Here is a 71,492-nt window from a genome sequence, read left to right on the forward strand (position 1 = left end):
CGAATAGCTGCTCTGCTTATAGGACCGGTAGAAGTCGAGTGATTTCCTGTCACTCGCGCGATATAGGAATTGTGATGTTTACATTCCTGTTATCATTATAAGGATGACGGACGGGAGTTTCATGAGGTATCATGGTCAAGATGATACCCCGTCTGTTTTGAATAATTTGATAAGGTCGCAGTGTGTGGTAGCGGTGGTTAAGTGTTTGAAAGTACTAGCCACATGCCGTGAAATATGGTAAGCGGTAAGCCTAGTAACCGATCGGCCCGAGGAGTGGACATACCCCCCACCACTCGTATTTTGGTTTTTCCTGTTACTCGATTCGACGTGTAGGCATACGTGTTGCTGGGCAACCAGGAGTACGGGGATTGTAGTCGCGCTACAGACGTACGTCCTGCACGTTTGATGTGCGTATGACCTGCAGTCGCTTGTGGTGGATCTGATCCACGAGTCGGAATGAAAGGCAAACGGTTGCTTCGGAATTACCCTGTGGTGTTCCAAGCGTGTGTGTTAGGTTTACCTTGCAAGGTTGAATCTCGATTCAGGAATCGTCCGCCTCTCACGATGTATGAGACTGCTTTATCCCTTTACCACATAGAGTAACAAGAGCAATTATGTGACTATCAAAGATGATGTTTGAATAAAGATTCTACCATGTCTGAATAGTTATAGGTGCTTACCTAGAATGGTTAATCCACTAGAATCTGAAAGCTAAAAGTTGAAATTAAGGATCTACTCTTTGTTGCTTTTCAGCTGAAAACCCTAACCAAAGCTAAAAGCCATCATGAGTCTAGTTATGGGCTAAGGTATACCCAATTCCGGGTAAGTCTTGCTGAGTATTAGTATACTCAGCCTTGCTGTTGTTAATTTTACTTCAGGTAATCCTTCTGATGAGCCAGCGTTCATTACACCGTGGCCCTATCCCTTGCCTGATGGTTGGTCCGTGGAATGGGATCCGTCCCCGGCCAACGCAGATTCCGCCGAGTGATATTATGCCAGGGCTAGCATAATATCTATGATGACGACGTGTATTATGACTACGCTGTTTAAACTCCGCTGCTTTGTCTAAAAACTTAAACTTGTCTTGTAATAATCTCTCCTCCGTGGGAGCTAATGATGCTTTGTACATTTTTGTAATATATCTGCCGGTGGTGTAAATTATTTTGGCACTATATCTCTGGACTCACCTTCGTGTGAGGTACCTTGTTGGATCCTGCGTACGGTGGTTTCATCGGGACGTTACCCGACAGGCCAAGGGATTATACCGTTTGAAGTACGTCGGAGCCCTCTGGAATGGACTCGCGCACTTGAGCCGGTATAATTCAGGTTGGTTCTGCCACAGCTGGTATCAGAGCTAACAAGTGTACCCTGGAGATATAATTAGCCCTAAAAAGTAATTTTTAGTGTAAAAATCGATTAATCAAGTATTTGCAAAACAACGATGGTTCGTTAAGGATTATGTATAGTACGTAAGCCCTAGGGTAATGCTAATATGGGAATTAGAGGTGGCTGTAATATATATATATATGACTAACTCCCAGCATTACTTTTCAGTTAAAACTTAATTTCATGCACAATTCAACTTTACTTTCTGTATCAACATCTTCGATCGTGAGGTAAGAAGGTAAGGATCCTCAGCCAACTGAGGGAGCTTGGCCTTCCTGTCGGTGATGCGAACCGAACGCTGTTTCTCAAGCAGTGGCCTACTTGAGATGCTGCCAATGTATCAATTTCGATTGATTACATTGGGAGTATATGGTTCGGCGCAGGGTATGGCGATCGCTGTTCATACCCCCGCATTTTGCGGTACCCCCGTGAATACGTTATTCAATAACGTATGCTAACGTTGTCTGTACGGCGGTAATTGTACAGATGCTGTTTCTATAGTGAACAGTAATGAATAGGGACGCTTTCATGACATGCTGGCATGAAAGGTTCATTGGATATATATATGCATTGTGGTTTCTGCAGGTACACTAACCACGATTCCGAAACTAGGACGGATAGGGTTTATCGACTAGTTAATAGTGAGAGACGTATTTATGTTATGCCACCGTAACTAACCACGTAAGACCAAGATTACTTGGCAGTTATTTTCAGTGGTGAGATCGCTTAGTACGTGCATGCATAAATCCTTTAATCAACTAAATTGAATGATTAAATTAATGCTTCTTAAGAAATAAGCAACATATTGGTATTTTATAGTTTGGATAAATAGGAATCTTTAGCTAAGTTTCTTAGATATCCATTTGATTTCCAGCCTTTGCGGTTATCAGAATCAGCTATTTTAATCCGTTTTACCTTATCAATTCTCAACAAGGTAAAATATCTTACCATTTGCAATGTTGTCGCAGATGGCTGCTCCTTCCACTACCTTTTGGGATCAGGAAGGGCACTTTCACACCAATGGTTTACATTGGGAAGGGTTTCCTCGTCTTTTGTGGGAATCCTTGAGTATGTTTCATTATACAGAGCCTCCTCTGTATGATGGGGTAGAGTATCTTGAAGAAGGAATTTCTCGCTGCAGGGTTAAGATGATAATTCCTCAACACCCTTTCCGCTCCTTATGGCCTCCCATAGAAGTGGAAGTGGTTGGATATCGTCTGTGGATACTCTTGAAACTGCTGCTCTAGAAGCTATCAAACTTTTCTGCAAGCAACATCCAATTGAAGTTGCCGCATATCCTATTGGGTTATTTCCTACCATAGACCCGGGTAATTCGGATTGGGATTTTCGGACAGACCATCATGGTCATTTGCTAGGAGATCTGGCTGAAGAAACCGTCCGTATCGTTACCAGGTTTATGGATGTGCAATATCATTACCAGATGCTACTGCGTCATGGTGTGAGTCAGATAACCGGTGTGGCTCAAAGCCACTATCGGAATGCTGATCATCAGGTAACCCAAATAGAAGAATTACAAGCCTTGGTGACTCAAAAAGATGAAATCATCGCCACAAGGGATGAGACAATCCTTCATCGAGAAGATCAGATCAATGAGAGTGATCATATTATCACTCAGCGTGACACTGTTATAGAATTCCTACAGACACAAATTCATGATCTGATACTTGCAGCTGATGATGCTCAGGCTCACATTGAGGAATTGCAGCAGCAACCGATACTTCACGCTATACCCATAGTACCTGAAGAAGAAGAAGAGGAAGACCCAGAAGAAATTGAGGGTGTTTCTGAGCTTGACTCTGAGCACGGGATCCTGTTCTTAGTCCCCATCACTCTCTTTCTGGCAGTCAGTCTTCTGTAGGAAATTTCGACGATTTTTAGTAAATCGTCGACTTTCGAAATGTAATTTAAGGAAATGTAATAGTTAGTAGGCGAACCTCTTGCCATTTGTTGTAACATTCATGGCCGCGTAGAGGTCTTTCGGATGGATGATGTGAAGAACAATCGGGACCCGTATTGTAATATAAGTTTCCTGTTTTATCATCCTGTTCATTATCTTTATGATTCTGAAATGAGATGATTGAATGGAGTATGTGCTTTGTTACGTCTTCTGAAATTGGGAGTAAGGATATATGGTTAATAATGGACATCTCCTTTATTTCAGATGGTTGGAGCTACAAGAGGAACCCCGGAGGGTTTCAGGGCTGATCACGCCAGTGGTTCTCAGCAACCACCACCACCTCCTCCCAACCTTGCCGAAGTCATGGCTCGGCAAACGGAATTACTTAATATGTTGGTTCAAGCCCAACTGAATCAGCAGCAACAATTCCGAGGAGGCCGGGATGATCGTAATCCTCCTGTGGCTAGCTACCAAGATTCCTCAGTACTCAGCCGCCTTTCTTTAGTAAGGCCGAGGACCATTGGATGCCGATGCCTGGCTCCACATCATTGAATCAAAGTCACTCTCCTGACCATACCTTGTGCGGATTCTAGCAAGGCTTCTTTTGCTGCTCAACAACTCGTGGTGCTGCTAGAATCTGGTGGGACAATTTCTATGCCATGCAACCTGCAGGCATGTCATCACATGGGATGAATTCCGGGTCGCCTTTCGAGCGCATTATATTCCCGCAGGACTGTTGGAACGAAAACTTAATGAGTTCCTGGCTCTTACTCAAGGTGCCAATACAGTTCTGCAGTACGCACAGAATTTCAATCATTTGTGCCAGTATGTAGGGTATCATGCAGATAATGATACCAAGAAACAAGACCGCTTCCGTCGGGGCCTGAACACCAAGCTCAAGGAACGCCTGAACCTTGTTAAGGCAAATACTTTCAGTGAGTTGGTTAACATGGCCTTAACTCAAGAAGACTGCATTGTGGCGCATTCTGCGGAGAAGAAGCGGAAGAACTCTGGTGGATCCTCGAGTACTCAACCACCGAGGTATCGGGTTGTTTCCAATACGCCGCCCAGGGCACCACAGCGCAATGCTCCAACGGGAAGATTGGTTTTTAGGCCGCCTCAGCAGCAAGGAAGGTTCAGACCTCCTGTGCCCCCGCAACAAGCACAACAATCTGGCCCACGGCCAAATGTTCAACAAGTGCCACCGAGAGGCAGTAATTATCGCTGCTTTAATTGCGGAAGTGCGGATCATTTCATCCGAGATTGTCCGCGGCCCAAGAAACCTAATCCCGGACAAAGCTCTACTCAGAGTAACCAGAACAAGGGTAAAAAGCCGGTGATGCAAGTTCGACAAGGGCGAATTAACTTCACCACTCTGGCAGAACTTCCAGATGGAGCTCCCGTCATGTCGGGTACATTTTCTATTTACCATCAACCAGTTGTTACATTATTTGATTCTGGAGCAACACATAGTTTCATTAGTAACAACTGTGGTACCCGACTAGGACTTGAATCTTGTCCTATCCAGGGGTCATATATGATCTCTACCCCTGGAGGGAAAATCACTTCCAACCAAATGGTTAAAAGTATACCAATTCAGTTAGGAAGCATAGAAATCAAAACTGATTTGGTTTTACTAAGTTTAGAGGGTATCGATATTATACTTGGGACAGACTGGATGACTAAACATCAAGTCCGGTTAGATATCTGTTCCCGAGTGGTTGAAATCAATTCACCATACTATGGGATTACCACTCTTTATCTGCCCCAGCCAGAATATCTGCACCCCTGCACATATGTTATCACAGATATTAAAGTCAAGGATATTCCGATAGTATGTGAATTTCCCGATGTCTTTCCCGACGATCTGCCTGGAATGCCACCAGATCGAGACATTGAGTTCATCATTGAACTTCAACCTGGCACTGCTCCAATTTCAAAAAGGCCGTATCGCATGCCTCCTAATGAGTTGGCAGAATTGAAAATCCAGCTCCAAGATCTTCTTGATAAGGGTTATATACGCCCCAGTGCTTCACCTTGGGGTTGTTCTGCTCTTTTTGTTAAGAAGAAAGACGGTAGCCTGAGACTATGTGTCGACTACCGTCCACTCAATGCGGTTACTATTAAAAATAAGTATCCTCTTCCCCGCATTGATATCTTGTTCGATCAACTAGCTGGAGCAAGGGTCTTTTCTAAGATTGATTTACGCTCTGGTTATCATCAGATTAAAATCAGGCCTAGTGACATTCCAAAAACGGCCTTCTCAACCAGATATGGACTTTATGAATATCTGGTTATGTCATTTGGACTTACAAATGCACCGGCATATTTCATGTATCTCATGAATTCCGTATTTATGCCGGAACTCGATAAATTCGTCGTGGTCTTCATCGACGATATTCTGATATACTCCAGAACCAAAGAAGACCATGCTAATCATTTACGTGTCGTTCTTCAACGACTACGTGATCATCGCCTTTATGCCAAATTTTCAAAATGTGAATTCTGGCTGGATAGTGTGAAATTTTTGGGACATACTATTTCCAGTCAAGGCATATCGGTTGATCCAACCAAAGTTCAAGAAGTTATGGACTGGAACCCTCCCACTTCAGTCCATCAAATACGAAGTTTCCTTGGATTGGCCGGATATTATCGCCGATTCATTCCAGACTTCTCCAAGATAGCTAAACCTATGACTGAGCTACTCAAGAAAGAAGTTAAGTTCCGTTGGGATGATAAGTGTGAAGAAGCATTTCATGCCTTGAGAAAACTTCTGACGACTGCTCCAGTACTAGCTCAGCCGGATAGTACTCAGCCTTTTGATGTCTATTGCGACGCTTCCGGAATTGGCCTTGGTTGTGTTCTTATGCAAAACAACCGGGTTATTGCTTATGCATCCCGAGCACTCCGGACTCATGAACAAAATTATCCAACACATGATCTTGAATTGGCAGCGGTTATTCATGCTCTCAAGATCTGGAGATATCATCTTATGGGTGCTAAGTGTAACATTTACACTGACCATAAGAGCCTCAAATATATTTTCACTCAAGCTGATCTAAATATGAGGCAAAGGCGTTGGTTAGAGTTGATCAAAGATTATGACCTTGAGGTACACTATCATCCAGGCAAAGCTAATGTGGTTGCGGATGCACTTAGCCGCAAGTCACATTGTCACTGTTTAACCATATCCACTTTTAATGACACTCTTTGCCATCAAATGCGGAGCCTCAATCTTGAGATTATTCCCCAAGGTAGTTTAAACTTGATCTCCGTTGAGTCTACTTTGCGGGACGAAATCGTCATGTCGCAGCTACATGATGAGGGTGTCAAGATCATTAAATCCAAGCTATCCCAGGGAGAAATTAAGTATCGGTGTTTTCACACTGATCGTCAAGGAGTTCTATGGTTCAACAATCGACTTGTTGTGCCTAAGGATCATCAACTTCGTAAACGAATCCTCGACGAAGCACATTTGTCCAAATTCTCTATTCATCCTGGTAGCACCAAAATGTATCACGATCTTCGGCAACATCTTTGGTGGACCAGAATGAAAAGAGAAATTGCCAAATATGTATCCGAGTGTGATACGTGTCAGAGAGTCAAAGCTAGTCATCTCAAGGCTTCTGGTACACTTCAGCCCTTGCCCGTACCGTCATGGAAATGGGAAGACATTAGCATGGATTTCATTGTTGGTCTTCCCAATACGTCTCAAAAACATGACTCCATATGGGTAATCATCGATAGACTCACAAAAACAACTCATTTTCTTCCGGTGCATACCACTTACTCTGCTAAGAAGTATGCCGAAGTCTATCTGGAACAAATCGTTCGATTACATGGGGTTCCGAAAACTATCATATCTGATCGTGGGCCCCAATTTATCGCACGGTTCTGGGAGCAGTTACAATCAGCTCTAGGGACCAAATTGATGAGAAGCTCTGCATATCACCCACAGACTGATGGGCAGACTGAGCGAGTTAACCAAATACTTGAAGACATGCTCCGAGCCTGTATTATTCAATATGGTACAAGTTGGGACAAATGCCTTGCTCTAGCTGAATTCTCCTACAACAACAGTTATCAAGCTAGTCTTCAAATGGCTCCTTTCGAAGCGTTATATGGTCGCAGATGTCGAACTCCTTTGAGTTGGTCAGAGACTGGTGAACGCAAAATCTTCGGACCAGACCTAGTCATTGAAGCCGAAGATAAGGTTAAGGTTATTCAGTCTAATCTTAAAACCGCTCAGTCCAGACAGAAGAGTTATGCAGATAAGAGGAGGAAACCTCTGCAATTCCAGATAGGAGATTTTGTCTATCTCCGAGTATCTCCTACCAAAGGCGTCCAACGCTTTGGCATGAGAGGGAAATTAGCACCTCGATATGTCGGACCCTTTGAAGTTCTCAGTGATTGTGGCCCAGTGGCTTACAAACTTCGTCTTCCGTCTCAATTGGCTGCTATTCACAATGTCTTCCATGTTTCTCAACTCAAGAAGTGTGTCAAAATACCTACGGAAATCGTTGAGACATGTGCCATTGAGATTGAACCCGACTTATCGTACATCGAACAACCTCTTCGAATCCTGGATACTAAGGAGAGATTCACCAGAAGAAGGGCAGTTAAGATGTACAAGATCTTATGGGATCATCACACCGAAGAAGAAGCGACTTGGGAAACTGAGTCTTATCTTCAACGGAATTACCCAGACTTCCTTCAAGCCAATCCCCAAATCTAATCATCCGTTCTGTTCAACTTCGGAATCTCGGGACGAGATTCTTTTTAAGGGGGGGAGGCTGTAACATTCATGTAATTAGAAATCTAGACACTAGTTTTTAGTGAGTTGTATGAGTTGTATAAAGCACTAGGGGTATATTTGTAAATTTTGAATTTATAAGTTCCTGTGTGCAACTGTGTGAAAAATACTTGTAAATGTCAAATTAAATTGACTATAGCAAAACAAAGTGCAAATATGAAGTTAAAAATCTAAGAGAAATAGACTTGGTATAAAACTAAGGACCTATGTATAATTAACACAAATACAAGGGATTTACATGTGAAATGGTGAAAAGATAAAAGTAAAACCCAAATTTACTTAAGGGCTAAAATGTAAAAAGAGTAGTAATGATTACTGCAGGAAATTTTGCAAAAAGACCCTAAACATTAAGGCATTTTGTTTGAATTACAGAACAAAGTTTATAATTTGAGTTGTGCCCTAAAGTTTAAAATAAAACTGTATCCTTTGAGATTTTGAACTCGAACCCTAAAGCATTCTTGTAGGATTTAAAATTCTCTACAACTTTGCTTTGGACATTTTTCTCATTAGGATTTTGTATCAGTGAGAAATTTGAGTTTACAGAGGGGTCCCTGGACTTTTTGGGAATTGCAAACGAGTCCTTCTGACTCCTGTGTGCCTTCTCCTTCCTCTGGCACGCCGCCTGCCTCTCTGCTTCGCCTCTGCTCCGGCCGCTCACCGCCGGCGCAGTGCCCACCTCCAGCTGCTACCCGAGCCACGCGTTGCCTGAGGGTTCTCCACCGCTTTACCTCCTCCCCGTTGTTTCCTTTCTCGCGCGCCACCTCGCCTTCTTCTTGCCGCGGGCTGCCAGCACCACTGGCCACGGCGACCTTCTGCTCCTCCACCGCCGGGCCTAAGTAGCTGCCCCCAACCGCAATGTGGCCTCCCTTCTCACTCTTGCACTTCCTGGTAATCTGTCCAAAGCAGCTCGGCTTGCTCCTGTGCGTGGATCAACAGCCGCCGCCCCACCTCCATTGCCGCCGCCTCTGCTCCACGCCGAGCTCCCCCTTCCGGCCTTCCTCTCCTCAAGTGGAGTTGCGGAATCGGATTCCCTCCTCGCCCTAGAGCCTCTAGACCACGCGCCCTTCCCATTCCCCAACCGAGATCGCCGGAATTTGAGCCGCCGCTCGCCGGAGTTACTGCCCTCGTGGGCAGCTCGCCACCGGCCCTCTCCGTTCTCTCCAAGACCCTCTACAGGTAGCCCTTGCCTCACTGGTGCTTCCTCTCCCCTTACCCCTCGCCGCCGACCCCGGGGATCGCCGGATTTTGGGCCGGACAGAGCTTCCCCCGCCGGCCATGGCAGCAGGGACCTGATTGCAAGCCTTCAAATTCTTCTAGGGTCCCTATTGCAAAGTTCAGTCCCTTTCTCTATTTCAAACCAGTGAAGTTCTAAAATGTGTAAGAATTCGTAGAAAAATCAGAAAAATACCAAACTTGTTGGGTTAGAATCCTTGTGATAAACTCTACAACTTTTATTTCATAACCATGCTGTGAAAGTGCTTAGTTTGTTCTGTATTCTAAATACAAGTAAAAGGATGTTTTAATCAAATCTTATGATTCATAGCTGTACTGCTGTTACTTTTTGGAGCATATATTGTACCTAAATTGAGAAGGCTTGTATAAATTTTTGAAGTCTAGATCAACCCTCTAGCTAGAGTATTTGGTTACTTTTGTTATAAGTTAACAAAAGCTTGGCAATTTAATTTCAGAAGTATCTATGCATATTTAGGGATGAAATTTTTACTATAGTTTAGTCTTTATGAATGTGATATAGGATAAAAATTTGAGAAACAGAAACCTAACATAACTTGAGTTGTAAATTTCAAACTAGGATTTCAAGATAAGTCATAAACAATAATTTGAATGCATGAAAGTTTATGAAACTTTTCTGGAATGTTAGGCTTGAGTAGTTTACGATGATATAAGTTTTAAACCCTCATTATAGTATGAAACTCTAGTTATAATTACACCTTGAAATTTCAAATCTTGATCATGTTTAAAATTAAGTAAATTGTTATTTATTGTATAAAATATCTAGAGTAATGTTATTAAACCACTTAGGGTAAATTTCATAAGTATTAATTTAATTTTTACTAAATTATAATTTGCCTAAAATTAATTCAAGTTTAACCATAATTAAGTAATAACCTAAAGTTAAATACAATGTTTAACTAATAAATAAGAATTGCTAAGTGTGTGTAGTGTTACTTATAGTAATTAGATACCCTACCTCTTGTAGTTAATTGAATGATTAGGGTAACCCACCCCCTGTCGCCTAACGAGACTAGTTAGTTTAATTAGTACTCGATAAATGACTGCCCAGTACAGGGTAATTAAGTTATTTATCGAGATATAATGTCCTTTGAATTGGATTGCAACTATATCGCGAAATGAAATATAAATGTATGCATCCGTTAAACTTCATCTTGCATATCATGTAGACTCGGCCACACTCGCAGACGGGGATTATCAGCTGATTCCGGAACAAGGAGAAGGTTATTCTGAAGACCCCGGAAATATTGTAGCGGATTTCTCTGAAGCCCCGAACCAAAGTTCGGGAGATATTAACTTAACTGACCCCAGCCCCACCAGCGAAGGCAAGCCCCGGACATAACCCCTACTTTATTACACTGCAACCTATACTATTTATGTATATCTTTATGCATTAAGTTCTTAGGAGTTGTTTGTAAACCTTAGTTGCATAATTCCAAGGACCTATGTATTGAACACTAGAACTTGAGTCCGAATAGCTGCTCTGCTTATAGGACCGGTAGAAGTCGAGTGATTTCCTGTCACTCGCGCGATATAGGAATTGTGATGTTTACATTCCTGTTATCATTATAAGGATGACGGACGGGAGTTTCATGAGGTATCATGGTCAAGATGATACCCCGTCTGTTTTGAATAATTTGATAAGGTCGCAGTGTGTGGTAGCGGTGGTTAAGTGTTTGAAAGTACTAGCCACATGCCGTGAAATATGGTAAGCGGTAAGCCTAGTAACCGATCGGCCCGAGGAGTGGACATACCCCCCACCACTCGTATTTTGGTTTTTCCTGTTACTCGATTCGACGTGTAGGCATACGTGTTGCTGGGCAACCAGGAGTACGGGGATTGTAGTCGCGCTACAGACGTACGTCCTGCACGTTTGATGTGCGTATGACCTGCAGTCGCTTGTGGTGGATCTGATCCACGAGTCGGAATGAAAGGCAAACGGTTGCTTCGGAATTACCCTGTGGTGTTCCAAGCGTGTGTGTTAGGTTTACCTTGCAAGGTTGAATCTCGATTCAGGAATCGTCCGCCTCTCACGATGTATGAGACTGCTTTATCCCTTTACCACATAGAGTAACAAGAGCAATTATGTGACTATCAAAGATGATGTTTGAATAAAGATTCTACCATGTCTGAATAGTTATAGGTGCTTACCTAGAATGGTTAATCCACTAGAATCTGAAAGCTAAAAGTTGAAATTAAGGATCTACTCTTTGTTGCTTTTCAGCTGAAAACCCTAACCAAAGCTAAAAGCCATCATGAGTCTAGTTATGGGCTAAGGTATACCCAATTCCGGGTAAGTCTTGCTGAGTATTAGTATACTCAGCCTTGCTGTTGTTAATTTTACTTCAGGTAATCCTTCTGATGAGCCAGCGTTCATTACACCGTGGCCCTATCCCTTGCCTGATGGTTGGTCCGTGGAATGGGATCCGTCCCCGGCCAACGCAGATTCCGCCGAGTGATATTATGCCAGGGCTAGCATAATATCTATGATGACGACGTGTATTATGACTACGCTGTTTAAACTCCGCTGCTTTGTCTAAAAACTTAAACTTGTCTTGTAATAATCTCTCCTCCGTGGGAGCTAATGATGCTTTGTACATTTTTGTAATATATCTGCCGGTGGTGTAAATTATTTTGGCACTATATCTCTGGACTCACCTTCGTGTGAGGTACCTTGTTGGATCCTGCGTACGGTGGTTTCATCGGGACGTTACCCGACAGGCCAAGGGATTATACCGTTTGAAGTACGTCGGAGCCCTCTGGAATGGACTCGCGCACTTGAGCCGGTATAATTCAGGTTGGTTCTGCCACAGCTGGAGCCTCCGGGACTTGGTCCCCTCTGCTTGGCTGCTCCGTGCGGGGGCCGCCCCCTAGGCCCCGTCGTCCCTCTGGGTCGGGGCGGCACCCGCATTGTCCTTGTGACGGTGCTCCGGCACCGGCACCTTGTCCTTTCCCTTCCCGGCGGGGGCCGGACCTCCGGGACTTGGCCCCCCGGGACCTTGGCTGGCGCGCTGCTGGCGGTCGGGAGCAGCACCGGGGATGTGGATCCCCCGATTGGGATCGCCTCTCAGCTGCCGGACCACCAGGCCACCCTCGTCGTGGGTCGGCATTGATGCCAGGACAGTCGACCGCAACACCTGGTCCTCGCACAGGGCTTTGATCCCACTCAGGAGGACCAGGGACTCCATGCTGAACGCCTCGCCGGTCATCGCCCGGAACGCCCCCTCCAGCTCTGCCCTGGAGAAATCGGAGCCGGGCCCCCGCGCGATCCTGCAGCAGTCATTCAGCCCCGTGTACATGCAGGCCATCCTGGTCCACTGCTGCAGGGTAGCGATCCGCCGCTTCAAGAAATCACCCAGCACCATTAGGGACGTCAGGCCGCTCCTTGAGAGATTCTTGACCCGATCAAGGACCGGGCCGAGCTCCTTCGGCAGCGACGGCTTGGCCTTCCAGGTGCTCCGGTCGCTCTGGGGCCTCTATGTTGGCAGCTCCAGGCGGTCGTTGGAGTCGGCCTCGGCGATGACCCAGCCTTCACGCCAATCCTCCCACTTGGAGCTGGAGAAGGCACTGATGTAGGAGTTCGTCATCCCATGCCGAAGCTGGAAGTAGTAGGCGCCGACCTCGCGCTTGCTCCTCCCTGTCCTGACCAAGGCATAAAAATGCCTGAAGATGGCGGTGCAAGGACGGACCCCCACAAACATCTCCATAAAGTGGGCGAAGACCGCCACGAGGAGGATGGAGTGGGGGGTGAGGTGTTGAAGCTGGTGGCCGAACTCCTCCAGGACCAGGAGGAAGAAGGAGGAGATCGGAGGCACCAACCCGCACATGGCGTACGAGTTGAAGAGGATGAACTCCCCCGCGGCAAGGTCGCGAAGGGGGATTTTACCAGCCCTTATCTTCCCGGCGTGCTCCGGCATGGTCCATCCCAGAAGGTGGCGCACCAAGTCCAGCTGGGTCTGGCTCTGGAAGCGGCGCAAAAAAGGGAGTGAAGACATGGTGATGGGCGCTGCGATTGCGGGGGATGGATCGCAAGGGAGCAGGAAGGAGAAGGAATACCGAGCGCAAGGAAGCTGATTGCAAGGTGTGTGCGAAGACGAAGGGGCGCTGTAGCGTCTGTTGATGGCAAGAGCGAAAAGGTAGCCATTTCCTTCGGTGCCTACCTTTTATGTAAAAGCTGTTCGCCCTCTCGAGCTCCGCGGCGACCGAGGAGAAGCCAAAGGGTCCCCTGCACCAGGCCCCCTCCTCTCACACCCAATGACTGGTGGGCCTGGGCCCGCCAGTCAAAGGCGTGGCCGCTGGAGGCGGGGGGGGGGGGGCAAGGCGGAATCCGAACCGCTTGAGCCGCAGGACGGGCTCGAATAAGACAAGAATCTGAACCGCCTGACGCGCACGGCGCGGGCGGAGGACGGGCCCCTCGGGGATCCCGCTAAAGGGGAAATAGACATCCATGCCCTTTCCTGGTGGGAACAAGCTGTCCACCCGGCGCAACGCTGGGATATGGCCCCACCTGCGGGTTCGTTCCTTACCCTAGGTGGGCCCGGGGGCCTCTGTCGGTACATACGGACAGGGGTACTTCCTGCTAGGGTGTCCAGACCCTTAGCGTCTTGCTATCCGTAGCCTCCTCCTCGTCCTCTGGGTGACGTGGCATACGGCCCGGGCCTGACAGCTGGGATCATGGTCTCCGGACCGCCCCCGTGCTCTTATAGGTCCGGTGCCTCCACGTGCCCATGAGGGCAGGGGTGCTCTCGGGTGACCCCCACGGACCCGGACTCCCCAGGGAGGTCCGAGGCCGCCACGTGTGGGAGCCAGACCTCCACGGGCCTGACCGCTCTGACCGGCCTCGGGGGCCCGGACCCCCCTCCCCCTGGGAAGGGTTCCGGTGCTGCCATGTGCCGCCTCTGTGGTAGGAGCGGGGCTGGCCCTGCCACGTGCCCATGGCAGAAGGCCCTTCGTGGAGCTCCAGCCCAACTACCGCATTAAATGCGGGTAGGTGGGCGGGGTGCGCCCAAGTTAAAAGTATGGCCTGCCACTGACACGCAGGGCAGGTAGGCTGACACCACGGTAAGCCCGCCTGATCTGAAGGCGGCGTGTCACTGTGCTCCACGCGCAGGCAGGCGGCGTGTGGTCCCGTCACGACGCCGCGCACGTGGGTGATGATGGCCTGCAACAGGCAAGCCGAGGCGTGCACTGCAACAGTGCGCGCGGAGGCAACGGCGCCGCGGGTCAGCGCTGCTTCTTCGCCTGACAGAAGGTTCTGACTCAACAATGACAGCACGGTTTCACTGTTGGGTAACACTGACAGCAGTCACTGTGCAGACAAGGCGGCACACGGCCATATCTTGGCTGTAGATACGCACATCAACTTCCCAATCGAGAGGACTACAGAGAGGAGCTGGAGATGAAGATCTCCATATCACTCATAGAATAGGCTCCTGTTGGCCAGGCCCACCTGTCGGGGTCCCGCACTGTGTAAGCACCTCTCTTGGACTATAAAAGAGAGAGTGCACTCGTTAGAAGGCAAGCTTACAAGGTCCAACCTTACATCTCAAGCTCAGATTTCATCCAGACTTCTACAATCAATACAACACCCAAGTGGACGTAGGGTATTATGCTCCGACGGCCCGAACCACTCTAAAATCCTTGTGTCTTTCTTGCATTCATCCGTCCATCGACCAAGCGCTCCTAGGTCTCCTCTAAACTCATCCTTGATTAGGATTAGGCGGGTGCATACCGCCATCCGGCTGAAGATTTTCTTCGACAACCGTCAATATTAAAAAATAAATATGCTCCAAAAGTTTCTCAATGCATCTCCTTTTCCCTAATAATTATTAGGTTGTCCCAATATTTCATCCCAACTCTTCTTAAATAAAGGGAGAATTCTGGCTCTCCCAGTATATTAGTTATACGAGGATAAGATTATTGGAAACCGTAAAAGCATCTTCCTCGATGATCCATAAAAGTGGTATTAGAATATTCCAACGTCTCACTGCAGCTGCGAATATTCCTGGTGCACGGACGTGTAGGTCTGGCTGGACGTTGGCCTCCCTCTATTTTGCTGCGCTGTTGCCCGCTCTTGCCCACAGGCCTCGCAGGGATGCCCGAGCAGGTGCGGGAATCATTCCCGTGACGGTAGAAGGCACCGGTCTTTAATTTTCCCGATGTGGTACAGTATTGTTCTAAACGGCGGTATAAAGTGTAAAACTTCTAGGAAGTTGAGCCACAATATTAAATTCTCTACGGAACTATATGTCCAAATGCTCCATCACTGCCCGGTTTTAAAGTTAATAGCCGGAGTGGCCGGATCACCACCGGTTGGTAATGGAATTTTAATCTACATATTGTATGAAATGCTGGTACTGTTCGTATGAACGGCGTAGTGTTGGTCAAAGTCCGGGATTCACATCTGAAGATGACCGTCGCAGTAGTGGAAGTTCTAACCATTGCACAGTTCGGCAAACAATAATCAGTGATACATATCTTTCTGTCACTTTATCACAAAACTAATGTTGTAACATTAATCGTTTGAGGGAAGGAGGATGTTTCTTTTATTACCTGTCCTTCAATCAATAAGATAATAGATTAAATATAAATAACTGAAGAAGTGAGGAGGTACTTAAATAGAGGGTATATATGAGGTAGAAAGTCTAAAGACACACACACATTAAGCGAGTGCTCGTATTTTTTCGGTGGTATCCTACACAATGATTGTGAAATGTTTTTAGTGACTTCATCAATTAAACTCGAGATCTATCAGCTCACATCATGAGGATAGGATTATGAGTGTGTATTGAAAGGATAAGTACAGGTATGTGTATACATAAGCATTGTGTTTGTACTGCGTTTTGAGGGAAAAAAATGGTACGTGCTGATTCCTGTTCAACTCACATGACAGTCCCGCCGGCGGGACAAGACTACGACAGCACGGACGAGTATCACAGGGTGTCTCAGTTCAGTAGGACTTCGGGCAAGCCATCCGCTGTGCCGTCACTAGCTGATCCTGCTCTGATTAACAAGAGCTAATAAGGCCCATCCCAACTGCTCCTGCTCCTTATTCTATCTTCTCCGTCCTGCTTCTTGGAAAGAATCAAAGAACCCTTCTTTGTCATCATAAGTTAATGTAAATCATTACTCGCTGGTGGCTCCATTGTACGTGTCTTCTAGAAACAAGTTGCTGCACTCGGTATTGACTCGTAGAGCGTGACACGCTCCGTAAAAAATGTCCGCAGCTGCGCCCACGCGTAACTACAATCGACGCCGTATATATAAATGCTCCGGAAAGAGCCGAGGCAACAAGAGACCACCGATAACCTCTCATCTTCAAAAGAGCCTTGGCCCTCGGGTTCTTGTGCCCAAAACTACGCAGACAACTATTCCTTGGCCATCAGCTTCATCAATTGCTTGAACTAATCCGCCATCCAGTTCTGCTTGATCCTTCTCCGAGCTCATGGCTCCGTCTACCTCCCTTGGCAAGATCACGCTCCCGAGGCAGCAGCGCCGCCTCCTCCAACCTCTCAACTCTCCAAAGCACAAGCGCGTCGCCGCCACGCCCCCAGCTGGGTTGCTCCAAGAGTTGCTCGGCGATGTTCTGCCTCCGAAGCCAAAACACACCTCCGACGAGACTCTGGCCGTCCACGCTGGGGAGAAGCTTGGGAAGGGCGCGGACGAGGCTGCCACGGACTCGATCGCGACGCCAATCGTGAGCGGCACAACGCACTGGTTCAAGAGCTCCGAGGACCTCATCGCCTTCAAGGAAGGCCGGCGGCACAGCCACGAGTACGGCCGGTACAGCAACCCAACGGTGAAGGTCCTAGAGGACAAGATCAGCGCGCTCGAGAGAGCCGAGGCGACCCTGGTCACGTCATCTGGCATGAACGCCATCGTTACCACGCTGCTCGCACTCGTGCCGCCGGGCGGCCACGTCATGACGACCACTGACTGCTACAGCGAGGCCCGCGCCTTCATCGGCGATAGGCTCTCCAAGATGGGCATCAGGTCCACATTCATCGACCTCGACGACATGGAGTCGCTAAAGGCCGTTCTTGACCAGGACGATGTGACTCTCTTCTACGCCGACTCCCCAACAAACCCACTCCTCAAGTGCGTGGACATCAGGCTTGTTGCAGAGTTGTGCCACCGGAAGGGCGCCCTGGTGTGCATCGACAGCACGCTTGCGTCGCCCATCAACCAGAAGCCCCTCACCCTCGGTGCAGATATCGTCGTGCACTCCGCTACAAAGTACATGGCCGGTCACCACGATGTCATTGCCGGATGCGTTAGCGGCTCGGAGGCACTCATCTCCAAAATACGGGCATGGCACCACGATCTTGGCGGCGCTATCAGTCCGGTACGTATGCTGCATCTCAACAATATGACCATGAATATAATTCCCTTATTGATATTTCTCAAAAGGGTTGCACTGCTTTAAACTCTAAAATTATGCAGAACGCAGCTTACATGTTCATACGCGGGCTTAAGACGATGGCCCTCCGCGTTGAGGCACACAACCGCACGGCGCAACAAATGGCATGCCTCCTGGAGTGCCACCCAAAGATTGAACGGGTGCACTACCCTGGGCTTGAGAGCAACCCATGGCACCAAGTCGCCAAGAGTCAGATGACCGGGTATGGCGGCGTTGTCAGCTTCGAGGTGAAATCAGACCTCAGCGGCACCATGAGGTTCGTTGATGCACTGGAAATCCCCTTGATCGCAACATCGCTTGGCGGTTGCGAGAGCCTGGTGCAGCAGCCGGCGGTCATGTCATTCTGGGGTAAGAGTGATGAGGAAAAGACCAAGAACGGGATCAAGGACAACCTGGTGAGGTTCAGTTGCGGGATTGAGAAGTTTGAGGATTTGAGGGATGACATTCTCCAAGCATTAGAGAAGATTTAGGACTCACCCATGAAAAACATTTTTTAGGATTTGTAGATTTTCGCTGGCTAGAACTTCTTTGTACATGTATGAGTCTGCTAACTTCAAAGTTAATTAGTTCTTAGGATATTCTTTTATTCAAAATGCCTATTGGCTCAGAGATAACAATTTTTGTATCTTATATCACATAAGTAGTTAATAATAAAAATTACATGATACATTAGGATATATTTTAATCAAATGGCCCATTTGCTCACGGATAAAGTTGTTCAATTATTGCCGTTATGAATTTTATGTGAGAACACTACTTTTTGTGCACATGACAGAATTAGCTATCATTGTAAACTTTCAAGCCATACTGACATAGCCCTTTTATCTTGTAGATAGGTAGGCCAGGCTGAGCCTTTATTTGAAAACCAATAGGACTCAGCTAAAGAAATTTCCCTAAATTTTGTTCCAGTGACGTATTGATGATTTCATTTCCTCTTTCCTGATTGAGAGGAATCTCTAGAGCAAATTTTGCTTTTCCTCAGTGAAATGTTTGATGCAATTTTGAAGAGAAAGAAGATTTGCTATGTTTGAGAAGAAAGTTCATAATGATATGGCAAAGGTGATGATTTCATTTTAAACATTTCATTTTTTATCAGGATTTAGGTTGTAACTATGATGCCATTGCTGATTATACTGAAAATTGATAGATTGGGTTCTCACTGACTAGAAACTTGTTCGAAAGGCTTTTCTTATTTAAAAGTGGTATCAAACCATTTAGGAGGTACACATGATCTTCTGAGTAACTAGGTTGATGCCTCTCAACTAGAGGCTCTACCAGCCAAACTATTGCTTGGTTTTCTATCCCAATCATTCTACAGTATTTTATTTTGGTGAATACAAGTGTGGCCACAGAAATCGCAAAAACAATATCCCCACCAGTCCTCAGTCCATATCGCTACTCAGAGAACATCGCGAGCTCTGACAGGAACATATTTTTCATCGTAATCCTGGTTGAATTAATATGTGCATGGTGGTGATGTCGAACAAAAAGAACGATGGCTCATCAGCCGTGAGCCACCAAAACAAAATCTAATTAAGGGCATCTCCAATGTTGGGCACAGTTTTTTTTTCCACTCATGAGAAACTTGCTCCAGTTCCATCAAAAAAAGCAGTTGATAACTTGCATGGAACCCATTCTTTGATCTCAGGAAAGTGCAAAATCCAAAATATAACAATGCTATTGTTTGCTTTTCAAAAGTAAGAAGGAAATGGAGGTTTAGGTTAATTCCACAAACCTCACTCCTGAACCAGTACGGCAATTCAAAATAGCCGCCACTCCATTCACGTTACAATATCTCTACTGCCACCTCACTTGATTGATCGTTAACACTATCTTAATTTGGAAAGTGGTTATACTCGCCTCTTGGCGCATAAGAAACTCATGCTGAAATGACCTGTTGAGTGTGTGTACACAGTCACAGTGTACACGCCTACGCGTGTGTAAAGTTTAAGGTTTGATTTATGCGTACACATGCGCAGAAAGAGCGCATGGATATGTGTGTGCATACATGAGTCCGGGACACGCAGCGCAACACACCAAGGAGCAGGCTCTCTTCAGTTCATTAGTAATCACCTGGATAAATCGGCCATCTTCCTAAAGCTGCAAGCAAGTAATGTCTCCATCCACCTCCCTTGTTAAGAGAAAGCATGGATGGCGTTTGTAACAAAAGAATGTTCCCACATCAATAACATGTGATCTATTAGAATGTTTAAAACACATGAAAATTGAAAAAGAATATGAAAATTAAAAAACAATAATACTTCGAAGGTGGCCCATGACGTGCAAGCTTGTTTTGCAAGCTGGGCTGTTGAACTACAATTCCAATTTTCCCTTGGCCCAACAAAACTTGCGTTGGACGGGACGGGCTGGGGGAGGAATTTAAAAAAAAATGTTAAAAAATTAAATTCGAAAAGAGGTGCCGATTTGGAAAATTTTTAAAAATAGGTACCTCCCGCCTGATCAACGGGCGGGAGGCGTGGGGCCGGACACGGGCGGGAGGTGCCAAATCTTTTTCCAGGCCCCTCCTGAGGGCCTCTTCGCGAATAAATTTTTTTTCTTATTCGCGAAGAGGCCTCTGACGCGGCCGCGGGGGTATCGCTCCCGCCCAACGGGCGGGAGGTGCGGGGCCCCTATAGTGCGGAGGGGCATCCCGCCCGTTGGGCGGGCGGGAGGTTCCCCTCCCCCTATATAAGCCCCCACCTGCTCCCTAAATTCTCATTCTATTCAGCAAAAACCAGAAAAAAAAGGAGGAGAGGAAGAAAGGAGAGGAAGCGGCGAAGCCCTGTTCACATGTCGTTTTAGAGGTATATTCTCGTTCTAGTCATATAATTACTTGAAAATAACTATAATCTAGAAAATATTTCTTAGGGTAGTTATATTTTGAATAGTTTTTAGTATTTTTTAATTATTTTTAGTATAATTTATATTTTGAATAGTTTAGAATCTGGAAAATATAATCTGGGAATCGCTGAAACTTAGGATCGTTGTGTATTAACATATAATATAACTAGTTTATTAATAATTGACAGATATGTCTTCCGAGAAGGGTACTTTTAGTATATATTACGGAGAAGGAAATGTGATTTATGGGCCGAATGGGGTAGATTTAAGTGAATTCAACTGTGCGCTCAGAGGAATTACCAGACCATTACGTGTATTTGTAATATTTGCCGCAGTAACTTTTAACAGATCATTATTCGTGTTTGTAATTGTAACCGTGACTTGGCATTTATATACTCTCTGTTGTATTCATTATGTATGTTTCTAATATATGTATCGTACTTAATTTGTTATGCAGATATGGCGCAGACACCGGAGCTCCTTGATGCGAGCATCAATGTACGGCACAGGTCGTACCTGGCAGCGGTGGGGGGGCAGCAGCTTCATGAGTTGCGCCCTCGTATAGCAAAGGAGTTGTTGCACCTGGACGACCGCTGGCTTGACATGACTAATTTCGTTTGTTTTTATAGTTATGCACTCGACGGCAATGGGGCCTCCTCCTGCAAGAATGGAGCCTCAGACGTTTGGCGCCTATGCTCCAGGAACATCTCTCCCGTCGAGTTCGATGCCAGCTGCTACGTATTCTCAGGGCTTTACTCAGCATGCGTGGTTGATGGGAGCTCCTGCACATGGTGGTCTGTTCGGTGTGCCGGACTGGGACGGCGGCTCCGTCAGTTTGTCGGAGTTGGAGGGCGGCGGCGCCGGGCCAGACATCATTGGCCCCTCCCAGACATATGACGCTCCACATCCACAGTCCCAGGATGACCCGTTCATGCCGGCGCTTCCTCCGCCTCATCCTCACCATGCTCCAGATGCACTCACGTACTCGGAGGGGCACATACGCCGACGACCTTGGACTAGGGGGAGGAACAAGAGAGCGCGAGGACCGGGACAGGCGGAGTAGATACTCCTGATTCGGTGGATTCTGTATATTTAAACTGTTTTTTGTATCATACTATTTTATTTTTTATGGCTTGATGTATCGTACTATCGTAATATTTGGATTCTACGTTGCAAAACGCTATCGCTTAACCATCTTCATACGAGTTTTAGATATCATAATATTCTTCGTAAAATTGAACTAAAATTTTATATGTATACAAAAGAGTATGACGAATAAATTTTGTATTTGAAAAAAGTATGAATTTTAAATAGTTTGTAAAATATAAATTCGAACAAAAAATAAGAAAGAGGGCACCTCCCGCCTTGCCTCCGCGGGAGGGGCCTGGAAAAAGATTTGGCACCTCCCGCCCATTGGATGGGCGGGAGGTGTCCGGCTCCACGCCTCCCACCGTTGATCAGGCAGGGGTACCTATTTTTGGAAATTTTCCAAATCGGCATCTTTTTTTAATTTAATTTTTAACCCTTTTTTAAAAAATATTCGCTGGGGGAGGGGTCGAACCCAATAGCTGGGCCCACATTCAGGGGCGTGCTATTCGACCGGGCCGCGTGGGCTATTCGGTTTACTGGAGTGCCAGGAAGCCGTTCTGACTTCTGACCAGCAAGCAGGAATCAACGAGCGACTCGTGCTCAAAGTCACTCGCCGCCCGTGGTTATACTTGAATCCACTACGTTCTCTTGTAGTCTTGTTGAAGTATAGTTGTAATATCTAACAAGTATACATGAAATTATGTTTCAAAATTAAATATTTTGAAAACTATTGATCGTGGAAGTCCTAGAAGTCCACCCGCCTAGTTCTGTCTCTCACAAGTCACAATCATCATTCTTTCATCTTCTTGTCCCCAGAGGGCGAAGGTAGGTTCAATTTAGAAGTACCCATGCAACCATAAAATTTTGCAAAAATAATGATTAGATCTATTTTTTCATCATATATGCACCTTCACAGTTTAACTCCATGCATCAAGGTAAATGCACCCCTTTCAATTTGTTCTAGCTTCGCCACTGCATGTTCCTACCATGTAATAAAAATATTTTAGGATAGATGGAGAAATAATCCCATCCAAAGAAAACCGATAACAACCATGAATAAATGTTCCAAACATAGAATAAAATTAGAAGTAAGAATGAAAATAATTATTAAAGCAAAATTGTTTGAGGTAGTGGTATGTACCAAAGATTGAAAAGATTACATATATCTGAATTATATGATTGAGCTACAGGAGGCAAAAATATGGAAAAATAAAAAATAGTTTAAGCTGTGAAAATGCAAACAGAATGAACGCTTCTCCACAACAGGGTTTAAGCTGTGAAGGTTATAGTGATGTAATTCCAGGACCGCAAAGTCAAATCCCCAAATAATAGAAGAACTAGACAAATATTGTGAAACTAAGGTAGTATGACTTTGAATTTCTGAATATCTACGAAAGATAGGAAAGCTTCTATATCTGAATCATATGAGATTGAGTACGAGGCATTAAATATGAAAAACCAAAGCAATCTTTACCTGTTTCTAAGAGCGGTCTGCGGTATTTTTAACTTGAGATTGAGTACGAGGCATTAAATATGAAAAACCAAAGCAATCTTTACATGTTTCTAAGAGTGGTCTGCGGTATTTTTAACTTTGGTATGCTATTAGTCACAGACAGGTGGGCCCGAACGTTCTGCGCTCACACACGCGGACCGCGTAGCTTCGGTCCGTTCCGCGCGGCTTCCCCCTCCTCCCGTTCCTCGCGCGGCTTCCCCTCCGCCCGCCGCTCGCGCCTCCGCTGCATCCGAGCGCCACCACTCACGCCCCGCTCGGGCCGTGCCATGGCCGATTTGGTAGCGAGGCAGATGGGAGGGCAGGAAAGCCGTCGTGACAGCAATTACCTCGGAGGTGTTGGAGCCGAACTGGAGGAGGCCGGGCTGCCCGTCGGCAGACTTGTTCTTGAGCTCCTCGATCTTGCAATGCTCCGCCTCGCGCTGCTTCTCCAGCCGCCGGATCTTCACCGTGTCCTGCACCGTCCCAACGTACCCATCACCGAACCCCAACATCCTCCTCACCTCCCGTGAGGGAGTGTTACGCCCTTCGACCTTCTCCTAGGTCAGCGGATAGTTGCGGGGTTCGGCTGGCCGGAGGGAGGAGGCGGGCCACCAGAGCACGGAGGGGGGGGGGGGGGGGGGGGTGGAAGGAACAGGCATTTGGCGTCAGGAGCGAATCGCGGCTGCGGCATTGGCGAGCCGACGGAGTGCATAGGTAGGTTGTGGGCCTAACTGACTTACACCTGACCCCTAATTGAGTTGGGCCGGGTCATATCGAGGCCCACGACAGTCCAACAGTCTGCTTACCTCGTCCTCAAACTAGCAGACTCATTTCTCTTTTTTTTCCTCGTAAAAAAGCACTCATTTTGTCCCGCTGCAGTCGACAGAGGAGGAAAAAGGTTATTTTGTCGCCGCCGTCTCCGACGGCGGTCTCTTCCGCCTCCGATGGCCTATGGGGCGTCATGAGGTGACGGAGACCGCTGCTCTCTCGCCGACGGGTGGGGTAGGTAGTAGTTTAGGTCCTAGGGTCTCTAGGGTTAAGGTTCCCGCCGACGGCGGTGTCATGGCGGAAAACGTCCTCTCGGACTCTTCCTCGCCTTGTTGGTGTCCACTCCAGCGCCGGCGGCGAGCCCGTGGAGGTTGGTCTTCCTGTGTGGGAGCTTTGTTCAGGAGTCCACCGCTGGAGATTCATCGGCCCGACAGGGAGGTGAGTTCGCCGGCCTTTTGTTTGGTGGGCAGAGAGGCAGCTCGGGATCTCGTGGTGGTCTGGAGGGTGGAGCCAGTTCAGTCATCCCCCCGGTGGCTCCGGTCATCATCGGTGGACCTGCCTCCAGGGTCGCCGGAGCTCGAGGCGTGTCTCTGGCCAATGCACCTACAGCGATGGCTTTACCTCGTCGACGACGGGGTCTACTGCGGCTTGTTTCAAAGCTTTCAAGCGACGGAGCTCTGGTTGATCTGGGTTTCGAGGGAATTGATCCGGACGACCGCCGGCGATGGCAGACGGGTGTGGATTCCGGCGAGCAAAGGCTCCAGGGACCCGTTTGTAGTTTTCCTTTCTTCTAAGGGCGTTTGTGTAATTTGTCTGGTGGTGCTGTTGCCCTCTGTACCTTCCAGTATGTACCTGTATGCGTACTCGTCTCTGTACCGTATCTTTATGGTTAATACAGGTACTTTGTAAAAAAAACACTCATTTCATTCAGAAGGTTACCTCTTTTCACAGGTGTCTTTGACAAAGCTTACAGTGATCGACGTTCCAACCAAAAACGGAAAACATCTACGGATGTGCTCCATATTGATATTTTTTTCCCTTTCTACGATTATTGGACACCAGAGTCATACACCCATGGCTACGGACAGGGCTCCTCTTCAGTAGTGCGTGGTTACTGACGTGTGGCCCCAGCCCCGTACGTTAGGCTATCTCCAACCGTCGTTCTCTATATCCTTCATTTACAGAATTCTCTCCTCTATATCTCATTTATCTCCAATAACATTCTCTAAATCTCGTTCTCTATACATTAAACCCTATACTAGAAACGTATTCCAAATTTTTGTAAGTACGTATTTATCATACCTCAAATGCTATGGACATATTTTATTTTTATTTAATTCAGTGTTTAAAACGTAAAGAAAAAATAGAGAAGAGGAGAGAGAATCTCTATATATAGAGGAAACCTGTAGCGTTCTCTATTTTAGAGAACCATTTAGAGAACGCTGCTGGAGCAATAGAGAACGGAATGTTCTCTATATATAGGATAGAGAACGGTTTAGAGGGCACCGTTGGAGACAGACTTGGTATCCCAACTGCACTATGAAGTACTGCACCCACAACGAGAGACGCACATGGTCCAAGTACTGTTGTTGCAGGGTGTAGGGTGCGTGGGTGGGGGGTGGGGACACTTGAGCAAAATGCAAAGATATGCATTATTCTCCGGATATAGAAATCTCTACCTCTTTAACTTTATTTTTATTTTTATTTTTATCTTTATATTTCTAAAGAGCGAACCGTTTCTAAGGTATATTGACTTTTGGTCCATCATCTACCAATGACATGCGAGTCCTTTAGTACGTCATGCCGTATCCTCAACGGCCTAAACCCCTGGTAGAGTCCCACATGCGTACGCGTCCGGCATCTCCTTTACCGGCACTTCTATAGGCTGTTGTTGTGCGACGTGCCTCTCGCTATGAAGACACCATCAGTTCCTCCGCAGCCTGTTTCGCTACGAAGACACCATCAGTTCCTCCGCAGCCTATTTCGCCGACTCCTCGAAGGCTGGCTTGAGGTTTACCACGTCCACGTATCGACAAAGAATTAACATGCAAAATTTGGCTTGAGGCAGGGGGTCACTACACCAAAGCAGCTTAATTTCATCGGCCAAAGACCTAGCCGACGAAAATATGCAATTTATTTCGTTGGCCAAAACAGGCCGACGAAATTACAAATTATTTTCGTCGGCCCACCCTGGCCGACGAAAAACGGATCCTATTTTCGTCGGCTAACGCCTGGCCGACGAAACAAGCAGACTATTTTCGTCGGCCAGCCCCAAGCCGACGAAAATAGGTGTACCCGAAGAGCCCGTTAGCGCGGATCTCGTTCTACCCCCACACGCACAGTACCTCCCTCGCGCCCGAGACCTCGCCCCCGCCGCCACCGCCCCCGGGCCCGCCACCACCGCCCCCGCCGCCGCCCCACGCGGCTCGGCCCCGCGGCCCCCGCCGCCGACGCCGCCCCCCGCGCCCCGCCCACCGCCTGCCCTGCGCCGTGCGCCGTGCGCCCCTGCCCGTGCGCGCCTGCCCACGCGTGCCCCTGCAGGCGCGTGCCCCCTGCCCGTGCGCCCCTGCCCGCGCGCGCCCCTGCCCCGCGCGCCCCGCGCGCCCGTGCGCCCCTGCCCGCGCGCGCCCCCGCGGCCACCGCCGTGCACCACGGCCCGCCACCGTCCCCGAGGCCCCACGCCGTGCTCCCGCGGCCCGCTACCGCCCCCGCAGGCAACCGCCACCGCCCCCGCGGCCCACTGCCGCCCACAGGTATGCTTGCCCGTTCTCTTTGCTACTAGTTTTGAACTGACCGAATAACTATTAAACTTAGTGATGCATTGTTGTCCACTACTCTAGGCCATAAGCTGTAATACTCTTAAAATATTTGTGTTACTTTTTCTAGATAATTATTTTTTGCTTAGTATCATTAATGAAGTAACATTTCTCACTTTCGTTATGAAGTAGCTAGTTTGAGAAAATGAGAGACGAACGGAGTTGGATGTATGATGGTTGGACAAGTAACGGAATGCCTATGTGAGAGTGGATGGTCAACACACAAGCTTTTGTTGATCATGTATTTTCCTTTTCTCCTGGCGGTGGTTTGGCAAAGTATCCATGTAACAAGTGTCAGAATTATTCTCGTCAAGTCAAGATTGATATGGAGCGTCACCTATGCAATTGGGGTTTCATGCCGAACTATGAGAGGTGGTATGAGCATGGGGAGTCACAGGAGCAGGAGCCATACAACCTAGTTGATAGCTTTGAGGAAAACGAAGATAGAATGGATGCAATGATGGATGATTTTGTCCAACAGGTTGAGAATGCTGCTGAGGTACCGGAATATTTTGGTCTGCTTGCGTCATCAAAAGAACTATTACATGGGGCCACTACTTTATCACAGCTTGCTGCTGTGACACGGTTAATGGCTATAAAATCCAAGTATAACTTTTCAGTAAGTTGTTATAATGATCTTGTTGACTTAATTTCGGACATGCTTCCGAAACCTCACAAGTTCTCAAAAGACTTTTACTACTCAAAGAAGCTGTTAGGTGGTTTAGGGATGCCGTATCAAAAAATCCATGTGTGTGAGAATAATTGTATGTTATTTTCGAAGAACAATGAAAATCTCAAGTACTGTTCGTTTTGTAAGAAGTGCAGATACAAGAAAGTGGTGAAAAAAGATGGAAGTGTGCAGATAACAAGTGTGCCTGTTAAGGTGTTACGGTAACTACCATTGAAACCAAGGCTTCAACGGTTGTACCTGTTTCAGAAGACTGCAAAACATATGAGATGGCATAAAGAGGGAATTCGTAATAATACAGGATGCATGAGCCATCCATCTGATGGTACAGCTTGGAAGGCCCTCGACCATTATGATCCAAGTTTTGCAAGTGACCCTCGGAATGTGCGTGTTGGGTTGGCCACTGATGGCTTCACTCCCTTTAACTCAAATGCTGCCCCCTACTCATGTTGGCCACTGATGGCTTCACTCCCTTTCACTCCCTATAAAATTAATTTTTCTTTCTAAGAGAGGTATCGTTTGCCGGAGGGGGAGGAGCAGTGCCTACAAGATAGGGCTCGTTCTGTGTTTGAGAAGGCAGCGACGAAAGTGAGAAACATGATGTCCAATGCTCGTATGTAGTGCGTTTGTTTATACTACAAGAAAATAAAGCTGCAAGACATGAACAAAAAACTGGGTGCTTCTGAGATATATCTTCGAGAGGATGAGTACCTTGAAGTTGATATTAGCGGTTTACCTTGGTTGAGAAAATGTCCGGATGCTTGGTGAGCACTTTGTGCTTATTGGGCTTCACCTAGCTTTGTGAAAAAATCTAGGATGAAGAGAGCTAATCGTCAAGCAGGACTACGGGTTACATAAAGATATGGGGCTGATGGACATCTTCGTTTGGCTTATCGAATGGTACGTGTTTATTATTTTAATTTGATTATTATGTGCTTACTTGCAATATCATAATTTCTTCTTTGTCAGGAGGCACAAAGTGGGGTGGCACCAAGCTATATTGAAACATACATTCGAGGCCACCACGGTGCAGATCCTACACAGCCAGAGTTGCTTTGCAGTGAAAATGCCACACAGACTCTGGTTAGTAAAATAATTTAATTTTAATTAAGCGATGATTCGAATATAATCTTATTATTTGTTGCCTGAATGGTAGGCGAGATATGGTGATGAAATGGTGGCACGTCATGGGGAGAAGTACGATTGGAGGAGGAGTGATGTGGATGTCGGTGCCTTATACTCAAGCGGGGGAGGGAAGAAACATGGCAGGTTCAGCATGTTGAATGACGTTATTGTTACAAGTGATGCTTTGAGTGAGGCAAGGTGTTCCCAGTCCACTCAGAATTCTCGGGGCTACCAACGGGAAAGTCAAAGAGAAAGTCTACTGCAGGAGGAGATAAGGCAGCATAGAGAGGCGATGCAGAGGCAAGAGGAGTGGGCAAGGCAACAGCACGAGTACATACAAGGTTTTTTCGCTCAGCAACTACAAATTCAGATACTATGCAAGTTTGATATTTTTTCAAGTCTTTATGCACTTTTCATTGCTATAAGATATTTAATCTACTATCGTTTTTTTAGGAAATGCTAGCGGCTACCCTTGGCTCACAATTTAATTTTCCACCTCTTCCTTCGCCTTCTCCTCCACCGCCGACTTTTGTACCATATGTACGTGTACCGTCTCCACAAGTGGTAATTATATCGTATAACTAGCAATGCTCAAATTGTCTTATATATGCGTACTAAATAGATTTAATTTTTTCTATAATCAGGGTTCGACAAGTACTCATCCTCGAGGAGTTTCTGCCAGCCCGTCCACGCCACCATCGGCAGCGCGTAATATTTCTGGAGATGACTGCGGCAGCGGACATAATATTACCCCTCCTTGATTTGTGTTTTCGCGCTGTAGGCCCTTGCACTTGCCATGTAGGCCTAGCATTGGAGCGTGTCGAAAGTCTAGGCATCGCATTACCTTCGGTGGATAACTTGCATTACCTTGCTTATGGATATGTTAATAAGTAACTGCTTATAAATATGTATGTTAAGTAATTGATTTGGAGGTTATCGACATCATGTGGTATCGTTTCTCGTTCTTTAATTATACTTATTGGATGTATTTGGTGATTGTGCGTTGATATATTTCATAATTCTGCTTAATGATTGGGTTTCATAGCTGCTATCATAGGTAGCTGCCTTTTTAAGCAGATCCCAGTATTTTCGTCGGCCAGGTGGCCGATGAAAATAATGGACCCAATCCAGTATTTTCGTTGGCCCGTGGCCGATGAAAATACGTGACCTATCTTCGTTGGTCTTTGGAAGCCGACGAAAAGTGACGGTTTTTTTGTCGGCCATTCAAGCCGACGAAAATAGGACCGTATTTTCGTCGGCCAATACGGCCGACAAAAATATAGTTATTTTCGTACGAAAAAGCGCCTATTTTCGTCGACTTTATTCCGTCGGCCTAATTTCGTCGGCGGGCCGATGAAAATAGTTATTTTCAACGGCATTAGGCCTATTTTCATCGGCTTCTAGCCGACGAAAATATCCTGTTTTCCTGTAGTGGGTGGCCAGCAGGGGCCAAGGCCCCCCTAACGTGGCAAACTTTCTTTAATCCCCTTGTTGCAGTGCAGTTAGTTTAGATAATCCTAGATCAAATTAACATGCTAACATGAAATATGGGCTATTGTGGTTGAACCGGGCTTCGCTCCCCCCACGTAGAATTTCTGGCTCCCGCCCCGCCTTGCGTGGCTCGCAATGATCCAGATCGGCTGGCGGCCAGACGTGGCCGCCGTGCAAGCTCCGGATGCGGCCACCGTATGGGCTCCACACGACGTATGCTCTAGAGAGACCGCCAAACAGGCTAGCCGTACGTGGCATCTTGCTCGACGCAAGATCCGAACATGGCTGCCATGGAATTTCTGGCGTGAGCTGTGGAGACTGCCAATGCAGACGAAATAAAAATCCGTATTAACGTACAGGCATCTATGCTATTAGAAAATAAAATACAAACATACTTCATGGGCCAGGCTGACTTGGGCTGTCCGGTCTCAGCGTCAAGCAGCCCAACGTTCACGTGAGTCAATGACTCCTCAAATACCTTTCTCAAAAAAAATGACTCCTCAAATACCGTGTATTCACCCTCAAATAGAAAAAAATACCGTGTACGTGTTCCCTGCTTCCTTGCGTGCCAAGAAGCCTCTCTCCGGGTTCTGTGATCGGCGCGCAGGAGTCAAGCCATTGGCAGACTAGTGGCCGATAAATACACAGACCAATCGGTTCCGTCGGGACACACAGGCTGCAGCGGTTGCATATGGCAGAGACGGCGGCGGGGTAGGGGCGGAAGCAGGCGGCGGTGCTGCCGGTGGCGGGGCGGCGGAACGTGCTGGTGACCAGCGCGCTGCCGTACGTGAACAACGTGCCGCACCTGGGCAACCTCGTCGGCTGCGTGCTCAGCGCCGACGTGTACGCGCGCTACTGCCGCCTCCGGGGCCACAACGTGCTCTTCGTCTGCGGCACCGACGAATACGGCACCGCCACCGAGGCCAGGGCCCTGCAGGAGGGGGTGCTCGCCGCGGGAGATCTGCGACAGGTACCACGCCCTCCACCGGGAGGTGTACGAGTGGTTCGGCATCAGCTTCGACCACTTCGGCCACACCTCGGCGCCGCAGCAGACGGAGATCTGCCAGGACATATTCCGGAGGTTGCTGGAGAACAACTGGCTCTCGGAGAAGACGATCCAGCAGCTTTACTGCAGCTCGTGCCAGAGGTTCCTGGCGGACAGGCTCGTCCAGGGCCCCTGCCCAATTTAATAGAGGGGTGTGGCTACGACTCGGCGTGCGGCGATCAGTGTGAAAAATCTGGGGAATATTAATTCTAGGATGTGAATGGCTTTTACAATGTGCTCATGCATCTTTAGAATTTTAGGAGAATTTTCCAGATTTTTTAGCAATTATTCTCTTTTTTCCGTAGAGCTAAATCTATTAAATGGAAAGTTCTAAAATCTTTTCTCAAATTTCAAGTATTTTATTTGGATTCCTCGTGTCCCAAATTACCTCCCAAATTTTCCTCAGAAATTTTGGGTTTCTTCTAGATATATTTTTCGTGATTTAAAAGATTTATCTAGACTTTTACAAATTTATTTTAAGCTTAAAAATATGTTTTGGAAAATGAATTCGTTTTCTTTTCATCTCGAGCTGGATTCAACTCGTTTTCGGTCTATTCCTCCTTAAATCCTAGAATCGTGCCGCGTGCGACCACTGCCACAATCTCATCATCTGTCGCGTTTTGTCGACAAAAAGTAAATCAAAAGCTTCTCCTTGAGGTATCGAAACAATCGCTTATATTTTCACCTTTTGCCTTTCCTTTCCGAAGCTTAATAGCTCGTCAAAGCTACCTAACCGACGCTCACCGTCGATCGACTTTCTTCACCAAGTTAGAGTTATCTAGAAGCTTTTCCGCTTCCCCTTTCTTTCTTTCTTTCTTTCTTTATCTATCTCCTAGTAGTCACACCGAGCCATTTCTTTGTTGTCTATCCTTTTTACTATGTCTTATCCGACACCCTAAGACGCCCATTCGAATTCCCCATCTTCTGATCTTTCTTCCCGACTCACGCTCGAAATAATATTTCATGGCTCATTTTTAATGTTTTTCCGATGATGCTCCATCATTGTTGGCTCCGACGAGTAGCATTGTCGCTCTTAAACCCTAGACCCAACTCAATGCCCTTCCGCCGTTCAGCCTTTTTCTCTCTATCTTTACCCTTCTCTCGGCAGATCGATTTCTACCCGTCGGTATGAGTCAGTCTTGGTCCAGCCAAGCCCCTCACCTTACTCTTTTCCTCGACACAACGGGCAGCCAATCGCTCCTCTCCTTGATCCTTCTGTGTGACATCACGGCCCCACCTGTCATCTTCTTCTTTCCCCTTTCGTTTTCTATTCAGACCCAACCCGTGCACGGGGAGAGCTTGGACTCCCGCACAGCACCCTAACCAGGTGTAACACCCCGAAAATTCACCAAAATAAATCACGCGCTAGAGTGTTTCGTTCAAAAACCTGTTCGTCGTCAAAGCCCGTTCAAACCCTAGCCCTAACCCTCTCCGTTTTCCCCGCCATCTTGACAACCAACACCGAACGTGACCGCTGTCCCATCTTCTTTTCCTCGCACCAAGTGCGTCGCCTGCCCGTTGCCCTCGCGTGGCCGACCGGCCGTAGTGACCGCCGCGAATAGCACCGGCACGAGTTCTCTCTCTCTTTTTTTTCCCTCTCCTTCTCTTTTTCTCTCTCCATTTCTTTTTCTCTATTTTCCCTCCCCTCTCTTTCCTTCTCCTCCTCTTTTCTATTTTCCTCCTATTTTCTTTTTCCTTTTCTTTTACTTTTCCCTCCCTTTTCTTTTTTCTCCCCTTTTCCCTTTTCCTTTCTTTTCTTTTCTCCTCCCTCCTTCTCCCTTCTCTCTCTCCTTCCTTCCCCCCTTGCCGCGCGCCTGAGCGCCGCTCGGCCGCCCTGGCCGCGCGCCGGCCCTGCCCACGCCGCGTGCGAGCCCCTGCCTCGGCCTCCCTCCGCGACGCGCACGCCCCGGTCCGCCCAGGCACGCGCACGCACCCCACGGCCGTGCCACGACGCACGCGCACGCGCAACGCGTGGCCGTGCGCCACGACGTGCCGCCCGCTGCTCGCACCCCCACCCCTGGCCCGCGCCTCGCCGCACCGTGCGCGCACACGCGCGCCCTCCCCCGCGCGTGGCCGCGCCACCCGTCGCCTGCCGCACCGTCCGCCGTCCTTGCTCCGCGCGCGCTGCTACTTCCCCTGCCGTACTCCGCGTGCACACTCGCCACTGTGCCTGCACAGCCCCCCTCCCCCACGTGCGACGCCTCGGCGCCCTCGCCACCATGCCGCACCACGACGGCCGCGAACGGCCAAACGCCACTAATGGCCGCCCGCGGAGACGCCGGCCGACCACCCCCCCCCCCGCCTCACCGCCTCGGCCGCCTATAAATAGGGCCGAGGGGCACCCCGGCACCCCCACAACCCGCCGTGGCACACCCAACCTCCGCTCCCGTCGCCCCACCTCCACACGTCACCCCGGCCCAAGGTAAGGCCGGGAACCGACCCCCCCTTACCTCCCTCTCCCTCATTCCCCTGTCCTGGGCCGCCCTTGGGCCCTGGCCGGCCAGATTGGCCGCCGCCGCCGCCCCTTCCCCTCCCTCTGCTTCGGTCACAGGAAGAGGAAGAAGAACAGGGCAGTTATGCCTGACACCCCCTGCCTTGTTCCCATTTCCAAATAAGAACCCTCCTCTATTTACTTCCTTTTGCAAAAGGAACCCTGCCCTTTCTATTATTTCAAACCGAACCCCTCCATTACATAAACCTAAATATACCCCGACACCCTTTAGCATGCCCTGAATGTTTCTAGGGTTCGCAAATAGGTCCTTATCCCTTCCAGATAGTTACGAATAAGCCCCTGGACCCCTGTTTAACCCCCGAACCCTATTTTAACTCGTCATTTTATGCGCCAAACGACCTCCGATTAACCCGAAACTTTACCACACCCTTCTTAGCATAGTTTTGACTATGCCATTAGGAAACCACCCAAAAATATCGTCCCTATCTCCATAACTAATCTGTTTACGACTCGAGCTCAATAAAAGTTTTTAGTTCGTTCGATCGATTGGGTGCCTGTTTGTTTGCGTCGTAGGACACGGAGTGAACGAGGAAGGTCCCGACTGTGATCAAACGAACGAGGACCAGTTTTGCGACCCCGAACCCGAGGGACAGTGCTTCGATCAGGACCTCCCGCAAGGATTTGAAGATGGCAAGTTCAATCCCGCCATTTGATACATGTTTCTGCCCTAGTTTTTATGAACACAACCCGTTGGCCTGTTTTATAAAAATGCATGGTTTTGCTTGAGAAAACATGGTAGGATAGCCACCCTTGTTTTGTGATAACCACCCCTTGTTTTGTGATGACTATTCCTTGACCACCTGTTTTATAAATAAAAATGTGTGTGTGCGTGTGGGAAGAGATAAAATGTGGTTTTGAAAGATGAGTTAGACGGGATGGATGGCATTTCTGTGTGAATTGCCGTTGGTGTGCTCGTACCTGTATGGTTGAGCAAGGAAGGGAGATATCCATCTTGTCACCACTAAGGACCGAGTTGATGTGTCATCTCACCTAGCTTCCTGTCGTGCAAACCACTTGACCGTTGTATGGGCAACGGCTTAGCATAAATCCCACTAGTTAGTCCGACAGCCATCAGGAGAGCTGAGAGCAATGGGTGATCAAGGAGAAGGGATAAGCTCTATGTGACTTATGCCCCGGTTAAACCTCGGAGATAGGTCGAATGACCCCTTGATGGATCCCGTGGTGGCTAGTCAGGTCTAGCTAAGGTGGGTAATGGCTTTGATAGGATCTGCACCGACACTAAGGTGATCGTGCTGTGGTACCCCATCTGTGGGTAAAGTTGCACACCTCTGCAGAGTTAAAATCTATTCGAATAGCCGTGCCCACGGTATTGGGCAAGTTATGGTGTGGTCACATAACTAGTGTTTTTCTCTGGGAATGGTTGGACTGGTGTGGGTTGTTTGGAAAGTGTCCGACAGTTGTGCCGTGTGCTGCGGCGGACGGGGAGTCTGGTAGCAGCTTAAAACTTGGATCCTGTATGGATCAACATCATGTGCTCCTTGGTACTAGAAAACTTGTTTTAAAAATGTTTTTAAATGAACCTTTGCATACAACCGAGTTTTCCGCAAATGAACCATAACTTTATCCTTGGATTGTCCTGTGCATTGATTTCTATTATACCCCCTCCGTGGGTGTGATTGGACTTGCTGAGTACGTTTGTACTCACCCCATTCTTACTTTTTTGCAGCAGAAGATCCAGACTACCTCCCCGAAGACGTCGAGTAGGGTTTCGTCCTGCACCTAGTCTTGCCTGTGGTTAGGGCCACCGCTGGAGTTCCGCATGGCACAAGACTCTGATGACCCTCTTTTCATAGCTAGTGTAGTAGTGTGGGTTTTAGTTATAATCCTCGCGATAGTGGCGCTTCACTGCCCATTACCGCGTAGAGTTGTACGATGATGTACCATCTGATGTAATAAAAGTGTTATCAGCCTCCTGGGACTGATAAAGTATCACTTTTAAGTCTCCCCTGATGGGGGGGACGCTTCACCAGGTCAGCGCGGCGGCATCGGCCTAGGCCCCGCATCCCCGCGTCTCCTCACTCCTCTCGTGGACATGACTAGGCCGGTCTGTCTTGCAGCCGCTCGAGTCCAGGAACTGCTTGCACCCTGCCTACAGTTCTGGTGCAGCACTCTTGCATCGGCCGCCGCCGCTTGTGCCGAGGATTGCGCGCCACGCCAGGGCTCGTGCACCCCTATGAAACCCGCCCGAGACCCTCTGCATGGTTTCCTGCTGCCGCCCCTCATTTTTTTATGCAATGCCGCCACATGAGGCCGAGCGCCCAGGCCTCCCCGTTCCCCTGCCGCTCGCGACGACATCTGCTTGCACCCTCTTGCTGCTTACGAGGCACCATGAGTGCCGCCCCCCTCTTGCACGGCGCTTGTAACATCCCAGGTTTTACCTAGAATGTTAATGTTGCAAAAATCATGAATTTTAAAAACTTTTCGTGTAAGTGCTCTTAGTTAGGATCAAAATGCAAGGATAATCTCTTCTACCGCAAATTCCTAGCAAATTTAACCAAAATTGAACTAAGGATGATATTGTTAGTGAGTAACTTTGGAGTCATTTGGATTTAATTGCAATCTACCTTGTTTAAAATTGTTGTTGGATCTTATTTGAGTTGTTCCCAATTTGTTGGATTCAATTGAGTGGAATTTGAATTTGAATGGGCCATTCACATTCAAATTCAAATACTAACTACCCTAAGCCAACTTGGGCCAACAGCCCGAAGCCGGCCCACACGAGCACAGCCCGGCCCAGCACCTATTTCCCTTTCCCCGCGAGCACAGCCCACGCGAGCACGGCCCAGCCCGCGAGCCGCCTCCGCCTCGTCCCTTTACCCCCTCACCCAGGCAGCTGACAAGCGGGGCCCGCTTGTCAGCTTCCCCTTCCACCTCCAGCCGCGCCCCCGCGACGCTCCAGCTTCCGCCCCGCGATAAGACCGCGAAACCGCCACGCCCCCTTTCGCTTGCGTCACCACCGCGCCCCCTTCACTTGCGTCACCCCGTGCCTCGCCTGTCCTCGCTCCACGACACGGGAGCAAAACCGCCGCGCCTCCCGTGTCAGCCACTGAGCCCGCACCGCAAAACCCTAGCCGCGCCACATCGTGCGATGGCGCCACGCGTCCCCGCGCCGCGGCCATCCCATCGCCGCCCTCGACGCCCGGGCCCGCGCCACGAAACCTAGAGTAGCCCCCTTCAGAACCCCCAAGGCCGCCGCCAAAAACCCGAGCCGCCTTAGTGTCTTCCTTTTCCACCGCCGCCACAATCGAGAGGGAGGGAGAAGGAAGGAGAAGGAGAGCACGGGAGAGAAGGATGCTGTCGCTGTCGCAGGAGCGTCGTCGCCGAGCCGGCGCCCTGATTGACGACATCGGTGACCCCGCTCTCCCCGGCACTACTCCACCTTACTACAGCCTCGCCTCTCCGCCGCCCTGAGCACCATCTCCCCCAGCCTTGACCGGTGAGCTCCGCCACCGCTCCCCATCTCCCTTGTGCTGCCGGCACCACCGATGAGCCTTCTTTAGCTCAGCTCTCGGACCCCAGCCCCTGTCCCGGCCTTCATGCCGCCCTTGTTGCAGGAGCCCGTCACGCCGCTCGTCCTCCCCGCAACTGTCGTCACCTCCCCGCCGCCGCGTTGTGCCACGGGCTCGAAACACCGGTGCCCCACGCACGGCATGGCCACACTGCGGTCCTGGGATGCTAGGGCCTGCGCGCGTGCGTGCGCACCCGAACCATCAGCCATCGAGCCCTGGCCTTGACTTGCCGTCATGCTGCCTCGCCAGCGACGAGCCGCGGGCACACACACGTACAAAGCCAACACCGACCCGTGCCAAGCCTTGCTACAGGCTGCTCCCCCTTTGCCACGCCGCCACCGTCGCGCCGCGGCCATGGTGACCACGCATGCCACCGCGACGTCGCGGCCTGGCGCACGCGGGCGCCTCTACGGCATATCGCTGAGAGCCTCGCGTGCGTCCGCACACACACTCTTGCGGTACACACACGAACACACGCACACATTCCTGCCGCACCGGATCTAGATGCTACCGCATTGGATCCTACCAAGACCGACGCGTGGGTCCGCCCAGTTAGCGAGAAGAAGAGGAGGAGGGGAAGCCGCCCAGCTCGACACGGCCCACGGTGCTATCTAGCCTGAAGACGCGTCAGCCCGTGATGAATCTGATGCCCAAGCCAGCTTGCCACACCCCGAGCCGGCCCGCCTAGTCGTAACCGAGCCAGCCTGCGAGCCGAGCCGAGTTGATGGGCCAAATCGAGTCGGCCCATCACTTTCAGCCCAAAAATGGAGTTGAGCTAGATATGCTACCGCTACATGATGTATTACTATGAGATGAACCTGCATAGCCTATTTATTTACCTGTACTCCTTGCAATCCTATCACACTTGAATATTATATGAAATGCCTTCCTATGCTTTGCATGAGTATGTGTGGGAATGGATAGTTACTCTTAGCATGAGTGGAGATACACTTTCCAGGAGTTGGTGAATAGGGTGTTTAGCCGGGAGCGGGCGAACTTAACTCGATCGTGAATCGAGGGCTTGGAGTGTGTATCTTGGCACACTCTACGGAGTACCTGTAGCGGTACAACTTGTTGGTTACTTGGTTGAGGTGTTGGGGCGCCCGTAAAGGGTGCAATTACGGACCATTGCGGTGGAGACGCATATGATGAAGATGCTCACTTCGGCAATTAAGGACCGGGTGAGAGTAACTATGATTAGTGGGACTATGTTAAGCGTGCACACCACTTACCCATTATGAGGGTGGGCCCGATCCGGGGCTAGCAAGTGCGGTACCAAACTGGTAGGAGGATCGAGTATTGGTGCGGTGCAGGGGAAGGAGGTGCTGACCTCATGTTCCGTGAAACGCAAGGGAGGCTTCACAGTCCCAGAGTGACCTCTTACAGGAGGATGCGCCCAAGACCCGGGAAAGCCGGATGGTGCCGTGGCTCCTAGTCCTGTTCCAGTAGATCGGTGTTTCGTCGCTTAGGGTCCGTTTGGTTGGAGAGCGAATCGGAATGGAACCGCTCCGCTCCTTTTTCCTGGGCGTTTGGTTGCAATCGAGATGGAACGCAATGGCTCCGGGAGCCAAAAGATGTGAATATTCGCATGATATGTGGAACCATCCCGCTCTCCCAATCCAACCGGACGCGAGCGCTCCTTTTCTTCTCTCCCGCGCGCGTGAGATAAGGGCACCGCTCCCTCTCTTCCCCCGCGCGGCCTGTCCCCCGCCGCCGGCCCCCCGCGCGGCCTGCTCCACGCGCTGCCGGCCATCGCGCGGCCACCCAGCGCCGCCCCCCACGCGCCGGCCCCTCGCGCGCTGCTCCCCGCCGGCCGGCCCCCCGCGCGGCCTGCTCCACGCGCCGCCGGCTCCCCATGCGGCCACCCAGCGCCGCCCCCGCGTGCCGGCCCCTCGCGCGCCGCTCCACGCCGGCCGGGCCCCCACGAGGCGCCCCGCGGCCGCCGGCCCCCCGCGCGGCCACCCAGTGCCGCCCCTTGCGCGCCGCTCCCCGCCGGCCAAGCCCCCGCGAGCCGCCCCGCGGCCGCCGGTCCCCCGCGCGGCCTGCACCCCGCGCGCCGCCCCCCGCCGCCGGCTTGTGTGCACGTGCTTGTGTGCTAAACAATTGGAAATATGGGGGTAAGCTCACCTCGAGAAAGAAGGAGGTAACCACAGTTGATTGGCTCTCCAACCAAACACAGAATGGAATGATTCTACTCTAACGCACTCTCCAACCAAATAAAAAAATGGAACGGCTCCGTTCTTCTTACCAAACGTAGAACGGAGTGGCTCCATTCTCAGAAAATAGAATGGAACCATTCCATTCAAGTTGGCTCCCCAACCAAACGGACCCTTAGTCGGCTGATCTCCAGCTGGCGTCGATTCGAGTGGGTCTAGGTGTGCAACCCCTGCAGGGTGAAAATTATACGTATAGCCATGTCCTCGATCATGGACAACCGTACTCTTCTGTTGCTCTTATTAGTTAGTGTTACTCATGATTTCTACCTCCCTCTAGAGATGACTTCCTGCCAGGGGCAGTTGAAATATGAGGAGAGGGATTCCTCGCATCAACTTGGTGGTTTCGGAAGGTGTGTGTTGGACCGGGAGTCTGGAATGTCGGAAGAGCCCAAGTTGAAGTTGGAAGAAATTATATACTTATATATGTTGTTGCGCATGTATAGGAAACCCCAGCTTAATCCCTTGAATTTTGTTATACCTTCAGTATAGTCCACTTTAAAGTTTGCATTCAGATGGTGACGTGAACCTATCCCATACCTTGGGGATAGCCTGGTATGATGCAGGATCCGATCCGGAGTTCGACCCCAACGATGACGGTTGGTACGACTGAAGCCCGTGCTACGCTCGAGTTGCCTGTGGAGGAGGTTCCTGAAGACGAAGGATGACCAGAAGCATGGCTATCCTTTTCCATTTTCTGCTTGTTCGCTCTAGCCGAGAGGCTTGTAATGAATTCCGTACTACGAATTCTATGGATTTATGTAATAATTAAACTCGTGATTGATCTTATGCGAAGTATGACTATGATATTATAATTGGAATAAGTTCTATATGTGATAGCGCTTGATCCAGGAACTTTCAATGATACAGGGAGTCGGATTCTTGATTTGGGATTCCAGTTCGTTTCACCACCGCATGTTCCCCTGCCGCGGCCCGTGCCCCCCACCTGCCTGCGCCCCTCCCTTGTGCTGCACGCAACAACCAGGAGTGCCGCCGCCCCTCGTGCCCCTGCTGATGCAGCGCCTCCCCGCCCTGCAGCCCTACGCCCCTTCTGCTCAGCCCCGCGTGCCCCTACGCTGCATGCCAGCCCTCCTACATCCCCACCACGACATGCAGCGCCGCCACCAGGAGAACCAGCCACGAACAGAACACAACCGCTTCCTTCCCGATCAGATCCCGGCCGCCAGGGTGCATCTCCGCCATGGGTAAGCGGTAAAATCAAATCCCCCCATCGTCCTCTTTCTTTTCCCCCAAATCCTAAGCCCTCCCATGCTCGGAATCGCCGGGAATCCTGCCAACAGTTGGCGCTGGCCACCATGGGAGCTGTTCCCAAGCTTTTTGCGTCTAAGCCCCGAGAAACTGTGTAATAAATCTATTTTTCTTTGTGTCTTGAGAAATCTGCAGAAAACCCCCTAGATCTATGGCATCTTTTCAACCCAGCCCCACCCATGGTCTTTTTCAGATCTAACCCTAACTTTTTCTGAATTTGCGAGCTTAGTTTTTCTAGGTCTTGTAAAAATCAGCAGCTAGCCCTTCACGTCTATGGTTAATCATGTATAGGTTCTTGCAACCTTGTTTCATGTGTAGTTTTCTTGTTTTATTACCAGGTTAAACCTTTGGATAACTCACAAAATCGGCTAAAAGAAGTCGATCGCTTCGTTTAACAGATCGGATCTATTAATAACTGAACATCTGATACAAATCCGATAGAAAAGATAAAAGTATGCTCTATAATTACCAAGCTAATCTAATCTACGACAGTAAAAGTCTTCACCGTACAACCGGAACATCCTACGCGTGGTTAAGCCTAACGAACATGAAAGATAACAGGATGCTAACCTAACGAGAGGCCTAAAAACCAACTAACAAGCCGATTCCCGGAACAATCCCTCCTTAGATTACTATAAAGCATCAAACATGCAGCCGGAATATTTAACCCGTTTGAAGGGCCTAATCATACGGATATTAAACCAATTCTTGCAGTACAAGAACTACCATAACAGATCAATTCTACTAAGCAAGAACAGAGCAAGGTGCTGCCCTTGCACCTGAGATCAGGTACAAAGGCAGCTAAACGATTATGGATATCAAGCAGAAAATAGATATATAATTTAAAACCAATGCAAAATCATAATCGTTTAAAATAACTAGTGTTACTCGCCATCAACAACGCTTCAGTACGAGAAACACAAAGATAAACAGATAAAAGCAACACTGCCCCGACCATGTGAAACATGATCGGAGCAGCATGTCAATTACCTGGAGAAAGCCCTTGGAAAAGGGGTGGCGATGCGCCGAGAGTTTGTTGTGAATATTTTGATTGATTTATTATTGGGTCTCACGATACATATTTATAGTCCGGAGACTTGATCTTTTCTAATTAACCCTAAGTGATTACGATACAATCTCTAACTTACTATATTTAAACTATCCTTAGATACACGGCCATCCTGGCCCTTGACACGTTCGCACAGAAGCCGATTTGCAGACTGTTATAATAATTTCCTTCAGCCCATATTGCTCTCGGCCCATCCCTTGGCCCAGTCAAATTATGGCGATAACAGTTGGGTAGCTTTTGCTTATTTGCTACAACCGGTTCCAGTTTGAGTATAATATATAACCATGATGACAACAATGATGATGCTACGCCTGTTCTATCCATATTCATGCGCTATGCGTTGTTAATACAAGATCATATGATTAATCGGAACATGAAGAACCACCATAGTGCAACCACAATACTATATGGTTCTGGTATTGGATAATTAATTAGAGACTCTAGCTTATGATAATCTTACCAAAAGGGCAAGAGGGGTTGCATCGACAGGGTATAGCTCGATCCTCTTGATGCTTTGATATGTGGTCCTTGGCTAAGACACTTTCTTATTAGGGAGAGTTATGACCGCTTTAACTTGAAAGCTTAGCGGATTATTATAAGTTAGGGAATCTTTGTAAATGGCTCATAGTGAATCGCTTACCACTCACCTTGGAAGTGTTTTAAGAAGCTAGGTACCTCGGGCAAATCGGAAGACACGAATTGTGGATAAAGTGTACAACCTCTGCAGAGTGAAAACTAATATATCAGTCGTACTTACGGTTACGGTTAAGAACGGCTTGAACCCTCACATAATTAATAAACTTGAAAATAAAATAAATCGTGAACGGTTACGCTTCTGCTATATCTGCTATATCTCTTCTGTTTTCTGTAATGTAAGTTTTGGTACGAACTTGTACCTTAGTAATCAGATGCTAATAAAATTTAACCAACTAAAATTGCTTATTACAGTAAACCAGTCTTGCTTTTGGTATTCATATCACTTGCTAACGCTGTTGAAGCACTCTGTTAAGGAGAAGCAGGAGAGCTACATCGACGGGGCCTCCGCAGAACGCCGTCCATGTGATCAACGCTTGGCTCAAGGGAGGGCTCAAGCCTCGGTGCATCACCAGGGACCTCAAATCGGGCGTCCCTGTGCCACACGACAAGTACAAAGACAAGGTCAGCCATCTTTCCATTCCATGAACCTTTAAAAAAAAATCTTTCCATTCCATGAAGCCAATTTTTATTTTTCAGTCTGGTTGGTAACCTTCACGTCTGAATCAAATGGCTTTTATTTTTTTTAAAAAATAAGGTGTTCTACGTCTGGTTTGACGCGCCAATCGGGTACATCTCCATAACGGCGTGCTACACGCCTGAATGGGAGAAGTGGTGGAAGAACCCGGAGAACGTCAAATTATACAGTTCATGGGCAAAGACAATGTTCCATTCCACACGGTAAGATACTTTTGGCAACTCGCAGTACAACCTAATGCAAGGCGTCACATCCCAATGCTATATGTGCAAGTGCATGAGCATAGCGACTCAGTTGTGACTTCGATTTTTTACTTTTCACAAGGTCTTACTTTATGCATATAATGATTTTCAGGTCATGTTCCCCTCCGCGCTACTTGGAACTGGTGAAAACTGGACTTTGCTCAAGACAGTTAGTGTGACTGAATATCTAAACTACCAATCAGGTATGTCCACTTGTTTAACTGTTTTGCCACTGTTCTAGGCTAGTTACACCTGAAAACTAAAAGCCATATTTCCTACGTTTTATTGCACATACAGGAAAGTTTCCAAAGCTAAGGGCATTGGAGTCTTTGGCAATGATGCAAAAGACACAAACATTCCTCCTGAAGTCTGGCGATACTACTTGCTTGCCAATCGTCCTGAGGTTAGATTTCAGATTACTCAATAGACCTTCATGTCTTTATGCAGGTATACATAACTAAGATATCTCTGTTAAATTACTCTCTCTAACTTTCAGGCATCAGACACACAATTAACTTGGACAGATTTGCAAGCCAAGCTCGACAACGAGTTGATAAACAAGTTGGGGAACTTCATCAATCGAGTGCTAAGCTTCATTGCAAAACCAGAGGGTTAGTAGACAAAAACATCTTACTGGTTTGAATATGCTTTCAGATTCATCATGGCATGCATCAGTGCTCTGAAGTTGTTGTGTCTCTCCCGTATGATCATCTTAACTCATGACTGCTGAACTGTTGTTGCAGGAGCTGGATATGGTTCCATCATACCTCCTGCAGCAAATGCAGAGTCACATCCGAGGACTCAGGCAATTTCAGAAACAGTTGGCAAATTGGTTGACCAGTATATAGATGCAATGGACAAGGTAATGAATTGATTTTGAACTAGTCGAGTTGTTTTAGTCAATAATCTGAAATTCAACCGCTGCCATCAATCTGGCGTATTCATCTAAATATCAAGTGTTATCATTAACAGGTCAAACTAAAACAAGGACTGAAGATTGCAATGGCCATTTGCAGTGAGGAAAATGCATACCTGCAAGTAAGCCTTCATGCCTTGTTATCCAGAGAATCTTTATGCATTGATTAAACCACCTCAGAGTTCACTTAATCTTTTCCTGGATATGCAGGAGAGTCAGTTTTGGAAGCTTTACAAACAAGATCCACCTTGTTGCACAACTGTGATGAAGACTTCTGTTGGTCTTGTCTACCTCATGACTTGTTTGCTGGAACCTTTCATGCCATCCTTCTCAAAAGAGGTTTGTCCCTGATTTAACGAGCAATGATGCAGCCACTTGTATTTGGGAATATTGTCCATTTGAATCTAAAGCATCATTAATATCTTATTGAGGTCCTCCAACAGCTCAATCTATGTCCAGAAGAGCATTTATCATTTTGTGATGAAAAAGGAGATAGATCCGGGATCTAATACCATCAGGACACAGGATAGGGAAACCCGCACCTCTAGTCAAAGGATTGGTAATACTCTTGCACAGTTTTGGACGCTCTTTGTTTGTGCGAATACCTTCATTTCATTGACACCATACACTATATGCAGGATGACAACACAGTGAAGGTATTCAAGGAAAAATTTGCATGCAGTCAAGCCGATAGAAGATTGAGGGCTGAAGTTGCTGCACAATTGGAAGACACAACACTATCTAGCTAGTATCATATGAGCTTCAACCTCATATTCCATCACCACCCTAATAAAAAAATATAGTTTCTTGTATTTTCTCCGAGTGTCCCTATCAAGTTCCAGCAATGTAAGTTGGAGGAATGAATTAGTGTAGAATAATACATTGCGTATAATGGATGGATTGTATTGCATTGAGGCCTCGGCTGGTATATATAGAATACAGAGACTTGGGGGGCAAGGCTCCCCTGGATACGTATGGTAGTCTACGATACGTATATCTACAACTACCAAATATACTCTAACATCCCCCCCCCCCGTCACAGCGGGAGCACCGCAGACGGTGATATTGAAGAAGAAGCCGAAGGCAGGAGCCGACGGACTAACATCCCCCTGCAATTAGAACGTCGGTGCGGTGCGGATGCTGCGACTGGAGAGAAAACCGGCGAGTCACTCATGCGGATGATAGCCCTTTGTGCCGATGTTGAGGTGGCTGAGCTGGAGGGCGAGTAGCCATGGTCGAGGATGCCGTGCGAAGAGTAGCCGTGGTCGACGTAGAGCTGTCAAGGTTGCCGAAGACGAGGTAGCCGCACATGAAGCCGCGAGCGCACGAGGAGGCACTATGAGGGTGGTGGCGCAACGGAGAAGACGCCGATGACGAAGATGGCGACGTGTCGAGGCAATTGTAGGGGGAGATGCTCAAGTCGATGCAGTCAGGCCATCGGGCGAGGCACTCCTATGTTTGCCAAGCCCAGGAACGCGTCGGGGATGCTGGGCACAGACCCGTGTTGCCAATATCGAATGTGCAAGGGAGGGTGCACAACCAGACGCCATCGTCTAAGGGACCAGTAGAGAAGGCCTCCACAGCGGTCGCAGGCACAGCAAAACGGTGGAGTAGAAGATGCCGACGCATTCTGCTGTTACTGGAGTAGACGAAGTAGTCGGGGAGGAGACAGCAACGTTGGCGACGTGGTTGTGCTAGACGAAGCGAGGAGGGGAACCCAGACTGTCCGGCGCAAGGCCGAATGATCCGGATAACGCGGAGGTGGTGCTCGAAGGAGAGGGCAAAGAACTCAAACAGCTTGATGAAGACCATGCGCAGGGCGCAGCGACGCATAGTTGACGACGAGGTCGTGGACGTGGTCGGCAGCGGTGAGGATGCAACGGCGAAGAAGACCACGAGTGGCGCCGCTGCTGCCCGAAGAGGTGACGCAGCTGCAGCCCTCCATGCTCGGGGAGGAGGCGCGCACAACGAGGACGGACATCACGGGAGCTGGGTGAAAGCATCTAGGCCCCTAATTTGTGTTTTGGTAATTAATGAAAACATTTGTGGACTAACAATTTCTTGAGAAGAAATGAGTATAGGTTGGTCTAAAAGAAAAATGAGCGGGCATTGATGACATGAAGAAACTTGGAGATGATGTTGAGGGAAAAGCTCTAGGCAAAGGTATATATGATAGGGCTTTTCTATTTTGCCGGTAATAAGGTGATTAGTAGATGAGAAATGACCGGATTAATAGGATAGATAGCCGTACTATCAAGAGGGGTGGATGTGCCTTTGCTTTACGATTCGATAGTGCCATTTTGCTCAAACAATTGCATTGCATGCATGAGGGTTAACTACATTTGAAAAATGGCAAACTTGTGTTTCAAAAATGTGTGCCGACACGTTTAGGAGGACAGTCCGGCTCATAGGGGCGGACTGTCCGCGACCTTTGCAAAATCTTGGATAGAAACTTTATGTTTCTAGTGGGAGCTGAAAAGTGTACGACGGACGGTCCGGCCCTTGTGGGCGGACGTTCCGCCGGTCTAACTAATTTTTAGTCAGGGGCTGTTTTGGGTTTGGTGCTCGAACACTTGCTGAGTACTAATCATAAGTGTACTCATGCTTGTTATAATTTCTGCTCAGAAGAGAAAGTTGATGTGAAGTTTCTTGAAGATGATGCTGAGTTCTACGCCTACGCAACCCTCGGTCGATCGCCTGTGAAGTTTGAAACCTTCGTTTCGAGGATAAGCTGTATAACTCTGATAGTGTTTTAAATCATTTAATTCTCTTTTCGTGATACTGTTACTGATTATTCACACTATATGTATGAAATTTGATCCTGGCATACATATAGTTATGCATTCATTTTTGTCAAAAAAAAACGGGTGTGACAGCAGACAGCCCTGCTGTATCATCTTTCCTATCAAAAATGTCATCCAAACCAGTCTCAGGCCCTAGCAGTCTTTTCCTATTGCAATTGCCACATTTCAGTTTATGCGGTTGGTGTTAGAAATTAATTCGCATGCACTTGGAAAATTATGTTTTGCCTATGGCAGAAGTTCATATCTGACGTCAGCTATCCCCTCACTACTATAATTTAGGATCAATCATTTTCCTAATAGCTGGTCTACCTTCACCAAACTAACTGTAATACGCTATAAGTTATCCTTAATTCTTGCAAATTGTTAGGTTTAGTAGAAGCATCTTAATTTCCAAACTTCCAGTGCTAGGGTCACTTTGCCATGTGTTACCAAAAGAAAATTATGAAACTTCAGCATTTGCATTGCACAAAGGTCTGTACTTGCTAATTCACCTGTTGGTACAAAGGCTAGGCTATCATCAAAAAGTGAGGAAACATTGACCTTTTAGGAAAAGAAATGGATGCTAACTGAAGATTTAAACAGTCAAATGCTTCAATTTTCAAGAAGCATGGTACAAGTTTCCCATCAAGACAATAGAGAGAACCAATATGGCATCACATTAATATGGGAGTGAGAAAAGAATCACCAATTGCAGTTATAAAGATAAGAATTACAAAACACAGCTCTGTGTGTTGCAGATTATCAAAACATCTTTGCTTGTATTTATATACATATTAAGTTAAGATATTTACCAGCAGGCAACTGTTGTAGTTGGAAGACAATAACGGAGCTGCTTTTGAGACTATGGCATGTGGCTCCATGCGGCGGCAATAACATACTAACATCCTTAATCTGCAAGACATGGAGGATCATGCGTTGTTATCAGAAAGTAGAGTTCCCTAAAATATCACATGAGAATGTCAAAATTATAAATAATATGAGCATGTCTGATTTTTTTAACTAGCAAGTAAGCACTTTGTCACTTTGCAGAATATGTGGTGCATGTTGAACAGTTCAACCAACATCTAGCACCTATAATATGCAAAATTAGCCAAGATATAAGCCGAGTAAAAACAGGAAAAATTTCAGGCAAGCTTGCAAAGTTCAAGACCTTATGAATATACAGGCACACAGCTTGCAAGTTGCTACTCTCTTCTGTCACTGTTCTGCAAAGTTGATAATGAATGGGATTGTGAGAAGATGACACCCTGGGCTAGCTCATGATAAAAATTTACAGGAATGGTATGAAAGTAAAAGCAGGCAGATAAGTACCAGTTCAGGGTTTAACAATTTCAAAGGTTATAAGTTGAAAAAAATACCTTCTAATAAATTGTGCTCCATTGAGCATCCATCATGGACATAATTATCTTCATTAACATGCAAAATCATTATCTCAGTTAAGCTGCAAAAGGACCACAAATGCTCTTGAGGTGACACAAATTTCGATTAGCATAAGAAAATCCACTTCTCTGAGCACATTGCCTGACCAGCTGGTACAATTCATCAGAGGATTGAGTTGTGGAACAGAACAAGCATACCATATCTCAGAGCTAGGCCAGCAGTTTCTAGGCTAAAAAACGACGCTATATGATGCCAGTAGCTGAAATGTCGATCATGTTATGCCTTAATTGTAGCGTGATCTTATGTAAGCAATCATAAATTGCATTAGTGTCCACATGTGATTTATCCTTCACGATAAATTCATGAACTACACCATTCAGTTCAATGCAACTACATCCAGGAACCTTCTCCACTCCCAAATGTCTCATCATAGCCCTCACTTTGTCAGCCTTCTTCCTCATGTTTGCCTCCGCATACATATTAGCCAGTAGCACATAGATTCCACTATCACTTGGATCAAGTTCTACCAATTTCATTGCTGCCTTTTCACCAAGAGTGATATTACCATGCATCCTACAAGCAAAGAAGAGAGCACCCCAAACTACAGCATCAGGATCCATAGGCATGGTGTTTGCTAGCTTTTCTGCTTCATCTAAATGCCCTGCTCTGCCTAACAAATCTATCATGCATGAATAATGTTTCATTTTCCTCTTGAGGTGATATTTTGAGTCCATTAGGGAGAAAAATTCCCGACCTTCTTCAACCAAACCAGCATGACAACATGCAGAGAGAACCCCAATGAACGTAATCTCATCCGGCTGTAATCCAAGCTCTATCATTCTCCGGAAGTGCTCTATGGCCTCATTTGCGTGCCCATGATTTGCCAGACCACAGATCATTGCTGTCCAAGTGAGAGCATTTTTCTCTGGGACCTCTTTGAAAATACATATGGCTTTCTTGATGTTGCCACACTTTGCATACATGTCAACTAGAGATGTGCCAAGAGCAACACTAAGAGAAAGCTGATGTCTGTCAATGTAATGGTGAACCCACATCCCCATTTCTAATGCTCCGAGCTGAGAGCAAGCAGATAGTAGATTGACCATTGTGATCTCATTTGGGGCCACCTTTGCTTCCTGCATCTCATGAAACAACGCAATAGCCTCCTTGCCCTGCTTACTCTGTACATAACCAGCCATCAGAGCATTCCACGGGAATGCATCCCTTTCGGGCATCTTATCAAACAGCTTCTGTGCATCATCCATCGTCCCAAGCCTTGCATGCCCAACAATCATTGTTGTCCAAGAAACTACAGTTCTGGTATCCATCCTTTCAAACACCAAGTTCGCCAGCTCTAAACTACCGCACTTGACATACATATCCATCAACGCATTCATCAGCCTCACAGTGCACCTCACCCCGTTACACTCCACAAACTCATGCAGCCTCTTCCCAAGTTCCAAATCACCCAGCTGAGCACAGCCTGACACGACCCCAATCATCGTGACCTCATCCGGCCTCCCTGTTCCTTCCTCCGCCATCCTCCAAAACACCTCCAGCGCCTCTCCAGGGAGACCCCTCCGAACATACCCGCCAATGAGCGTGTTCCACGAGACAACGTCCCTCACGGGACTTTCATCGAACAATTTGCGGGCGTCCACCATGGACCCACAAACAGACCAGTAATGCATAGCGGCGTTCACCACGAAGACGTCCGAGTTGAAGCCGAGCCTGGTAACGTGCGCACACACCGCGCCGCCGCTGTAGAAGCGCTCCCGCACGCGCGCGCAGGCCTTGAGGAGGAAGGGGAAGGTGAGGTGGTCCGGCCTCGCGGAGCCGGAGCGGAGGAGGGCGCGGTAGAGCGGGAGGCAGTGGCGGTCGAGGAGGTGCGGGTGCGGGCAGAGGGAGAGCGCGCGGAGGGCGGCGTTGTAGGGGGACGCGGAGTCCGGCGGGGAGGGGAGGGATGCGAGGAGGGCGAGCGCGTGGAGGAGCGGGCGCGGGGAGGCGAGTTCGGTGAGTGCGAAGGCGGAGACGAGACGGGGAGCGAAGGGGGATGGGGAGGAGAGGAGGCCGGAGACGAGGAGGTGCGCGTGGAGCTGAAGGAGAAGGCGGAGCGGCGGCGGGTTGCCGGCGGTGAGGAGGGCCAGCAGGCGGGAAGGCGGAGGCATCGTTCGGTGAGGCGGCGGAGCCGGCAAGGACTCGACCTATCAAATTGGTCAGTTTGGCCCAACTGAAAGGCCAAGGTTTTCCTTTTCGGGTGGATTCGGTAGCCCGTCCAGGGCCAGCTTGACAAGAAGGCCATAATACCAGCTTGATACAGAGCCCAACTTTGGGCCTTTTTTTTCTTTGCGAAAGCTTTTTTCTCTTCTTTTTTCCAAACGAACTAGATGAAACAGCTGTCTTAAAAAAAAGGATAAAATCTCTATCTCTATCTCTTATCTCGACCTATTTTTAAAGTATTTATCATTATTAACTTTGATCCAACAAATTTCCCATCAGATGCAAATTGGAAGTGAACAGAGGTCATATCAAGATTGAAGTCTCCTCCAACTGGAATCAAGGTTCTTGTAAATAGCAGACGAACTAGAGGAAGGCTCAATAAGAGGGGAAAGGGGAAAGGCATGGATAGGCATGGTTTTTCATGAGAAGAAAGTAGAGTGTGCCACAGACACGGAGGCGCTACTCGTAAGGTAACCACGAAAGGAAGCTGCCGCCGACATTGGCGGGCAGATAGTCCGTGATAGTAAGCAGCAAGAGAAGGGCTAGCTTACTTGTTGGGCCACATTGTCCAGATAAGGGCACACGCTAACATAGTGGACATCGTCATTGTTGCTCAGGTCAAGGTCGCAAGGACCAGCACGGTGAAGGGCGGCAGCGACAGTTAGAGGGGGCCAAGGGCGGCAGCGACAGTTAGAGGGGGCCAGTGACATGTATGGAAACTGAAGTGCTAGAGCCTAAAACTTTATTTGAAAGGTTTTGACCAAGGAGTTATCATGTATCACTCGTAGCCACTTGAACATATTTGCTAGTTATATTAAGAAGAGGGAACTACATTGCAAGTCCTTGAACTTGCACCATTGTAGCAATTGGACCCTTAACTTGCACTTTGCTTTTGCAAGTCCTTAAACTTGCCACCTTTTGCCCTGATGCCTCAGTCTGCCGTTTGCTGATGGTAGTAGCTGAGCTGTTGGGTTATGCGAAGATGGAGTGTTGTTATCGCCATAAGATGGTACTAAGTATAGAAATATTGTACGACCTTTTGAAAGGATATCCATGTCGTCAAGAGGAGGGTGAATAGATTATTTCTACAAAATTTAAAATAATTTGCAGCAGAATTAGTCTATCGGAAATTTCTATCGAAAATCTTTGATGGTTGCCGGAAATTTCCAATGGCTGTCGGAAATTTCTAGTGTTATCGGAAATTTCAGGTAGCCTCAAAAACAAATTTAGACCTAGGTACGCCTATGCATTTCTAGTCAAATCTATGAGTTACAAGATGTTTCTTGAGATGTGTAGAAGCTTTCTAACCAACCACCTGCAACCAAAAGCTCACGACAAGATAGATTGGGAAAATATGCATAAAGTAAAGCAAGAACTGAAAACAAGCAAACCAAGAAGGGAGACACGATAATTTATTTCCCGAAGTTCGGATCCCCCGTCGAGGGTTCCTACATCTCCATTGGGTGCTTTCAAGGAAGCCGGGTCGCTCTCAACCCTTTCCCCACTTTACTTCTTGATTTCTTCCCTTGTGGAGGCGAAATCACACCTTTATAAACTTCCCACAGCACACCACAATCCTTAGGTGCTCATCGGGCAACTCCTTGCCGTCTAGGGGATGGAATCCCCAAGAGTAACAAATATTTCGAAGATCTCTTGCTATGAACTCAAGTGCTCAAAGTATGTAATGAAGCTCATAAGTACTCAATCTCTATTTTTTAATCTATCTCTCAATCCCAACTCTCTTCTCTTCTCAAATCTCAAGCGAATCTAGAGAGGGAAGCAAAATGTAGCTGTGGAATGTGTCCTTCATGAGTGGAATCAGCAGCCCCAACCGAAAGGGTCATGGGGGTATATCTAGAAGACCCCCAAAAACTAGCTATTGCGCCCAAAGTTAGTTTGGCTCAGAAATTTTCGTGCCGACTGGAAATTTCCGTCTCACGGGGTCGGAAATATCCACCCCGGGTTGGAAATTTCTGCCCACACCGGAAATCTCCATCGCCTGGATCGAAAGCCTCAGAAATTCCAGACGGTGCCCAGCTAAAACGTCCTTAACTTTTTACTCCAAACTCTGAATTCGATGATCTTAGATTATATGGAAAGCTGATTTAGAGGGATATCCAACTTAACTATAAACAAGCCCCAAGACCACCCAGTGCAAGTGTTGCGATAAGTGTTTCTCTCATATTAGCACTTGGTTAGATCACTTTGAGCACCGAGAAATAAACAAAGCTATCAACGTGCATCTCTCTTGATAGTACAACATACCTATACTTAAGGTAAATGAATATCTTCAATATCAACTGTTGTATGTCTTCAAACATGCCATCACTTGATCATTCTAATCTTGAGAGCTTTCAACATTGCACTTTGCTTGAGCATATCCACCTTTGAGCTAGTGACTTAGGATCTTTCACATTATGTGATCAATACTACACTCTTCATCCATAAGTCACCCCATTCATCATGATTCAACAATGATTTGTTGCTTTGCAACATGAGACTCCTTATTGCCTTGATCGGTCCCTCGGTGTTTGATCAATACTTGATACTTCACCCTAGCATCGGTTCTCATGCGCCAAGCCATTTGCTAGCCCTTCACCATTGCTTAGTTCCTCATAGCCAAGCTATTGCTAACCCTTCACCATCTTGCCATCTTGAGTCACATATAGCATTACATCAACAATAAACACTTATTGAATTCCATTTCAACATTTTGGTCATCCTTTCCAATTATCTTAACCATGAAGTATCATTTCTTCAATATAGGTATTAACCGAATTCCATTTCTTCAATATCATGATCTTTGCTTTTGATTATATACTTCTGTACCAATATTGTGACCAAGTAAACTTCTATACTGATTGTACTTTGTCAATGATCTTCTTTCTTAATTAAGAATACCATCCATGTGACCAAGCAAACTATCATTCCAAATTCCTTGGGTTTACCATTGCTCTTGGTCACTAATCTCATCACATCAATATGTGCACATACATTTTATTTCTTTAGCATATACTTCACTTTGCGCTCTTTTTCAATATTGATTTTGTGACCAAATAAGCTTTGATATGAACTTCTTATTGAACGACTAAGCCTTTGACCACCTTTCTTATCAAGGTTGTCCTCTTGATCAATCATCATATGATTTTCACATTACTTTGATTATGCAAGCAAACCATCAATAAGATTGTGCATTTGCATTGCATTTTTCTCTCCTTTGCTTACTCCAATGTTTACTTGTCACATCTTTACTTTTGTATATTTTATATGACATGAGCTTGCCTTTGTTATTTACAATAAAAGTCTATCCAAAACTCAACAAGCTCATTAGTCCTTTAATTGTTTATGTCATTCACTCATCAAAACCCACAAGGGGCCTAGATGCACTTTCACCTTTGCAATATTTGACTCTTCACACGACCTGATTTAGCTTTTGCTGTAAACAAAATTTGCCAATTCTTATACAGTCTCACAATAGTACATTGGTCAGCGGTAAAGTGGATCTTGAGGTATATCAAGGAAACTATTGGCATTGGCCTTACAATAGGCAAAGCAGTATCAAGTGTGTTGAATGCCTTCTTTGATAGGGCTGGGCACAAATAACCAATGACCGAGAATCGAATCAAAATACCCGAGAACCAAACTGAATTACCCGAAATTAAAAAAATCAGTTACTAGTTCGGTCTTAGGTTCTTACTAACCGAATTAACTCTGGTTAGTTTGATTTTAGCTGCTGGGTAACAAAAAAACCAAACTAGATGTATGAGGCCAAATATTACTTGCAGCCCAGCCCATTGTATACAACAAGAGTAAATTCCTCGTATGGCCTTAAAAGAAATGGCAGTCCCTTCTTTAGCCCTGAAGGCCGTGAGCTCTGTTAAACTCCCTTGGCCCTATTTTTATCTTTTATCCCTTCTATGGTCGTACCGTGAGCTCTGTTAGCTAGTTCCGTTAAGGCCATGAAGGCCGGCGCCTGCAGGGCCAAAGATATAGCCAAAGAAGGGAGTTTAACAGAGCTCACAGCCTTCAGGGCTAAAGAAGGGACTGCTATTTCTTTTAGGGCCATACAAGGAATTTACTCATACAACAAACCCTAACTATATTAGCCAACAACCACTGGCCTCCACTCATCATTTCATTCCCTCCCAATCCCCATCCCCTTTCGGCCCGTCCACCTCCACCCTCTCTCTGCCACCACCACTCCCCATCGCGGCCACCCCGACTCTCCGCCGCCCCCACTTGCCCATCGCCTCCACTCACCCGCTGTCACCACCACGCGCTCTCAGCTCCTCATCCTCTCTCATGGCACCCGCGACTCCATCCCTAGTGCCAAGCCGCCAATAAGGAATGCCCAACGGGCTGCATGGCTCCCTTTGGCGATTGGGCCTGTGTGCTGCGGGCGCCGGAGCCTGGCACTGGGTAAGAGCGGCGGGCTGGCGGCTCCAGCCCCCGACATCCTGAGCGACGAATCCGGTGTTGGCAATGCCGACGAATCAGCAGGAGGTCGGCCAAGCAAGTCTACGACAAGGATGCGGCTTCTCCAACCAACGAGGATGGATTTTTTGTTGTTGTTGTGATTCTTACGATTTTGGTTGTGATTTGCATGAATTTTTTGTTGTGTCCGTTTGATCTATAAATAAATCGGTTAGTTCGATCAAAATCGAGAACTGAACCAAAATGAACGAACCCAAAAAAATGCTCAATTTTTATAATTCTTAATAACCGACCAGTCTTCGTTTTTTGGTAACCGAATTTTGAGAAAATCATAAGGAACCGACAGATTGGTCTTGGTTAACCGAATGCCCACCCCCGTTCTCTTATGCAAACTGGGCAGGCAGTGTAGATGATAGAAGGTCAACCAGAGGATTTGCTATTTATTGTTGGAATATTTGGGCCCAGCCCATGTAAAACCAAATAATTCCTATAAAATCTCAAAGGTCCATTAGTATATAGGTGCATGGCAACAAGTTAGTCCCACCTTGCTAGTGGAGGTGGAGGGAACCTAACTTAAATAGTTGGATGCACTCCATGCTCTTGCAAGTGTGGGTGAGAGGAAGAAAGAAGAACACACGCGTGCGCTCGCTCGCCTCGCCTCACCGGGCCGGGCTCGGGCTTTGAGCGAAGGGCGGGCGCCCGCGACGTGCGCATGAATGGTCCGCCAAAATCCGGGTCCAACTCTTGCGGGCATGCGGCTTCTTTTTGCCGATCCGGTAAAGAGCTGATCGGCTCTCCGGTCTCGGGCTAAAGAGCCGATTGTTCTTCGGTCTCGGGCGAACTGTTACGGCTGTAAAGAGCCGATCGGCTCTCCAGTCTTGGGCGAAGGCTGAAGAAAGCCGATTGTTCCCCAGCTGCTTCCTTTTGCCCCTTTGAATCTGTTACGGATTTCACGCGCGGATTTTTGGGACTCATAATCGACTAGGTTTTTGGGACGCCAAAAACCCTAGCAGTTCTCCTTATAAATACGCACGGGTGCTGGCACAGAGAAAAAAATAGAGAAAAACGTACAACGCAAAAAATGCCTCAACCTACCTGTTGCACCGCCGCGTACGCTACTTCATCCTGTTCGTCGGCGTGCACCGGCGATCGGGAGAGCAGGTCTCCGGAACCTCATCCTCAGCGATCCTGCACCGGGAGAGGGCGAATAAGGTTTTTGGGAAGCGCTCTGCGCGACTGCTCGAACGCTTCCACATCGCCGTCCTCTACATCCTCGTCACCACGGCTCGTCTACCTCCTCGTCAGTGGGGCGCGACTCGGCATCGTCAAGCGCGCGGAGGTGCTGATCGTCACCGTCGTCATCTTTGCCTGGTTATTCCGGTCAGACCAGAAACGTACGGTTTTCTGTCCCTAACTATGCCTTTCATACCTAGTATGATCTGGTTAGGGTTGATCTTGCTGCTGCAATGTTTTAACTTAGATTACATTATGAGCATGTCTAGATCTATTCGTTTTCTGTACGCGCTTATCGTCATGGTCATGATTTATCTTCGGATTAATTTAAAACTGAAGCTCTTATTATTTCCAACATTCCAAAAACCTTATTATAGGAATTTCAGTTTTGTGGCTGGATTTGTTGATGCTCTGAGGCCCGAGAAGTTCTCTGGCGAGCATTTTAAGAGATGGCAAATGAGAGTGATTCTGTAGCTCTCTGCCCTGAACGTGCTGTGGGTGTCTAAGGGCAAACCTGAGGGGATTCTTACCCCTGAACAGGAGAAGGCCTTTACTGAGGCCAACACACTTTTTGTTGGCACTGTGATTGGTACACTTGTAGATCATCTACAGGATGTGTACCTCCATCACACAGACGCTAAAAAAGTTGTGGGACGCCCTGGAGGCCGATTATGGCGGCACAGATGCTGGCGCTGAGCTGTACATCATGGAGCATTACCATGACTACAAGATTACCGATGGAAAATCTGTAGTCGTGTAGGCTTATGAGATACAGTGCATGGCCAAGGAGCTTGAGCACCTCAAGATCAACCTACCCGATAAGTTTGTGGCTGGTGGCATCATTGCCAAGTTGCCTCCTTCATGGAGGGATTTCGCCACTACTCTCAAACACAAGAGGATGGAGATATCAGTGTCTGATCTGATAGCATCCCTTGATGTTGAGGAAAAAGCTCGGGCCAAGGATGGGCGATCTAAGGCTGCTGAGGGCCAGACTAGTGCCAACATGGTGCAAAAGTCTCATGGCAAAGGCAAGGGCAAGAGAAAGAAGACCAAGCCGCAGCCTACCACTACTTTCAAGAAGAAGAAATTCAAGGAAGGTCAAGGTTGTTTTGTGTGTGGATCTACTGATCATTAGGCAAAGAAGTGCCCACACCGCAAAGGAAGGAAGGCTTCACCTGAGCAGAAGACTGTGAACACGGTCACCATGGCGGAGCGGAAACCAGTGGGTATAATTATATACCTTCGATTTTTTCAGTATTTCAATCTACTAGTTGGTGGCTTGATACTGGTGCAAATGTTCATGTGTGTTATGATGCTACCTTGTTTTCTTCTTACCAGACTGCTCGAGATTCTACCGTGATGATGGGCAATGGGTCGCATACTACTGTTCGTGGTGTTGGCACGGTCGATCTGAAACTTACTTCGGGAAAGATCGTGCAGCTGAAGAACGTGCAGCATGTCCCTACTATCGGCAAGAATCTAGTTAGTGGATCCTTTTTGTGTAGGGATGGTTTTAAAGTAGTGATTGAGTCCAATAAATTTGTCGTGTCTAAGTGTGGATAATTTATCGGCAAAGGCTATGAATGCGGAGGCTTGTTCCATTTTTCAGTTTCAGACTTCTGTAATAAGTCTGTGAACTTAATTTCTGATGGTATAAATGAGAGCGATGCATCTGTTTGGCACTCGCGTTTATGTCATCTGAATTTTGGCTTTATGTTTCGACTTTCCACCATGAGTTTAATTCCAAATTTTTTCATAGTCAAAGGTTCTAAGTGCCATAGTTGTGTGCAATCTAAGTAACCTTGAAAACCTCACAAGGTGGCAGAGGAGAGACATTTGACACCTCTAGAACTCGTCCATTCAGATATCTGTAAGATGAATGGCGTGTTAACAGAAGGTGGAAAAAGATATTTCATGACCTTGATTGACGATGCAACTAGATTTTTCTATATCTACTTGTTGAAAACGAAAGATGAAGCTCTTAACTGCATTAAAATCTATAAGGCTGAAGTAGAAACCCAACTTGAGAAAAAGATCAAATGACTTAGGTCCGATCGAAGAGGTGAATATTTCTCTAACGACTTTGACTTATTCTATGCGGAACACGGCATAATTCATGAGAGGACACCTCCCTATTCACCCGAATCAAACAGGGTTGCCGAAAGGAAGAATCACATGTTGTCTGACTTGGTTAACGCCATGTTAGATACCGCTGGATTATCTAAGGCATGGTGGGGGCAGGCAGTATTGACTGCATGTCATGTCCTGAATAGAGTTCCCATGAAGAATAAGGAAAAGATTCCTTACGAGGAGTGGATGGGGAGAAGACCTTCACTCTCATACTTGCGCACCTGGGGTTGTTTGGCCAAGGTGAATGTGCCAATCAACAAGAAGCGCAAGTTGGGACCTAAAACTGTGGATTGTATCTTTTTGGGTTATGCATATCATAGCATTGCTTATAGATTTCTAGTAGTTAAATCTGAGGTGCCTGATATGCATGTAAATTCACTGTTCGAGTCTCGTGATGCTACTTTCTTTGAGAATATTTTTCCTATGAAAGACTCGCATGTTATATCTTCATTATGTCTGAATGAAGCAATGAATACAACTCCTGAATCTGTTGAATTTTCTAAGCATGATGAACACACACTTGAATCAAATCATGAGGAGATTCACAGTGTTGCTCCTAAGAGGAGCAAGAGGCAAAAGACTGCAAAGTCTTTTGGTGATGATTTCACTGTTTATCTTATAGATGATTCTCCCAAAACAATCACTGAGGCATTCTCATCTCCTGATGCGGATGATTGGAAAGAAGCTGTCCGTAGCGAGATGGACTCCATTCTCTCCAATGGAACTTGGGAGCTGCTCGAAAGACCGTATGGTTGCAAACCTGTGGGTTGCAAGTGGGTGTTCAAGAAGAAGCTTAAGCCTGATGGTACTATTGACAAGTACAAGGCTCGTCTTGTGGCTAAGGGTTACACCCAGAAAGAAGGCGAAGATTTCTTTGATACTTACTCACCTGCTGCGAGATTGACCACTATTCATGTTCTACTCTCCCTGGCTGCCTCGCATGGTCTTCTCATCCATCAGATGGATGTTAAGACACCTTTCCTCAACGGAGAGCTGGAAGAGAGCATGGTCTTCTCATCCATCAGATGGATGTTAAGACACCTTTCCTCAACGGAGAGCTGGAAGAGAAAATCTACATGACACAGCCTGATGGGTTTGTAGTAGAGGGTCATGAGAACAAGGTGTGCAAGTTGCATAAATCTTTGTATGGCCTGAAGCAAGCACCTAAGCAATGGCATGAGAAATTCAACTTGACACTCATATCAGCAGGCTTTAGTGTCAATGAGGCTGATCGATGTGTGTATTACCGCTATGGTGGGGGTCAAGGAGTTATATTGCGTTTGTATGTCGATGACATACTGATCTTTGGCACTAGTCTTGATGTGATCAACGAGGTCAAGATATTCTTGTGTCAAAACTTTGATATGAAAGATCTTGGTGAGGCTGATGTTATTCTCAACATCAAGCTGATCAAGGGAGAGAATGGGATTACTCTTTCACAATCCCATTATATGGAGAAAATGTTGAATCAGTTTGGCTATAAGGATAGCAAATCTAGTCCAACTCCCTATGATCCGAGCTTGATCCTTCGAAAGAATAAAAGAATTGGCAGAGACCATTTGAGATATTCACAGATGATTGGTTCACTCATGTATCTTGCGAGTGCAACGAGGCTTGAAATCTCTTTTGCTGTTAGCAAGTTGAGCCGGTTTACTAGTAATCCGGGAGATGATCATTGGCGTGCGCTTGAGCACGTAATGCACTACTTGGTGGGTACTATGGAATACGGGATTCACTATTCCGGTTTTCCTGCAGTACTGGAAGGATACAGTGATGCTAATTGGATATCAGATCTAGATGAGCTGTATGCTACTAGTGGATACGTTTTCACTCTTGGCGGTGCTGCTGTTTCATGGAGATCATGCAAACAGATGATCCTGACGAGGTCTACTATGGAGGCAGAACTCACAGCACTAGATACAGCTACAGTGGAAGCCGATTGGCTTCGTGAGCTCTTGATGGACTTACCTATTGTCGAGAAACCATTGCCGGCAATAATGATGAACTGTGACAATCAGACGTTGATTGTCAAGGTAGATAGTTCAAAGGATAATATGAAGTCTTCAAGACATATCAAGAGACGGTTAAAATCAGTCAGGAAAATGAGAAACTTTGAAGTTATCACTGTGGGTTATGTCCACACTGAGAAAAATCTGGCTGATCCGTTTACTAAGGGGCTGTCACGTAATGTGATAGACAATACATCCAAGGAGATGGGTTTGAGACCTGTATAAGCTATTCCCTAGTGGTAACCCAACCTATGTGATCGGAGATCCCGTGAATTAGGATCTGGGAAGAACAAGCTAGAGGTTAGCACGAGAGTAACCTTTTATACTCACTCGAGGGGGATGCAATACTCTCGACTACTGCATGGCAGGTTGGCATTGCCCTTAATGTATTCTGTTGGCTTTAATTAACAAAGACGTTATCCTGTAGAACGTTCTTGAAAGAATACACCTATGTGAGCCCGACTGTTGTACGGTCGCAGTCTGTGAGATTCGGGTGATCTCTATTAAGCTCATGAAGAGACCAGGGAGTACGACCTCCAACCGCGAAGTAGCCTACTGGAGGTCAAGTATCAGTTTGACTGTAAGTGAAGCTCATTTGCACAAAACTTGCAATTCAAGGCTTAGTCCATTGTTCAAGTTGTGAATGAGTGTAACTTGCTATTCTAGATGGAAGTTCAACTTAACAGTCTCCATTGAAACACTGGTATATCAAACAACAGTGGGTTGAGGTAAAGTCATAATGAGACTTTGAGATCTGGTGGGGGATTGTTGGAATATTTGGGCCCAGCCCATGTAAAACCAAATAATTCGTATAAAATCTCAAAGGCCCATTAGTGCATAGGTGCATGGCAACAAGTTAGTCCCACCTTGCTAGTGGAGGTGGAGGGAACCTAACTTAAATAGTTGGATGCTCTCCATGCTCTTGCAAGTGTGGGTGAGAGGAAGAAAGAAGAACATACGCTCGCGCTCGCTCGCCTCGCCTCGCCGGGCCGGGCCGGGCTTCGGGCGAAGGGCGCGCGCACGCGACGTGCGCATGAATGGTCCGCCAAAATCCGGGTCCAAGCCTTGCGGGCATGCAGCTTCTTTTTGCCGATCCGGTAAAGAGCCGATCGGCTCTCCAGTCTCGGGCGAAAGAGCCGATTGTTCTTCGGTCTCAGGTGAAAGAGCCGATTGTTCTTCGGTCTCGGGCGAAGGCTGAAGAAAGCCGATTGTTCCCCAGCTGCTTCCTTTTGCCACTTAAAATCTGTTATGGATTTCACGCGCGGATTTTTGGGACTCGTAACCGACTAGGTTTTTGGGACGCCAAAAACCCTAGTGGTTCTCCTTATAAATACGCGTAGGTGCTGGCACAGAGAAAAAAATAGAGAAAAACCTACAACGCAAAAAACGCCTCAACCTGCCTGTTGCGCCGCCGCGTACGCTACTTCATCCCGTTCGTCGACGTGCACCGGCGATCGGGAGAGCAGGTCTCCGGAACCTCGTCCTCAGCGATCCTGCACCGGGAGAGGGCGAATAAGGTTTTTGGGAAGCGCTCTGCGCGACTGCTCGAACGCTTCCACATCGCCGTTCTCTACGTCCTCGTCGCCACGGCTCGTCTACCTCCTCGTCAGTGGGGCGCGACTCGGCGTCATCAAGCGCGCGGAGGTGCTGATCGTCACCGTCGTCATCTTTGCCTGGTTATTCCGGTCAGACCAGAAACGTATGGTTTTCTATCCCTAACTATGCCTTTCATACCTAGTATGATCTGGTTAGGGTTGATCTTACTGCTGCAATGTTTTAACTTAGATTACATTATGAGCGTGTTTAGATCTATTCGTTTTCTGTACGCGCTTATCGTCATGGTCATGATTTATCTTCGGATTAATTTAAAACTGAAACTCTTATTATTTCCAACATTTATTATGGGCCAAATTTGATCTCCCGAAGTGCAAGAGAAAACAGCCAACTGTGTCTCGGTCAAGCATTGAAGCTGAGTACAAGTCGCTAGCAAATGCTATTGCTGAGACTATATGGATTGAAGCATCACTAGCTGAATTAGGTAAAAAACTGCAGGAGCCCCCATGCTTATGGTGTGATAACCTTGCTCAAGCTAAGCACATAGAAATTGATTTCCACTTTGTAAGTGATAAGAGTTGCTAGAAATAAAGCAACTGAGGATTCAGCTGGTTTCTATAAAAGGACAATTGCTGGATGGATTCACAAAAAAGCGTAGTCAGCTCGGGAATTTGGGAAGCTCAGAAGCAATTTCAACCTTAGAAGTAAACCTGGTTAAGATTAAGGGAGGCTGTTAGAAGAGTCCATATCTTATGCAATCAAAACAATGTGAGTATCATATACCGGTTAAACCAAGGTTGTTACGCTAGATACTTGTATAGATAGAATTGGTTTAAACCGTATATCTTGAACTACAAGTTGTAATAAAACTCTTGTAATCTTTTGGGAGTTCTTCCCTATATATTAACATGAAACTGTGTGCTAGCCAAGATAGGCAGCCACGTTAACTAATTGCCGTGTATTCTTTCAGTGCCCACTAGTAGTCTAGGGTGCCAAATGGAATTTAAAAGCACGGCTAAGAGCATCTCCAATCATGAGTCCTATATTTGGGTCCTATAATTTGTATTAGGGATATATTTGATGTGTTAGGGTTCAAAAAAGCTTATACTCCAACAGCGGGGTCTCAAATCATGTCATTTACAACTAATTAGGGAAAGATTGGAGCGGAGATATTGGGGAAAGAAGTCTCTGTCAGTTACATCTAGGACCCAGGAGACTGAGTCCTAAATTGATTTGCCAGTTTTTTATAAAATAGGACTCCTGTTGGAGGCTATTTTTTTCTCTTAAGCCCTATATTTCAAGATAGAACCCAATTTAGGACTCCTATTGGAGATGCTCTAAGTTGCCGTTATCATAATTATTGCCAAGTTGTGGATATCATTTATATGATATGTTAGTCAATGAACAGCGATATCGATAAACTTAACCAGCCTTGGGAGGTGAGTTTTACTTTTTTTAGAACAAAACGGAAAGGTGTCTCTGGAAAATCAGATATATACATAGAGGCGAAAGGTCCTACCTCTAGCCAATGATTTTCTCCACCAAGAACAGGAGTGAGAGCGAGTGGGGCTAAACAGAACCTGATATGTAGTGGTCGTATGGGTGATGATCAAATCATAATAACATATTAATATTCGATACCGCGGAGCTATTGTTTTGCATTAATTGGTGTTTGGCCTGTTCTTACATTCTTGTGCATGTAATTTCTTAGCACATCTGTGGGATTATTCTATGTAGTCAATTAATATGCTTAGAAATTAATGTTATGGCTTTTTAGGCCAATCTCAGTGGAGATTTCATAAGAAATTTCATACGCATTAAATGTTGTGCTACATCAGCAAATTTGCTGACATGGTAGGGTAATTATAAGGAAAGTGGAGGGAGAGTTTCATGGGACGAGAGAGAAGTTTTATCACCATGACACTTCTCTAACTCGGTTACCAAGTTCTCAATCTTGATAGCTGTACAATAAAACCATGCACCGAGACCTTACCTCGATCAAGTTGTGAATCAAATAATCGTCGCTGACAATTGATGGATGCATCATCGCTACACACAGTAAGCGTACTGCCGGAAATAACTCTGCAAATTGCGTCCTATACCAATTTGACCGCCAAGCAGTAAACCCCGCGATAGATCGTCCTGATCTAGCAAGCAAGGTCAATTCGAGCCTACTTTTACATCGTCCTAGGCCGAGTACGTGCAAGTTTGACTTTGGGCCGGGCTAAGAAAAAAGAAATACTCGGCACATTGTTAGCATCCGGCCCTCCCCAGGTATGTGAAGCACGTGTGCGGCCAAGCACTCCATGACCGTCACAAAATTCACACTTCCACATCTGAACCAGCTAGTCGATCGGTGCTCGATGGGCCTCGCCGACATGGTCAGCTAAGCTCCTCTCCGCCGCGCGGCGCCGCTCGCATCGATCGCCGGTCCTCCACCGGCGCGCGGCGTCGCGGCCGATGCGCTGTCCAGTACTTAGAGCGGTTGACCGCCGGGGGCCTCTCGTGCCCGCCTGCCCATTGCGCGGCTTCGTTATTCCGCGCGATACCTGCCCGCGTAGCAAAACCAGCGAACCGCGTAAACCTGGAGACTAAACTAGCTCGCCGCGCCGATCTCCACGTCCTCGATCACAAGCACCCATGCACGCCGCACGCAAGCATCTGTCGAAGTGTGCTTGCGTGCGTCGATCGGGACTGGTGAAGAACATATCTCCAGCTGGCACCTCGTAGCGCTAACCGATGATACATCGATGGCGGTATGCTTCACACGGGACACTGCAGGCATCTACTACAGTCTACACACCAGCTTTCTGTTGCTCTACTTACGAGAAAGCAATGGAAGAAGCTTCCTGGCTTCGGCAACCCTAGACGGCTGGCTAGCTAGATGCCTCTAGACCCACCTGGCTGCTGATGCTCTTCACGGCTATATATATAGCCGAGGCATCGTCTGCCACCACACCGAGTTCACCAGCAACAGCAGCTCGCTAGCTCTCACAGTAGAGCTCTGCTCCTAGCTCGCTGCTAGCACAAACAGCAAGGCGCCGATCATATCGATCGACCGATCAGCCATCATGAAGCAATCGGCGGTCGTCGTCGCTGCTGTGCTAGTAGTAGCCCTCCTGGCGGTGGCCGTGGTTGCCGCCCCGCAGCCGCCGGCGGGGTACACGACCCAGGAGGACGCGAGCAGCTACTTCATCCAGCAGGTGGGCAAGTTCGCCGTGAACGTGTACAAGATCGCGTACATGATCCCGATGAGCTACGTGAGCACGTCGCAGTGCTGGTCCGCGCCGGCGGGGGGAGGGGCCAACTACTACTGGATGGTGCTCACGGCGACCAACGGTACCGGCGCTGCCGGCCAGTACGTCTCCACGGTGTGGGGCATCCCGGGGTCAGAGTCCAAGACGTGGAAGCTCCTCAGCTTCAACAGCACCACCAACTAACTACATGACATAATGGTCATCAGCTAGCAGCTTCAACGGCATTGCATGCCCGGCGCTATATATAGCTGCTGCTGCTAGATAGCTAGCTATATACTCCGTTGAAGTATATCATCTCTGTTGCTTACTTGCATTGTTGCATTATATTGTCGCGTGTGCCGGACTGGTCAGCTAGTGCTCAGTTCATCGTGTCGTGATGATATTGCTCGTTTCAGTTTTGTAGTGTTGATTATTACTGAGAGTGGATTCCAATTATTTTGGCTTATCAAATTGATGACCCCGCGTTGTATCTGTATTATTATGAAATATAATAAGTTAGTTTCTCCAACTAATAAGTTGGCGATGGCGTCGTCTGCTCTGGTCTTTCATGTAAGTATGTCCTAATAACCAAAGTAACCATATGGAATGGTGGCTTTTCATTCCTACCCGGTGGGCATCCCAAATTCATGCTACCCAAAGGGTTTGAAGGGGAATAATGCAATCAGGCTATTCGTAAAGCTCCATGGATATGAACAGTGCATAACAGTGATTCCTCACTAATTTTGCACAAAGTCATCGATGTCAGCTGAAGGTGTCTTCGAGTTCTTCCGAAACTCCGTCCTGAAGGTATCTTCCAAGTACTTTCTTGGCTCCCTCGAGGCTGTGAGATGCTCATGCCCCGAGTTGTCTTCAAGTCTTCTTTTATATCGGGTGCAATTAAACTCACACTCCATATGAAGTAGCCCTAAGCCTTAGGTTGAATCGAAGAGTCAGGATGAGGGTCAAATTAATCTTAAATGTTCTCTTTTAATCTTCCAACAGATTTAAAAAATAAGTCGATAATGACACGTGTCCCGCAGCCCCCAAGCCCTGAATCCAATTCCCAAGGTTTGGCAAAAAGATCCAAAAGGATGTGGCATGCATTAAGAATTTGACTTGACGGTTAAAATAGGCAAATTGGTTCAGAAATTTGAAAACTCCTTTTTCAGAATGAAATCTCTAAAAAAATAGTTAAACAAATAACTACCCCACAGGAGCCCTAGATTACTGCTCAAATCAAACCAAATCCCGAAAAAAATCTCTTCAACTTCCCCCCAGTGACTATTGGTCTTAGGGTTTTTCACCAGTTCGGTGACTATAGCGACTGATGGTTTATTTAACCATTCGGTGACGTAGGGTTTTTCACCAGTTCACTCGCTAGCGCTCTTGCCTTCTTGGTTTAGATCTGCTCTGCAAGAACCCTAGCGCCACCGCATACACCCATATCCGCTAGTTCGCCCTGCTCAGATCCACATCTGCGCGAGCCATCAGCATCCACCCGCGGGCCCCCGAGTGTATGCGCGAGAAGCGTCTTGTCAACTTTCAATCGACAATGCCGAGTAAGGTGAGTGCCGCCCAAGGCAGGAGCAAGAGGAAGCCCCGCGATGAGCAAGGGGATCTGTCTTCGCCCTCCAAGTTTGGAAAAACCGATGCTAGCGCCCAAGAAACCTGGAGGCGCTCCAAGTGCAGCGAGAAGGACTTGCTCCAACTTGTGGCAGAGGGGCTCCTTCAGGAGAAGGAAATGGTGCAGTGGTGTCTCACTGGTAAGAACTCCTTTCGAACTTACCAATGAAGTAGAAATCTTTTCTCATTTTGTTGTACGGGGATTGGCCCTCCCCCCTTCCAACTTCTTCCATGGCCTCCTCCACTTCTATAAGTTGAAAGCTTTTCATCTGAATCCGAATTCTCTTGTTCATATTTCCATCTTTGTACACCTCTGCGAAGCGTTTCTGGGCATCCAGCCCCATTTCAATTTGTTTCGCTATCTGCTCCGGTTGAAGCCTCATCCGGACGCCAAATCCCCGAAACTAGTCGGCGGAGCTGGATTCTGGCTTCACTAGAAACAAGAAGATTATCTGAAGTACTCAACTCCGACTAGCTTGTCGGGGTGGCACAACATGTGGTTCTACATAGGGAACCACAAACCTGGGCTGCCAAAGAGAGTGAACATCCCCCCAAGCCTGAAGACTTCTGGGTGGAGGATTGGGCCGATCTGAAGGATATCCTAGAGCTGATGAAGAGGATCCACGCCCTGAAGGATGTGAGAGTCACTGGGGCATCAGTGGCTTACTCTTTTTTGAGCGCCACATTCAGGTGCTCCAAAGGAGGGATACCCTCGGGTACGAGTACCGCAGACTAAGTGACCCATCCCGGATGGTGAAGGAGGAGCTCTCGGCGGTGGAAATCATGCATTGAGTGAAGCGTATACTCACGCATGTGCCCACGGAGCGATTCCTCCCCAAATTGTTCAACACCAAGGAGCCGGCGAACGTTGTGAGTTTTGCCGACTTGTTTCCTTATCGAGTACTTTTGTATATAGCCATTCTGACTTGTTATATGTTCTGTTGATGCAGGGCAACTTGGAGAAATTTCTATCGCACCTGCCCCTCCTAGAGGATGATGAGCAGGCCGCCAAAAGGACGACGAGCCCTCCTCAGGATGTGTTGGTGTTTTATCGCCACGCCCACCGAGGGATACCCCCAAGGTGGTGAGTCTGTAGGTAGGGTGTCACCGAGATCAGAAACTCGAAGGTGCAAGGAACATAAAGTTTAGACAGTTTCGGGCCGCCGAGAGCATAATACCCTACGTCCTGTATGGTTTGTATTGCCTTAGGTGGTGATCAAGTAATCTCTTGGTGATCTGTTGCATGAGGCACGAGTTGTCCCTCATGCTCCCTGCTTGAGGAGGGTCCCTGTCCGCCCTTATGTAGTCTGGGGGGACAGGGTTACATGGAAGTCCTAGTCGGATACACGCCCTAAAGTCCTACCCGAGTACTTTTCGGGTGGTTTTTGTACTGTATCCAACTAGTTTTACTACTGTATGAGTAGTTCTACTAGGGTACGAGTAGTTACAACCAGTGTAGGGTGTCGACCATGTCCCACCCCTTATCCTATGAGATGTAGGCCATATGGAGTAGCCCCCGAGACTTAGGTTGACTCGTAGAATCAAGCTGAGGGTCAATTTAATCTTGATTCTTGTATCCTTATCTTCCAACAGATTTGAAAAATAAGTCGCTGATGACACGTGTCCCGCAGCCCCCGAGACTTGAATCCAAATCCTCAAAGTTTGGAATAAAGGATCCAAAGAATCATGGCATGCAATATATGACAGTAAAGATTTCATGGTGAAGATGGGCAAATTTATTTAGTAAATTCAAAAACCTCTTTTTTCGGGATGATTTTCATGAAAAAAAAGGTTAAGCAAATCACTTCTCCAAAAAATGCCCGAAATTACCTCTCAAATCAGATCTTGTTCCTTGAGTCAATAACTAGATAAGACCTCTGAAAAATAATCTAAAAAACCCCTTACTTCGGAATAAAATCTATGAAATAATGGTTAACAATCATCTTCCCAAAATAAATCTTCAAAAGTCTCTTGAATCGTGAACTTCCGAGTAGTTTTACAGTGTCTAGTGTTAAAGCATGAGAGCTGTCGCTAAAAACACGCTGAGTGCCTTATCGCATCCAGCCTGTTAGCCAGGGACCTAGATAAGTCGCATGGTATATACCTTATAGTCGGTGACGCCAGCCCCCGAGCCCAGGCATCGGCCAAATAGCCGCTGAATCTTGAACTATCGATGAAGCCGACTAGTCGGAGTTGATACCGACTAATTTTATAGGTGAGACGAGTAGTCCAAGTAGTCGCCAGCGTGTCGCCAAGCATAGTTGAGTCCGACTAGCTTTGTAGGCGAGACGAGTCGTCGAAGTAGTCGCCAGCATGTCGCCAAGCATAGTCATCTCCAACTAGTCTTGTAGGCGAAACGAGTAGTCGCCAGCATGTCGCCGTGCATTCTTCACGAAGTCAAGTAGTCGTCGACGGCTGTCGATGAGCCCAATAGTTGGAGTCGAATCTGGTGAGTAGTCGTTGTAGTCTGTGACGTGTAGTCGAGCTTTCTCGCGAAGTTGAAGTAGTCGTTGGCGATTGTTGCTGAAGCCAACTAGTCGGAGTTGAATCCAACTCGCCCGGCAGCATGATCCAGGTCAGGTCCCCTGCAAGGTAAACATAAAAGTATGTTGTGACTGATATACATGATATCATGTTGGGAGCAAATCCCAACATTGTAGAATGCATGAAATTTTTTTTCACATTGTACTCTTGCTGGGTCACGTAATGTCCCCGGGTAGGTAGCCTGTTACATTAGGCACCTGATTCCTGATTTCCATAATCCATTGCGTAGGGAACGTGGCCGTGTGCACGCGTAGTTGCATAGGCGTACAGAAGAGTCGAGGTTTCACGAATAGTGTATGCTACTTGGGTATTGTAGCAACCATTGAGAGGAAACTAGAGCAGTCGGTGTTGAGCAGAAAAAAGAGAACGCTCGTGTAGCGCACTTATAGGCTGTAGCCTGACCGCCCGTGTTGCAGGGCGGACCGTGCAGGCAATCGGAACAGGCATGACATGGCTTGTGAAGAGAATGCGCGTTGCGCAAAAAGTAGGTGGCAAAGCGTAGATCTGGAGGGTTTCATGCCAATCGAGAGACATACACAAATAAGTAGCCAATCATGTGAAAAATAAGTCGGAAGAGGTATAAGTGACTTAGCTTGATTCGTGGAAGATTATCTACGAGCCATAGCGGCAGTCGATGGAGCTGCGATGGTTTGTTGATAAAGCCAACTAGTCGGAGTCGATTTCGACTAGTTGTTGACAGTGTGAAGCCCACTACCGACTAGTTTTCTTGCTGAAACAAGTAGCCGGAGTAGTCGAAACAAGCCCACTTGTGGATGAGTGTCAACAAAACCGCAGCAGTCGTCGATGGAGCCGTGACGGTTTGTTGATGAAGCCAACTAGTCGGAGTTGATCCCAACCAGTTGTTGACCGTGCAGAGCTAGTCACCAAGTAGTTTAAGGTTCGTTAATGACTAGTTTCTAGTCAAGATGAGTAGTTGAAGTAGACGTTGGCGACGCAGATTTGTCGAAGTAGTCGTGGCCGGTGGCAGCAGCGCGTCGGCGCTGCGGCGCTAGCTAAAGTCGAGCTGCGTTGTCAGGGTCGGCAGTGATGGCGCGTCATCATTGTGGCATGGGCTAAATTCGAGTCTATCACGAGTAGGAGCCGGGTTGGATCCAGACTCATGCTCACAGTTTCCGATTAGATCGGAAAATTAAATTCCACCGAGATCATCGGCGAGGTTGTCAATGTCGCGGCAGGATGCTAGAGCAAATTCCGTCGGCCCTGGTTTCAGCGAGGTGGCTGCTGAAGCCACCACCATCATCGGCGATGCAGAACGAGGAGCCAAAGGCGGACGCCGTGCCCTCATCGAGCACTACGCTGGTGAAATTGAACAATGCCATCGAGTTCTCCGGTTGATGCTCGATGAACACCCCTACCTGGCGCGACTTAGCCATAGATGGCCTAGGGTGTAGCGTTCGATGACTTGGAGATAACAAGCTGACTGTACTAGGGTGTTGCATATGACCTCTTTTGCAGAGTCTAGTTCTAGTTGTCTCGCCTTGTCAGCCTCGCCTTCTTCATACATCTCCAATCTTAGTGACGCCTACATGATGTCAGCAGGGAGAATAGCTTTCGATCCATAGACCAACAAGAAAGGTGACTATCCAGTGGCTTTGCTTGGTTGTGTGCGCAGCCCCTAGACGACTAGTGGTAACTCATGAATCTACTTGCTACCCTTTTTGCTATTCATGTCGTATAGTCTTTTCTTTAACCCATCGATGATCAAGCTGTTGGCACGCTCAACCTGCCGTTGGCCCGCGGGTGATCCAGCGAGACGTACTTGACCTTGATGGCGCTTCTCTCATAGAATTCCTAGAACTCATGTGAATGGAAGTTGGATCCCAGATCTGTGATGATGGTGTTGGGGAAGTCGAATCGATGCAGAATGTCACAGATGAAGTTGACTACTTTATCTGATGAGAGCTTTGTAATCGGCTTGTACTCAATCCACTTTGTGAAGTTGTCGATGGCCACCAACGCATGAGTAAAACCTCCTAGCGCTATTGTCAGAGGCCCGATCATGTCTAGGCCCCACCAAGCAAATGGCCATGAAGGTGGTATGGTGATGAGGTTGTGCGCCGGAACATGAGCTTGCTTGCCGAAGAACCGGCAATTGGTACACCGGCGAATGAGGTCTTCGGTGTCTGCCAAAACCGTTGGCCGGTAGAAGCCTGATTTGAAAGCCTTCCTGACTAGTGTCC

General features: G+C 47.5%; 3 protein-coding genes and 1 pseudogene across 12 annotated transcripts; 2 read left to right on the forward strand and 2 right to left on the reverse strand.

The window, feature by feature from the left end:
- The first annotated feature begins 16,675 nt into the window (after positions 1-16,675).
- LOC112876355 (cystathionine gamma-synthase 1, chloroplastic-like) lies at positions 16,676-18,472 on the forward strand. The gene is made up of 2 exons (XM_025940449.1): positions 16,676-17,712; positions 17,811-18,472. Exons 1-2 carry the CDS (start codon positions 16,813-16,815, stop codon positions 18,255-18,257), a joined length of 1,347 nt encoding a protein of 448 aa, XP_025796234.1. The 5' UTR covers positions 16,676-16,812; the 3' UTR covers positions 18,258-18,472.
- Positions 18,473-22,584: 4,112 nt separating this feature from the next.
- Positions 22,585-23,825, reverse strand: LOC112878128 (protein XAP5 CIRCADIAN TIMEKEEPER-like). Its single transcript, XM_025942544.1, has 2 exons — positions 23,557-23,825; positions 22,585-22,699 (listed from the first exon to the last, which is right to left on the reverse strand). Exons 1-2 carry the CDS (start codon positions 23,719-23,721, stop codon positions 22,628-22,630), a joined length of 237 nt encoding a protein of 78 aa, XP_025798329.1. The 5' UTR covers positions 23,722-23,825; the 3' UTR covers positions 22,585-22,627.
- A 3,323-nt stretch (positions 23,826-27,148) lies between these two features.
- On the forward strand, positions 27,149-44,670 carry LOC112872994 (annotated as a pseudogene).
- On the reverse strand, positions 42,567-50,515 carry LOC112877671 (pentatricopeptide repeat-containing protein At2g22410, mitochondrial). 10 transcript variants are annotated; one of them, XM_025942028.1, is made up of 7 exons: positions 48,287-50,515; positions 48,079-48,133; positions 47,720-47,819; positions 44,416-44,471; positions 44,241-44,322; positions 43,843-43,978; positions 42,567-42,864 (listed from the first exon to the last, which is right to left on the reverse strand). In XM_025942028.1, exon 1 carries the CDS (start codon positions 50,474-50,476, stop codon positions 48,551-48,553), a length of 1,926 nt encoding a protein of 641 aa, XP_025797813.1. In that variant the 5' UTR covers positions 50,477-50,515; the 3' UTR covers positions 42,567-42,864; positions 43,843-43,978; positions 44,241-44,322; positions 44,416-44,471; positions 47,720-47,819; positions 48,079-48,133; positions 48,287-48,550. The 10 variants fall into 10 exon arrangements, with proteins under 10 accessions (XP_025797813.1, XP_025797815.1, XP_025797810.1 ...); XM_025942030.1 differs by lacking the exon at positions 44,416-44,471; XM_025942025.1 differs by having other exon boundaries at positions 44,241-44,471.
- Positions 50,516-71,492: the final 20,977 nt, after the last annotated feature.

The sequence above is a fragment of the Panicum hallii genome, chromosome 9 (genome assembly GCF_002211085.1).
Source record: "Panicum hallii strain FIL2 chromosome 9, PHallii_v3.1, whole genome shotgun sequence".
Classification (NCBI taxonomy): Eukaryota; Viridiplantae; Streptophyta; class Magnoliopsida; order Poales; family Poaceae; genus Panicum; species Panicum hallii.

Coding starts and splice junctions, on each gene's coding strand:
- LOC112876355 (XM_025940449.1), top strand. CDS start 16,813: ATGGCTCCGTCTACCTCCCTTGGCAAGATCACGCTCCCGAGGCAGCAG. Junction 17,713..17,810: donor TTGGCGGCGCTATCAGTCCG/GTACGTATGCTG, acceptor AAAATTATGCAG/AACGCAGCTTACATGTTCAT.
- LOC112878128 (XM_025942544.1), bottom strand. CDS start 23,721: ATGTTGGGGTTCGGTGATGGGTACGTTGGGACGGTGCAGGACACGGTG. Junction 22,700..23,556: donor TCGGCTCCAACACCTCCGAG/GTAATTGCTGTC, acceptor ATTACATGGTAG/GAACATGCAGTGGCGAAGCT.
- LOC112877671 (XM_025942032.1), bottom strand. CDS start 50,476: ATGCCTCCGCCTTCCCGCCTGCTGGCCCTCCTCACCGCCGGCAACCCG.